Raw genomic sequence first — 64089 nt, 5'->3', positions numbered from 1 at the left:
CTTGAAGCACCGCCGCGGCGATGCATGTCTACACTCAAAAACAGACAGTCTTATACACTTCCAACATCGAAGAAATGAGAGAGGATCTGAAAAGAGAGAGAGCGCCAACAGTTAGTCTCGTCGAGCCGACAGGGAAAAAAAGACGGCAGTAGAGCTAGAGGCATAGATTACAATCTGGTAGTATGGACGTCGATACTATCAGATCAGTGTGACAGATGTGACTAGACACCACTCATGTAATAATTCTCACGGGGGTAGAGGGTATGGTTGATTTCATCGGATGCTCGGTTGCCTGACCCTTGGTATCCCTCAACTCTAGACACGTTTATAGTTCCACAACTCCTCTAAACACTTTAAATCCAGTTTATTTCTTATTTAAAAGTTGCTTTCCATGGAAGAGAAGTCTCGCGCTGTCCGATCATACAAGAAAACGCCCACGAACAGGTTCCCACAACACCTGACTTCATTTCAGCCTTCCTATCGCAATCTGTAGCAATTTCTGGCGCGGCGCCACCTGTTATACATTCTCCTGAAGCCCTTCCATTCTCATCACTCCCCAGGACCCCGGGCAATAGCAGAAAAGGCCTGATCCCGAAAATTGGGTTTTTGTCCGGACGCCTCTGCACCAAATTTGTCCGGACTGGACCTGGCCTACTACACCCCAATCTCAAAAATTTGTCCGGACGGCCAGATCAGGGTAATTTTTCCCCCCACAAATGTCCCACAATTATGCCCAAATACCGGCTGGGAGGCTTTTTTTTTGACATCTCGTCGATGAGATAACTCAAGCGTCCTGTGAGTATGGAGAAAGGAGGGAGTATTTAAATACAGCAAATATTTAAATACAAGAAATCCGTGAACATGGATAACTTGTTTGTGCCTAGGGCTTGCCCGGCTCGCGTAAATCAGATCTTAAATAATAAATAGAATGGTGAGATCTGAGGAGACAGGCAAGACCTGAGCGTCTGAAAGCTTGATTGTGTGCCAACCAACCAGCTATACCAACCAGAGTGTAAGCTCACAACGAGCAGGTTGGTTCAGCACCGAGGAACTACCCAATCAAGCGTCACTCTGGAAAGAATTTTGAGATTAAAAATACAAATACAGTTACAAAAATAAGGACAATGTAGAGTACAGATGAGGATGAGGAGGTTCACATTATAGACTACAAGGTAAGGCTCCCATCAGAAGCAGTGATCAGCGCAGATGGGATTTTGTGTTTGATACGGAATTGTTCAAACATGGCAGCCAAGGAGTCCATATGGGACTTGTTGTATGCTTTTGATGTGCTCATTGGAAGAATCTCTTCCATGCGGCGCCAATAGAGTAGAAAGGCGAGGGAGGTCCAGCCACCTGTTGCAGCGACGATCTCGGGGGGAACCCCAGCGAGAAGGAGTTCAACAGCTCCTCCGATACGGAAGCTATGGCCGAGAACATGTGCGAGCATAGCAGAGGACCAGATATGAGTACAGAAGTTGAGAAATTCATGTTTAAGGAGGATTTTGGGCTGAGAAGATGCAGTTGTATATGCAAAGAGGGAGGTTGAGTGGTCAGTGGATGAGTTAACAGAGAGGTGGTTCTTTAAAGCAGCAACAGGGCAAAGGATGTCGTTTCGTGCAGTAAGGATAACGGAAGCACCAAGCTCCTTTGTTGTCTTAGTCCAAGGAATACGAAAGCTTGCGGAGGATGAGCCATCTCGCAGGGTACGAAAGGTAATCCTGCAGAAAGGTAAGAAATATATAAGATATACAAGGTGCCAAAAAAACGCACATGACAGAGCGAAGAACATGATATCGTTCATCAAAGGCAGCGGCAGTGGTGACAGCTAGCTCGCCTAGTCGTTGACAGCCGAAAAATGTGCACAAGGCGAGAGCCCACACTGCTGCATGGAAAGGGGTGGAAAGGTTGAGGACACGATGAAGGGCTAGCAAGTGCTCAATGGAAACAGGAGCACGAAGGGGGCGTTTGTGCTTTATCCCCTCCTTGTTCGCGGATACACGAGCCAACTGGACCCATTCGTCATCGCCAAACCAAGGCACATGATTGACAACGTGCCATGCACGGATGCCAGAGAGCCAGGAACGGATGGTGTTCCCAGCTTGCCTGCCCTTATGTTCCCCAATGAAGGCGCAAAGGAGGGGATAAGAGGCAGGCATCTGCGCTTCCTCATCAATACCCCATGTATCACAGAATTGCGTGAAGCGCAGGGTACCAGCAGCGTATGTAGTTTTTGTGTTGGGCGCATAGGCGCCACGGATGGACATCATGGCAGTATTAACCAAGTCTGGTGGAAGTGAGGCTATCAGGTGCCGTCTGTGACGAACAGCATGAGGCGTGTCCCAAGTGAAGAGACGATCCGCAGCGGAGACGTGAGGGCGTAGAGGGCTTTGAGAAATGTGGCGTCCAACTTGAGGTTGTCTTGGTTTGATAGGTCGGCTGGCAGGAGTTGGGTCAATAGGAAGAGTAGCTGCGGCAGATGGAGAGATGTGTAACGGCGTGGAGGTGGTGACAGATGGGACAAGAGATGTGGTAGTACAAGAGACGGGAGATGTGATAGTACGAGATTTGAATGGATGGGAAAGAATATGACGAGGTGTAGGGCGCGGAGGAACATGACATGAACCACCTACAACTGTCTCGACGACACGTGTCGCCGGTTTAAAAGGATAATCTAGGCTGAATAAAAATGTCAGAAATCAGAAAAGGAGGAGGTTCCAATTGTGGAAGCGAACCTAGGCATGAATAAAACAGGTAGATAGCTCATCAGGGAGCTTAAAAGATGGGAAGATTTGCTTCCCAGCAGGCCCTGGTTCTCCGCGCGAGATAGGGTCAGCTGGATTAGCGTGAGACTCAATATAGATAGTTTTAAAGGCAAGGGATGTGGCCATGAGGACAATGTGTGTGCGACGAACTGCGAGATTGAGATAAATGTTGCCACTGTGACCTTTATCAAGAGCACCAATGGTGCCTTGATTGTCAGAATGTACAAGGAGATGAACATCTCGAAGGCCTCTAGACTCCAGAAAAAGGGCAAGAAGTTCAATGGCGACAGTTTCAAGCCAACAAATATCTCGGCCTTCAATCTTCCAAGAAGACGAAAGCTGGAAGGCAGCCCATTCACCGCTAATGATAATACCAATCCCCCATGATGTGGAGGCGTCAACATACAACCCAAGATCTGATAGAGGACCAAGAGGTCGAAGGGATCGATGTATCCCCGGCAAAGTGAGCTTAACCAACCACCACTTCAAGTCAGTGATCAGTGAATGGGGAGGATATTTTGTCAAGAATTCGTCACCATGAAAGGTAGACGCAAAATTGGAGAGAGAAGGGAGATGAGAGCGTCCATCGAGATACACAAAGGCGATATGACAAAGAGATCCATGAATCTTTTCAACATCGCGCAAATGGCAAGGTCGACCTTCGAAATCTGTAAGGAATTGGAGAACACGTTGGTGGAACTTATTCCTCTTCCCTTCTGGCAGGCTGACACGCTTCCGAGGGATGTCCCAGAGAAATCCAATAAAGGTTGTGACAAAGGAAAAGCGTTCATCACCCTTTTCATCATGCCAAGGCACTCCCAAAGAAGAGATGCGGCGAAGCATCTCCGTTCGGTCATAATCATAACGAAAATCTCCATCAACAAAAACGCCCGAAGCGGAAGGGAATCGGAAAGCTTTCAAATCGTCTTCGTATTTAGGTACCGGGAAGACCCCTTCAGCTCTCCAGATATCAACGACAGCATTTGCGATCATGCCAGCATTACTGCTGGCGCAGGCAGCTCCGAACGGGTGATCATGATTGATGAAGAAATCGTCCGATGTCCCTTGGACGACCAGCCAAGGTTTGTGAGAAGGGAGTACAGGACAGGTGCGGTGGAACTTCTTAATATCGAGGGTACATGCCTGAGTTCCAGGAGGTGCATGAGAAATCTATTCAGAGATCAACATATATGAGTAAAATGTTCAAAATCGAGGAATCAGACAAGAGGGTAAGAGTAACATGGTATATATGCATAACATATTAGGAAAAAGATGACAGATGCCCATAACACACGCACAGCAATCCTAAAACATAATATGTGATGCCCCAGGTGTCGTCATGCTCAACACGTGGAAGAGGAGGCATCACGCTCAGTGCGTGGAAGATAATCATCACGCTCAACGCGTGGAAGAGGAGGCATCACGCTCAGCACGTGGAAGATAATCATCACACTTGATGTGTGGAAGAGGAGTCATCACGCTCGGCGCGTGGAAGAGGAACATCATGCTCAAGCATGGAAGATAATCATCGTGCGAATGGCACGGAACAGGAAAGAGGATAGCAAAGCGGGTAACTTGCATACAGCAAAAATACCCAAGGAGCGACTGGACAGAAGGCCAGCGCTAGTAAATGAAAACATCTCCATGCACGAAACGCAAAGGAGATGTGTAAGAAAGAGGCAAGAAAAGGTGGGGAAGGAACAGATGGAAAGAAACTCACGATATCGGCTACCTTTGATGCGGTGTCGAAACGCGTAGGGAAATCATCCTTTCAGATGTGGGAGTTAACGGACGCGTAAAGCTTGGAAGCCTTGGACAGATGTTGACAAACCCTGAGTTTGTCAGGCACCCCAGGTTCCTGAGGCTGAACAGAGACGATGAGGGATGAAGATTGAAAAGGGCCGCGCAGGATCTGCTCTGTAACCTCTCGAGAGAAAGGACCCGAGAGTCTGCCAGCCTTGACTTCTTTTGTGAGGTAGTCAGACACAGTGTCTGGATAAGAAACGATAGAGGGGTTGTTGGGCATGATAACAGTCTGGGAGAGTGGAGGCATGTGCCCGATAGGGAAGCCAAAGCGCAGATTGAATGGAAGAAGAGGGTAACTGTCGAAGAGATCGTGTTTACGCAATAGAAATTCGAAGGAGTTGGCGTCGTATGGATGTAAGATTCGGTGAAAGAGGAGAGACTCCTCCGAAGAGGTGCAGGACAGAGGGGGGCGAGGAACAATTGAGGAAGAGAAGTCGGAATAGGAAAGGGAAAGTGAAAGCGACGCCTGGGTGAATGCCTCAGTTTGAGGGTCGAGAACGACACGTCCAAGAGAAGGCGTGGTGGCGTTTACTGCCGCAGAAGGAACAGAGGTGGGCGCGTTCGTCTCTGTGAGAACATGGGTGCCCACGGTCGCCTCTGAGGTTCCAGCTAATGCAGATGACCCGATTGTCGGGGGTGAGGAGGTTGTGGTCGCTGTACTTGGACCATACTGCCTTCCCGTCTGCCTTGAATTTGATGATGACGGTGCTGTCCGCGTGTTGCGTCGCGTCGTGGCCTCGCTCGGCACAGATAAGGCAGTCGGGCGTCGAGGAGGAAGATCTGCCACTGCCTGAGGAAAAGGGCTGGGAGGGTCGTGTCTGAGAGGAGCGAGAAGAAAGTCGTGGCGCGGGTTTGCCTAACGTCGCATTGAAAGGAGCCTTGGTGGGTTCAGACGCCATCATCCCACGGATGTCAGCCATCATTTCGCGCTGCTTCTCGGAGAGTTTGTACGCCTGATAGTAGCGAGAAGCATCAAATTCGCCATATTTTGCCCAATGCTCCTGACAGAATTTCAACTCATCTGCTTTCCAGGCATCATAGAGGTCGTCCTTAGTGTCCTGAGAAGTATAAAAGCAAAAATGCTCATTATACCAATTGCTATGGGCTTCACTAGTGCCGTCTTGATCACGTTCTTTTTGAAAAAGATACATGTTACCAGCAGCCTCTGTCCATTGGCTGCAAGACAAAGAAAGCTCTTTGCCGAAACGCACAGAGAGTTTTTCAATGTCAAGAATGACGGTACCCTTCGTCTCACCAGGATTTGGATTAGTCTTTGTCGTTGGTAAGGTGGAGGCTTCAACATTCAAAATATTCAAGTTCTTGTTGAGAAAGAAAGGTAAAGGGACAGCGATACAAAGTTCAGTGTCAAAGAGGTTCTGAGGAAAGGTAGCCTGCCACGGGACACCAACGATCCAAGGTACCATTTTTTGGCCATTCATGCAGCGCCGCTTGGCAATTCTAGCTTCTTCTGCAGAGAGCTTAACGTCCTCGTTAGTCTTCCTTTTTAACTTCAGCTTATCTTTTAAGTCTTCATCAGCAATCCACTTAGCAAGTTTTGCATAGATCAAGTTGGGAAAGGAAGCTGCGAAGGAAGGGACACGAAAACGGTTCAGATCAACGTCATCCAAAGAAATCAAAGAAGCCTCGTCGGATCCAGGCTCAGTGTGAACAGTGGGATCAGAAATATGGTTGAAAGTCTTCCGAGAGCGTACGGCATTTTGGTCCTCGATTTCTTTGTTCATCTGAAGAATAGAGACAAGAGGAAGAGTCTTCAACATTTGAATAATAGTTGGAGAGGTATGAGTACGAGGAACGCGAGGAGGAGGGGGAAGAACATCAGAGACAGTAGGTGTAGCGGCAGGTGTAGCAGGTGTCTGAGAAACAGGTGTAGCAGCCGTTTGAGAAGTTTCAGCGCTAGCGGCTTGAGTTTGAGAGGGTTGGACACTGTCAGTCATGCTGAAAGCTTGAAGAAAAGACGTTGAAAATTTGACTGAGGTTGGGAAGACTCTTTTTACCGCGTCAGAACGATGACTGAAGGACAAGGAGACGACAAGGAGACCCTTGTCTAAGACTCAAAGACATCCATAGGTGTTTGTACTTATGAGTACAAACGCAAAGTCTCGTTCTGACGCTCTAGCGTTATCTTATCCGATAATGAGCTTGCACTCGTACCTCGTGCTTGCTCATCGCGGAATTTTGTCCGGACTCTGGCTCTGGGCAGTTTCGAATTTTGTCACTTTTTGTCCAGATTGGCCCCCAGCTGTAGGGCCTAAAATCCACATTTTTTGTCTGGATCGGGACCAGGGCTTTCCTGCTATTGCCCGGGGTCCTCACTCCCCTCACAAGCACAGTGCACCATCTTCGAGATCGACTCAATCCCATGAGCGTCATGCGCCTTTCTCGCCATCTGTCACTCCTTCCGAAATCCTCCACGTGCGTCCTTCCCTATTCACTTGGGCAATAAATCTTGTTGCCAACCACGTTCATCGATAGATTTTTAATCTTACTAGTAAGGATAATGATGTTCACCTTCGAGCATCAACAAATGGCCGACAGCGTGCAGATCGCGTCAACCTCGTCATCTGGGAAGTTCTCGGAAAATTCAGTATTGCTGGACTTTCTGAGAAATACAAGACTTGTTCGCCTGTTTCTTGGTATCTAACTGAATCAATGACCGCATCCCGCAGACCTTGCAATGGTTTTGGGTATTTGGCATTTTGCAGCCAAATCCCATGTCAATGTCAAGCGTGTTTACAGCCGATTCGGAAATATCGTTAGCGACACAACCGCACGCAAGGCTCTCGACTATATGACAGGTTCAAGCCTTGCTACTGTACAAGCCTCCGTCAAGGCTGCGACTGAACGAGGAGAGACGGAGTGGTGCATCAGAGTGTTGATCGTATCAGGTCCTTGAGGGTCCTGCCAGCGGGGTTGTTGAGCCATAACTGAGTCATCATAACGAATTTTAAATCAGCCAAGATGTATAATATCAAGTTTGACGTGTATTGGGATGGAAACGCATGAGCTATCGCGTCGAGAGCAAACGGCAAGCACGCGATATTGACGCAACGAGGTTTCAAAGTCCGAAGATTACATAAACTTTTTCTGACGCGGTTTTGGGGGCGTGGTAAATAACAGACTTCATATTATCGTGAACAAAGGTACGACTTCACATAATATCGAAGTCTGTCTAGGAGAGACTAAATGACATACTATGTTCGTTGAAATCAAGGAGACCATTTCACCGGCTTACTTCCGGCCCGAGCGACACGGTTCATTTCCTGCCTTCCATTTGCCTTCACAATCTCCAAACAGCCTTGGCAATATTGATGGCAGCATGCAAGCGGTTTGTCCAAAGGGTGCGGAAAGAGTTTACGGTAGCCGGCTTGGAAATACGTCTTCTAACCAATCCGCAAACAGGTCTGGAAATCATTCATTGAGAATCAAGGTGCGGGGATACGTCCACGCCTTTCAACTCACTGTTGAAATTGAAACTATGCAGGTCACGACGCGAGATGCTTTCCCAATGTAGGCTGCCTTTCCATAGGTTAGCCTTGACATGATGATTACTTCAATACAGCTCATGATCAATCGCGCCGTTCCCGGCGAAGTTGAGGCGTCCCTACGGATCTCGCAATACAACAGTACGACCTCTTACCACCGTTCATGATGGAAGGGCATCTAAACATCGTTTTATACTAGCGAATCGTGTAGGAGTGCGTCACACGTCTACTAGTTGACGGTGCAATAAATCTAATCCCGAGAAACAGACAGGTATCTGACCTTCGTAGCCTGGGATAGGGTGTATTTTGACAAGCCGATTTAGTCCACGGCGGTCTTATCCTGTCGTTGACCGATACGCTTGGCTCCCTCGCCGTCGCAACAAAGGGTCAATGGATGACAGGTGTTTCTACCGACATCGGGACATCATTCGTTCGCCCTGGAGGTAAGGTGGGCGACATACTGCATGCCAAGGCTGTATTGACTGGGATGGGTATGTGAATTACCCAACTTTCACTGTATTGGTTCTAATTTCGATGTAACAGGGAGATCGTTGGCGTATACCCGCGTAGACTTTACAAACCCTGCAGGAGAATTGGTTGCGTACGGATGTGAGCCTATTCTCTTTCTCTCCTCATGACTTTTAGTCAAACGCCCTCACAGATCACACAAAATACGTCGGAAAGTCCTCATCTCATGATGTGAGTTCGTTTTACCCCTCTGTCCTGATTCTCATGTGATCAGAACAATCTCAAATTCTCCGAAGACGGACAGATCGTACTTGAGGGAAAGGATGTCGAGTAATCCTATGTGTGGTAGACTCGTTCAATAATAACCGAATCTTCCGCCTCTGTACTGCTTCTCTCACTCCCCTCGCTATCTCCCTTGGAACCTCTCGCTCTCGGTTTTTCCCTCCCTATGGTGTTTGTTGGGGTATGACTTTGGGCGAGTGTTGCGTCGAGGGTGTTTCGTCGCTTTCAAGCAGAGTCTTTTCAAGTGTTGTTGTTTTCAAGCAGAGGCGACTGGCGCTTACGCCGCTACTGGATTATCAGTATATCACTGCAGCCTACCAAACCAGCAGTTGGCTGCTTTTTCTACCTTGCAGATCACTCCCGATGGGTCTTTTGAACCTCCGTTCGCGTGAAGGGTAGCGAAGAAGATCATTTCCTGCACATCAAATTTGGTTTCCACCGTATCCTCCATCCTGACAATAATGCTTTCGAGCAATGGCGAGATGGCTTCCTTCCCATTGATTAGAGCCCAACACTTTCCAGCAAAACTAAAAAGAGTCTTGTACATCCTTGTGTATCTCACTCTCACAAACTTGAAACGATACCAGAAACAGTCCCAAGTGCAGCGAGCAGCACTCTTCGAGAGTGTTTCAGCTCTCACATTTTCTGCCCTGGTTACACACACCCTGCCCACAAAGTGCTCAAGGATCGTCAGCAAATCGCGATGGTGGTTCCTTGGGTAGGTTTCTTCTTCATCGTTGATCAAGGATAACTATCGAGCCAGATTACAGGCTAGGAAGTACGTGCAGCGGTTTCCATACAAGCCGCCTGTGCAGATGGTCGATGACTCAACACTAAGTGCTAAAGCTTGGAAGGATTATGGGTGATGAGGAGGGTGATTATGGTGAGGATCCTTAAATAGTCAGTCTCTACAAAATGATACTGTTCTTTTCTTCTCGTTATGTTACATTTAGTCCGTCGAACTACTTTAATGTTATAACATCATGACATGTACCACAGGTGGATGAATGAATCAACGGAAATCTACTCAGAGACGTCTTGTGTCGTTTATAATGGGACATCGAGTTATCCCCAGCCCTATAGGCGAAGACGAAGACGTCACGGATGAATCGTGGTCACTTGTATCCAGCATAATACCATGATTTATCTTGGCTCGACTCGTTTTGGCGGGATCCCCTAGAAAAGCTTCTGCCATAGCTACTTCATGGCTGAGCGGAATATGGGTAGTGGACGTGTTGAAGCGCTTGTAGAATGCGGTTGCGGAGTATTCATCTAAAGACCACTGAACCAAAGCCAACGAATCAGATATTGGATCGACTTACCCAGTTCTAAAAAACGCCCGGACTGTGTTCTGATGATCACTTTCCTCAGATGCTCAAAGTCCCCTCCTTTATCTTTGGCCCACCAGCCTTCTAAGACGCCACCCAAAAAAGCCTCCTCAATGAAACGTCCTGATTCTCTCAGGAGCGGACCAAGATCAGGCGTTCGACAATTCCCTCGTGACCACCAAACCAGAAGGCGATGGGCGAGCTCGTGCAGGAGGACGGCGATGTAGGAGGCGATGATCTGTGAAGCGTCGATTCGTTGTCTGTACGGTGCCGATTTCTGAATGATATTGGTAATGAACACTAAATTGTAAGAAGCACTCTCACCGCTGACAGCATTAAGCATTCTGCAAGCTGGTACGCGATCTGCACGTTATCGTCACAGGCAGCGTCAACGCCGACGTTCGTATAGCCCCACTCGAATTCTGCACCGCCTTTGGATGTTACTAGGCGTATATTTGGGAAGCGCCACCTGAAGAAATAACGAATGTCTTCGTCGTCGGGATGTCGGTAACGAACCTCTTCGAGCGTTGCTTTCACATTTGAGTTTTTGTAGACGTGATGAAGGAGGTCGAGAAAGGGTTGCCTGAGACCTGCATGTTCGCACAGGGCTTCTCGAACTGTCTTTGTGAGCATTACAATGGGCATGTATCGCCCCGAGAGTGTGACGTCTTCTTCGTCAAGACCATTTATTGCGACGATTAACCGGAAAGGCATAGGGAGTAGTGGGAGGATGTGATAGATGCAAATAGGAGTTCTTCTGTCTCGGGCTGACCTTCCACCAATGGAATCATGGACAAACAGGAAATAACTCGCACCAAACAAGCTTGAGTGTCTTCAGCTACATGGCAGACGCAAACGATCGCGCGCCTGAGCAGTAAAGCCGACACCAATCTCGACGGCAAACTTGGCTTGATTTCTTCTTTCCCGTCGCGTCTCGCCAGCAGTTGAATGGACAGGGCGACCGTTAGCTAGGTGGGACTATCAAGGGACTATGGATGAAAGAGTAAATATAATGTAATACGAGAAACAGCACCTTGGATTTGGGGGATGGCATGCATCGACATCATGGACGTTTGATCCGTTTGAGTTCTCTAGATAGATAGGATTAACCAGTTTACAAAAATATTAATCACTTGCCCACAGTTTAAGATGCGAGAGCCTTTAGGTTGAGTCGGAGTTGACCAAATTTTCTTGCCAGCGAGGCTTCGGTTTTCAGTATTTCAGCTTGTTGGTCATGTTGTCATTGACAGTGTTGTCATGACCCGGGTCTGACGAGGTCAGACGGAAAATTGGTCATTTCCAGGGTTCTCTGACGCGCTTTGGTGCATTCCTGAATGGAAGGTTTTCCCCACGCGTCGGCACTTCCCTGCCCAGGGTTTTCTCCTCTACATGCCATCGTTACTGGATACCCAGCACCATTTCCTTCACAAATAGTCCAGTACTCGATTGCAGGTATGTGAAAATGAATGGAAGAAAGGGCAAATGTTAAATATACTATATACCCCAACAAAAATGATTAGATACGGTCAGTAGCCTATCACCTTGCTTGTCAAGGTCTCCCAAGGTCATAAATACCAAACAGGTACAAACAAACTACCCAGGGGCCATGGGGGTCTTTTCTTGCATATCGCGCACGCGAGCGGGCAAGCATGAACAAACAAACTTTCTACCGGCCATGGGGCTTTGATGTGCATATGGCGCACGCGAGCGAGCAAACTGGTGCAAACAACTGGTCTTTTCAAAACATGATATCGTTGTCTCTTTCTTAGCGCCAGCTCCAATGTTTATATACATAACTATGTAGCGCTATAGCTCTTGAACACTGTTTCCTTTGTTACGAAAAAAAAGTCGCATCGTATTGGTGCAAAGCAGTGTATTCGTCAGCAAGCAAGGTGCCTGCTGCCGCTGCTAAGTGTCAGCCTCTAGTTTCTAAGTAGCAATATGACAGGAAGTGGTGACTTGACGGAATTTTGTTCTTCAAGTCAACCATTTTGCTTCTGCTCTACTCTGGGCCCCTGTCCCCCCTTTGACTTGGAGATGAAACAGAAAGAACATTGTCTTCAAGTTATTGAAATGATTTGTATGTATCCTACGGTAGACAATCAATATCCCCCCCCATCTTGCTCCAGGAATGTCGACAAGAATGAGATTAAAGAGCTGGAACAAGGCCACCCCACAAGGGAGCATCTGTGCTCGTTGCATCAAAATGTGAGCAAAAGCTTCTTCCTCTATTTAATGAGCCCCTCCACTTTCTCCAAGTCCATTCTCATTGGCCAGAGCCTTCTCATAAATCTCGCGGACAAGAGGCAGGAATCTTATGGGGTGAAAGTGACTACCATTTGTGAATATACTGGATGGCGGAGGCCGGCTTGGGGGGATCTAATCTGTTGACCTGGATGGAGAATAGAAAACAGATTTGTAGATCGATTGCAAAATGCTAAATGGTACAGCAGGTAGAAAATAAGGACAATAAGAAACTAGAGGAATCATAGGCTCCAAGTTGATGTCGAGAAACCCAATGTGTCGAATAAAGAGCTGAGAGTTGTTATACCGCCTTCGGCAGCCAGGGCTGGGACAACGCCACCTGTACATACGAGGCTCAGCGTAGCGCACCCTCGTTGCTGCACCTACAACCACATGTGGGGGTAAGAAGGTGCATATGTGAATAAGAAAAAGTCGGCACTCACCACAACATACTCGATTTGAAGGGGATGGTCACGCGATGGCGTCAAGACAACGCCGGTCGAAGCCACGCCCATAGCTCAAAATGACGAACGGTTCCCTCCCTTTGCCCACCGAATGAAACGTTGCTGCACATTGTTTGCAGCAAAGAATAGCCGATGATGGGGGCAAGGCGATGGGAGATGGCTCTCATCGGAATGCTCTAGGCGATGGGGCGGTCGTCTCGTCACGTATGGCGGAGACGTGACCTGGTTCTTGGGAGGCGGTGGGTGCAGAGGCCATGTGCGTTCGTTGAAGATATCGAGAAGGGGAGGGGTCCTTGGACGCTGGAGGTGCCACCGTCACCGTCTGTCAAATCGCAAAGCAGGCACTACGAATCCATCTTCATGTCCTATGGGGCCTTCAGACTTCAAGAGCATCTTCGGATTGGGAGGTGGCCTTTACACACGGATGCAGAAAGCCACGAGCGAGCGAGGACGGGCATTGGTGGCATCGTGTTGTGCAGGGCATCTTGGCCATTCTAATCTAAATGATGTACTGTCCGTTGATCTGCAACCAGTCAGTAATAAATGAAGGCAGGTGTAAAACAGACCTTGGTGAGGCATTTTCTGTGCCTTCATTGCCGTTTGGTGATGTGAGCCTGACAAGTGAGGGCGACAGTTGGTGTGGGCCGGAATTTCCGCTGGATCGAGCTTGAGGCTTCCCCGATCTTGCAAAATCAGAATTTTGGTCTTTGTCCTTGAAAAGGGTAAGGCATTGAGTATCTCTTGACAGTTGTGAATACGCGATGGGGGTCAGAACGGGGAGATAAAGAAATTCTTGAGCGCACGACGATTGAATTTGGACCGCCCTGTTCACGTGCTTCAGAAATCGGTCGAATCGGTCCTAAATCGGTCGTCTCGGTCGTGAGTACTTGAGAGTGAGGGCATGTCAGCCACTGGGGTAGACCAGTCTACAGAGTCCACAGAGAAGGCACAGGCACCAGGGTCCAGCTCTCTCATCTTTACTAACCCCTGATTTGACACACTCCGGAATTCTCCGGTCTTCTCCCTCGTTGTACGCCACGTCGCCAAAACACTTCCAGCACCGTTTGGTGTCATCGGCTTCAACCTAGCAGGGTATCTTTACCTCAATTACAAATTGAAGAAAATTTGGAAATAATATATTTGAGTTCTAGCTATGAGTTGCTGAAGAGTGCGCCAAATTAGAGCCAAAGAAAAGATTTACTCAAGCTCATCGTTGGAAACGGCGAGCAGCAAACAACGATGAGGAAACTTCGATGTTAAATTTGGCGTGACAAACGGATACCGCCCTGAGCGGACACTTAAATCTACGTTATGTAAGCTGATGGCTCTTGCTACGTCTCAAGCTGCGAGCTGTGCTCATTTTTGAATGGCCCTGTTAGGTCAACCAAAATACACCAGTAGCATTTTATTACGAGGATGGGTGGAAAAAGGCAGGCCAATGTGCAACAAAGATGGGCGGACGAAGGCGCGACAAAGGTGGGCGGGTTCAGGGACGTGGCTGAATAACACGGTCCGTGATTGATGAGCTGTTTGACATGAGGCTGGTGGAAAGTCGGAAAAGGCCGAGTCCACCATCAGTCTACGTAGAACAGTCTACCCCAGTCGATGCGAAGCTCTGTTGAGAGTACAGTGGTAGACACGACCTTCGCGTTCGAACCCTCAGGCCTCAACTTGAAAAAAAAAAAAACATTTTTTCAAGATCACCTCCAGACATGAGCCCCTCCTTCTCCTCCGCTATCTCCCTTGGAAACTTTCCCCTCTTGCTTGTTTCTTGGCGTATGACTTTGGGCGAGTTCTGCGTCGATAGCGTTTCGTCGACAGTGATAATTTAGTCCTTGAGTGATTTCGTATTACTGTTAGTCTTTAGAATTTGCCGATCAAGAGACCGAATTACCGATAGTTAGAGAAGATAGTAATTCCTGGTAATTCCAAACCTCCACGCAACATGGACGAGTTGTCCGCCCTTCCTCCCGACATCCCTTGGAAACGGGCACCGCGTATTCGTACGTCTTCTTTGATGAGTCCCCAGCGCGCCGTCGCAAACCTTAGCCCAACCACAACACGGCGCACCGCATCACCAGAAACTCCTGGGCCTGGGCTGACTCCAACGTATGTTTCTTCATGGTGTTTCTACGCTAACCAAATCTAATCATTTCGTAAAGCACACATCCAGACCACCTCAACATACTCGCACCCACTCCCCGACGACACCTCCTTGAAAGCTCAGCGAGCAAACACTGGCTACATACCCCGCCCCTATCTCCCGTGTCGTCTCGAGGCGTGTCGCCTCAGCACACTTTTGGATCATCTTCTTCCTTGCAATCGCACGCGCGATTTCCGACGCACCATCGGAGTTTCAGTGCACTGTTGCAGCAGGAACAAGATGGTGCCATTCCATCTCCTGGAGGACGTCCTGGGAGTGCCCGTTTGATTGGGAAGACGCAGGAACCTGAAGAGACGGCGATGGGTAGGCGGTGGATACGGTGGATGCATAAAAGGGGGATGAAGGAGTTGGTAGTTCCAGGTGTGATAGCGGTGTCCGTGTTGGTGAGACTCGTAATGGGCCTCGCGTCGTATTCTGGTTAGTTCGTTTCTAAGATCCCTCTTCTATTCTCAAGTTAAAAGGTTTTATTTAGGATGGAATACTCCACCCATGTTCGGGGACTACGAGGCACAGCGGCATTGGATGGAGATAACTCTTCATCTTCCAATACGACAATGGTACACATATGATCTCCAGTATTGGGGTCTTGACTACCCTCCGCTGACAGCCTACGTGTCATGGCTGTGTGGATTAATGTCAGTCATTCATATCCCTCTGTTGATGACGTTAATTGGCTGTTGTTACTATTAGTGCTCATTGGATTGAACCTCGATGGGTGGCCCTCAACCAGTCACGGGGTATCGAGACGCCAGCGAGCAAGTTATTCATGCGCCTGACCGTTGTCATACTCGAGCTCCTTGTGTATATCCCAGCACTGGTCATGTTCGCGCGAGTTTGGCAAGGCAGTCGATCTAAACGAACCCAGGTTGGTTATAAGGCCACAACCCTCCTCGACCACAAACTAATTCATTCGCATCTAGGAACTAGCACTGTTGACAATACTACTTCAACCTGCCCTACTGTTAATCGATCACGGTCATTTCCAGTACAACTCCGTCATGCTTGGTGTGTTTGATTATCTGGGTGCAGTTTGATCTAACCTGCCTCTAGGCCTAACATTGTTTGCGATGAATTTCTTTGCCACGGGTCAGGATCTTCTGGGTGCCTTCTGTTTTGTGCTCAGTCTTGGGTTCAAACAGATGGCTCTCTATTACGCCCCAGCTATCGGCTCATACCTCCTTGCTAAATGCTTATACCTCGGCCCAACTGCAGGGTGGGTTCAGTCAAACTCTTTACAGTCGGTGTTTGCTAAATTTCACTGTAGCGGAAAACTCTTTATTCGTCTGGCGATGGTCACATCCCTCTCATTCATACTACTATTCCTTCCATTTCTTCCCCCCTTTTCGCCCCTCTCGACTGTCCTCCATCCAATCTCCCGAATATTTCCATTCTCGCGTGGTTTGTTTGAGGATAAGGTGGCCAACTTCTGGTGTGCGTCGAATGTGGTTTTCAGATGGAAGCATTGGGCGTCTACATATTTCTTGCTCAAGCTATCAACTTTGTTGACGGCGCTTGGCTTTTTGCCAAGTGTTGTAGTGCTTCTTCGAGCTGGGATCAAGTTATACATGGCTTCAATTGAGGACTCTGTACAAAGGAAAGAAAAGCTGTCCCATACACCATTCCTTCCGCTATTGCCATACGCGCTGCTTACATCCTCGCTGTCATTCTTCTTGTTCTCATTCCAAGTGCACGAGAAGTCGATACTACTGGCGCTCATGCCTGTCACACTCCTTTTATCAGGAGCGCCGGTTGATTCACCCGTGTATTCCTGGGGCATTTTGGTCAATAATGTGGCTGTCTTCAGGTGTGTGTGTTAATTCCTTCCCTCGCCCCTTATTATCTGATGTGACTTTCTAAGCATGTGGCCACTTTTGAAGAGGGATGGTTTAGCCGTCCAATACATTGCGACATTGCTGCTGTGGAACAGGGTTATTGGGTACAATCCCGTAAGATTACCACCGAAATCATTTATCCAGTTCATCTCCATGGTAAGTTTTATGACCCTCAAAAATATTTTTTGGTGTCTCAATCTTTTTAGGGTGCTTATGCTGCTGCGATCGCTTTACATGTGCTAGAATGGGTCATAACGCCCCCAGCACGATACCCAGACCTGTTCTCGGTGCTGAACGTACTGATCAGCACCCCTGTTTTTGTTGTTGCATGGTTGTGGAGCATCAAATGTGGAATTGAAGTTGGTTGGGCGCTAGGGGGTCTGGGAGGCGAACGAAAGAATGCATCGGATGAGAAGGTTACTGTGGTCAAAGGCAGCTACCGGCAGGTTGGAGGGCGAGCTGTCAGCCTTGGGTACGCGCAGTCACGGCGTCGTGAAGCGGACAGAAGCCGAGCATCCAGTGTTGTAGCTGACGCTGTTTCGTAAGCAGCAGAGTTCGGCAAAAGGAAGAGGAGATATGCTTTTATTTGTAGCCAATTTGTAGCACCCTATTTTAGACTTGTCTACTACGACTAGCACACTACAAAGTATTCCATTCTTTTCGCCGCTATCATGTTGCCCGCTGTAGTTCGCCAAAGATCCGCTAGCTCTTTGCCATTCATTCTCACTCGTTCACTGGCCACGGAACATGTCTCGTCTCCGCTGCCTGACCTTCCCCTCGTGCCACCACAGAAATACCCACAAAAGACTACAAAACCTCGTCTCTACCCCCATCCACGGACTGCAGAATATAATCCGAATTCTACCCTTCCAAAGCTGCCTCCAAGGTTTGGTCGCAACCAGCTCTTGCCGGTTTCAAGTTCCACCCGAGCTCTGCTCGAGTCAATCGTAGACAGATTCGACGCACCCATCCGTTACGCGTTTGCCTACGGTTCGGGCGTTTTTGAGCAGGATGGATACGTCGCGTCATCGCCAGCTGAAGCACTTGTGGGTCCTGGCGCGCCGATGCTTGACTTTATGTTTGCGGTGACACACCCAGCACACTTCCATTCCATTAACATGCATCAGAATCCCAGCCACTACCCGCTACATGCTCGGATGTTAGGTTCGTCTTATGTGTCAAAAGTTGAAGAGATGGGGCCGGGCGTGTGGTTCAATGCATATGTTCCCGTCAATGGAGTGGTATGTCGTTAAATTTCGAGTTACCCCACCCCCCTGACCTTTCTCTCGCAGATGATCAAGTACGGTGTAACGACTATAGATAATCTATGCTCCGATTTACTCAATTGGCGGACACTTTATCTCGCTGGTCGCATGCACAAGCCCCTTCGGATAATCAAAGACGACGCTCGTGTGCGATTGACACAACAAGTCAACCTGACTTCTGCTATTCGTGCAGCCCTTCTCACGCTCCCGGAAGAGTTTTCTGAGGTAGAGCTCTTTGAACGTATAGCAGGGATAAGCTATACTGGTGACCCACGGATGATGCTGCCGGCGGAGAACAGAGGAAAGGTGGGGAACATCGTGCGCAAGCAGAGTCCGCAGTTTAAGGAGTTGTATCATCGCCTGGTGGTGGGGCTACCAGGCGTTCATTGGCCTGTTCATTTGACCACCATCAAGCAAGACGTCAGCCCTCGTGCGCGTTCGGCTCATCTGAAGAAACTTCCATCGAATTTGTTGGCAGGCGTGAAGAACAACTATGCTTCGGATCCAGAGCTTGAGGCGGATGAATCTGCGTATTGGGTGAAACTGGCAGGTGATGAGAGATTGCCGAGTGTTCTGTCAGCAGGTTTGTTTTCTACTCTCTCTCAAGTCTAGATGCTGACAAGGAACTCTTTAGAAATGGGCAAAATTGTCCGATACCCTGCGACATTACAATCATTCAAGGGCATTGTGAGCGCCGGGATCGGGAAGAGCCTACGATATAGTTCTGCAAAGATTGGAAAGTGGTGGAGTGGCTCATAATACCAACTGGTATGGCATTTTGGTTGTGTTGGAACACGGAATATTTAGATAAACTGCACATTGTATTCATTACTTGCATTGTAATGTACCCACATATATTATTGAGCAATACTTATTGCATTTACGAGGGCATATGTCAAGACTCGGTGGCAATAGTTGAGTTTAGTTGATCAGAGAGACAGCCGAAATTAGAAGTATCTCGTTCAACATTCAACCAAGTCTTGCAAGGGCTAGCCATCGCCGGCTGTTACCTGTACACCCTATTTTCTTCTTCTCGAGGCTTGCCTTTACAGCCTTTTCTACTCTTTTTCTTCATTTTTCTATACTTCTTTGTGAATAGTCCATACCCCGGTTACTACCCTACTTAAATGTCCACATCCCCCACAAATCCCGACGCTCATTACCCCGAAGAACATGATCTTCTACCCCCCACCCGGGCTACCCCATCCCCGGAACCAGTGCAAAGTCCAATCTCTTCACTCTCCCCGATAACGCGCACAGTCGCCATCATCAAGACTCATGCGCTCCATCACAGGTTCGACATTGAGCGCCGTATCCAGGAAGCAAGCTTTGAGGTTGGCGCGACTTTCTCGCTTAAAGAGGCGCTAGTGAGGCTGATTGTGTGCTTAGATCGTGAAAGAGAGGCAGATGGAATTCGATACAGAGACGGATCCAGACACATTGTACGAACTGTTCGGCGAGGACGCAGAGTCTTTGGCAGAGTGAGTTTCACAAAGGGTTGTACATCACCCTCACTGATGTCTGCATTGTAGAGGCCCTGTCTGGGTATATGTTCTGGAACGCCGTCGGGCGGTAGAAGTTTGGAATACGCTTATGGGAGACAGAGACCCCGAATTTTCGCGTCAAGAAGCACCCAACTCGCTTCGCGCGCTCTATGGCAACTCTTTAGCTCAAAACGGCCTCATGGGGTCCCCCGATACCCAAACAGCGGAAATTCAGATCTCAGCGCTGTTTGCGTCGTCCCCACCTTTCCCCACCACCGAATTGCCGGACGACCGTTACGGATCGATGAGGTCTGTTTCCTCTTCGTTCCTGTCCAATGTGCGCAATACGGTGTCTGATGAAGGCTACGCTCGATCGAATGGGTCTACCGTCAATGGGAGTACCTTAAAGGACGCGAACGGCAAAGTTCTCTTCCGTGCACGTCCAATTCCCGCTACAAATGATAAGCCCGACATCGTTCCCCGCACTACACGCGCTGCGGCGCTAAGAGCGGGGCTGGCGGTCGACAAGGTCCCTGTTGCACCACGCGGCCCAGTCAGCAAAGAACGGCTCGCACAGACGTTTGCGAACGTTCCTGGTCATAAGCGCCGAGAAACTATTTCAGTTGCGTCGACTGCTGCGCCTGCCATTGCTCCTCGCATGACCCGCGCGGCTTCGTTGAGACTTGGTCAAACCCCGGCACCGCCGGCTATAAGAAGGCGAGCAGTGACGAACGAAGAGACAAAAAAATCAACTTTTGAAGGTGTACCAGGGCATAAGCGGCGAGAATCTATCGCTGTTGCGTCTGTGAAAGCGCCTACCGTCGCACCGAGATTAAATAAGAGCGCTGCGCTACGCGTACAGAAGGAACAAGTTCCTCCTACCTCGTTTATGTGTAAGTTTAATCATTCATTGATTGTCACGACGCAGGCCATCATACTTTCTTTACAGTTCGTGGACCCGCGGCACCTAAACTTCCTGGTCTCTCTCGAACATCGTCCTCGGATGCCTTGAGCTCCCAAACCCAGCCACCTCCCCGTCCAGCTTCACAGGCGTCTACCTCCGTAGCACCCTCACGCTATGCCGTTCCACGTGCATCATCAGTAGCAGCCATCAGACCCACCCCGCAACCACTCAGAGCCTCTGCCTCCCTTTCCAAGGCCACTGGAAATAAGGCTACCACCACCTCAGATAATGCCCCGATTAAGCCTCGACCACGGCCCAGCAGCGCACTAGGTGCTCCCACAATTGCACCTCGAACGAACCGCAGTGCCGCTCTGCGTGCGGCCAAGCAAGAGGCGGAGAACGCAGCTGCGGCAGCAGCTATTGCCAAAAAGGGCCCTCGGCCCTCCAAGGCTGCACCGTCGAGCTTCAAGCCACTGGCTATTTAGTTGATGAGGACATATACACCGCGCAGGTCGCTTCTATGCTTAATATTATCTTGATATTTGTTCAGTATTTTCTCGTATATAAATCTATGATCTGTAACAAACAAATGACCGCATACAGTTCAGTGGTGTCGTGGCGATTAGCAGTGGCAGAGGACTTGTAATTTAATTCATACTCTCATGCCCGTTGGAATAGAAGCTTGGATCACGCAGATACCCCCAATTACTCGCGCATGGCTCGCATTATCTGTACTCATCAGTCTGGCCGTCGTACGTCCCACTCGATTCCTCGTTTATTCACGCGTAACATGTCTTTTGTTTGCAGCAATGTCAGCTCGTTACTCCTCTGCAGCTATACTACAGCCCTAGGAGCGCCTTCATAAACGTGCAGGTACGCGCGCGGCTGGCTTTGACGTCTTCACAAACTAAGCAACTTCAAACGGCAGCCATGGCGCGCTGTAACAACGTTCTTCTACTTTGGATCCATATCCCTTGATTTCGTCTTCCATCTATTCTTTTTGTGTGTTCCATCTCACATTGTTTTTCCTTGTCTTATCGGTTTTCCTTTTTTAGCATGCGATATAGTCGAATGTTGGAGGAATCTTCTTTCGCGAACAAGAAAGCAGATTATTTCTGGTTGCTATTGCTCTCTTCCATCATGCTGCTCGTGAGTTCTCAAGGCAACTTTCAAACACACACATCTAAACGTCTCTCTCTTTTGAAAGGCCCTTTCACCTCTCTTCAACCTGCCCTTCCTTTCCTCCTCACTCGCATTTGTCCCCATCTACCTATGGTCACGACGGCATCCGTCAACACCCATCTCGCTATTCGGCTTGATAACGATAACAGCGCCCTATCTTCCCATTGCCCTCGTTGCCTTTTCCTGGGTACTCAGCGGCTCCATCAAGGCTGCAGCAAGTGATCTCATTGGATGTGCCGTTGGGCATGTTGGGTGGTTTATGCGCGATGTGTGGACGCGCGAGATGATCGGCGGCCCCACTTTCTTTAGCGAAGCTCCAACGCGATTGTATGGACCCTTTTACTTTCTGTCACATTACCTGACAATAGACTTTGCCACAGGAAGAGGCTGTTTGGGGATCAGTAACTCGCAAAATGCTTGACTAGTCATCTCGTGAAGTCGTGGAGGAAGTCAGTGCATTCAGGTCAACGACAGTGATCGAAAGTTTCAAAGGGAATCTCGCCATGCTTGACCTGATCAGGCTGTCATCACATATCTTTCATTGGTACCTTGGCTCTTGACTACATGATGGGAGTGCTTTGCTTATGTACAATAAAAACTGCGTTGAGTAGTTCCCTCGCCTGCCAAACCACACTGAGAATGCCAGCGTCACGTCATAACTTTCCTTTGTGTCCTGTGTGTGGTGGAATCTGTTGATGTTTAAATAATGCAAGGATCGCTGACTTGAACGTGTATGAAAACATTGTTGCGCAAAAAATAAATACAGGTCCCTTCCAGAGGGTCGTCAATAGTAAGATGAATTGTGCATGCCTTCAAGCGTTCAAAAAGGATGATGATCATCTCACACGAGTCAGATAAGCCCTCGTCCTGCAGTTTGAGCACGTTCCGTAGCGTTACCTGAATCGCTGCCGTTCGATCACGGATTTCTGTCTAGAATCTCTAGAAACGCGCCTAGAGCGAAGGGAAATTTCAGACACGGCAGCTGATGCAATTTGATTGACCATACCAATAATATTCCATCACGTCGCTTCGACCGAGCTTTCGAAGGAAATTCTCATCGTGCGTAATGATGATGAGCTGGAAATTCGAGTGACTTTTTCTTTCATTGATGATACTGTTGTACTCCGGATGAGGAATGTCAAAACGAAGAAAAACACGGAATACATACTCTACAAGACTGGCTGCAAGAGCATCAATGTTCTCGGTGTCCAAGGCATTAGTGGGTTCATCCAAAGCGAGAATGCCGCAATTCTGGCCGAAGGAGTCTGACAGAGCTAGACGAATGATGATCGAAGCCAGCATTTTTTGACCAGCCGAGCAGCGCCCGCGCATATCCATCTCAACCTGATCTTTGGTCATGACGACCTGGATTAGGCCGCGATCAACATCCGAACAGAAAGACAGGTTGAAACGAACACGCACTCGGTAATTATACGATCTTTTTGACGCACCACCCTCGACGTCAGAACGAATTTTAATCCCATCAATATCTGGGGGTGCTATGAGCGAAGATTCATAAACTAAATAAAGCTCATACCAGTGCCCTGATACGTTTTATTCCACAGGTGTTTCATGGTATCGTTGACTTCTTCCATTTTGAGACCGTGGTACTTCATGATGGCACTGTGGAGACCAAATGAAACCCCGAAAGCAGATCTTCAAGACCAAGGCTTACTTATCAAGAGCCTTGGCATACTTCTCCAGATCGCTGTTCGCCATGTCAGACACCTTGAGAGTCGGAAGTCAAAATCAACGTGCAACGGATGTTAAATTAGTTATACCTTCACCCTGACGAGTTGTTCCGTGTATTTCTTGTTGATGTCTTTGAACTCCTTGAAATCATTTTCCAAGGACCTTAGCTGCGACTTCTGTGAGCTAAGTTCTCCTGCTAGGTGGTTGTACTAAACCACTGAATCAGTCAAGCTCGTGCTTTGAGAAGGGGGTTTAAACTCGCAGCAGTGTGAAGTTCATTTTCTTTCTCTTTGGCAGGTCCCCACTGATTGGCAAAGTTCCTCCGCGCCTTAGCAGCTTCTTCCATGTCGCAGGAGTCGATCTCAGTCTGTGTATTTTGAATATCCTTCGCGAGCTTGCGTATACGGAGGTTCTCTCTTAAACTCGCCACAGATGCACCACTCTCGTTGATCTCCTTTTCAAGGTTTCCAACAACTTCCCGGATGGCGTCGATTTTTTCGGTCAATTCTACAATTTCTGCATTGGAGTTCTCAATTTTGGCTCCGCACTCTTCCAAATCCCGACCTCGCTTCTCCTTCACATACCTAGACGAAAAGTTACACTACATGTCCAACGTAATTGCGAGAAGAGACAGTGCGCACCTCTCGACACTTTTGTTCATTGATTGGAGCTTGTCCACACTGATATTCAATTCCTGTGAAAGCCGCTGAGCATGGGAAATCTTGGAGTTGATGTCCGCCAAGACTTCGCGTTGCTCATTTTGAAGAGCTTCAATAGGTGCTTCGGCCTCCAAAATCTTCCCATCAATGTCCTGGGCAGGTCGGTCAGGATCGATCTCAGAAAATAGCCGCTTGCTTACCTTCAACTGTGCTGTGAATAAGATAACGTCACTTTTCATTTTCATAGCCTGTTCCTCGAGGTTGTTCTTTTCCCGGATTTCGCTAAGCAAGTCGCGTTCCTTCAGTTCCATTTGGTGTAGGCTCGTTTCATGCGTGCGAACAACGTTATTCTGGCGATCACGCTCTGCTGTGATACTCCCCCTGTCTAAAGTAACCTGACGTCTGGATGTTTCGTTAGCTCACGTGGAGGCTGTTAGTAAATGTGTAGCTTACAACTCTTTGACGACCGCGTCAAGTTCCAATTGGATGTCATCCGTAGTTTTTGTTGTTCCTGTGGCAGCTAGGGTTCGCTCGATGTCACTCGCAATTTCTTCTGCCCTTTTGATTTCCTTCTGTAGTCGGGACACTGTCAATGCGTGTTGTTTGAGGGTGAGAACATCCTTCAGCTGTCGTTTGACGGTTTCCAGTTCATCGACAGCCTAAGAAGGAAAAGACATGAGCCTGAGAGCGATATACAACGGTGAATACACCCACTTCCTCGGCACGACTACTTATGGCTGGATGGTCTGTTTCGAGGCGCTTGATCTCTTCCTCCATAGCGGGCAACTCTTTCGCCTTAAGCTGGTCTCGTGTAGCCTGTACTGGCGTGAGGCTTTGCAGTCTCGCGAGTTCACCTTCCCACTCAGCCAGTTCAGCCTTGTTGTGGTCGATGGCCTTGTCCGACGTTTTCTTCATCATGTCATTGAGCTGCAAGGCGTGCTCTGAGCCCATAAATCCGTTCGTGAGGCTTGGAACGTACGTATTTCTCGAAAACAACAATCTCCTGATCGTTGAGATGACGGTTACAAACAGTACAAGACTTCTTTTGCTGTCCAGCTTTAAGAAGAGACTTGTAGACCGAGCTAGTACCGAGCATAGTACCTGCCAGACTGACAGTCCAATGATATCAGCCTAGACATGTCAACGAAGAGAGAAATTCATTCACTCTTTTCTATGATTATATTCGTCGTTAGCTTCTTTGAGTGCTTCCTGGAGGGTCCCGTGTTCGAAACCATCCTTCAGTTTTCGTTCCAAGGCTGTAAAAGCCACGTAAGATGGACAGATGAACGCAAGATTGCTCCTCACCCTTCAACTCAGCTTTTTTCGTCTTAAGTTGTTCTTTCAGGTTCGTCAATGTTGCACTTGACTTTTGGAGGTTAGCATTAGCAGCAGTGACGTTGCTCTCCAAATCAGCCTGGCTTCCTTCCTTTTCGCTATCGCATTAAATTAGCCTCAACATAAATGGGATTGAGAACAAGAAAAGCATACAGAAGGAGTGCATCTATATCATGCTCAATCGTCTCCAGGGTTAAGTCTCTTTCCGCGAGTTTGCGGAATTTGATATTGGCAGTGTCGAGGCTAATTATCGTTCATTTCAGTACAAGTTAGCCACCTCCTATTGCCATGCTCACACTGTCTTAATCTCCGTGTTCTTGCTCTTGATTTCTTTTCTCGTCAGGTCCAACTTGGCCCTTGAATCAGCCTGCAAGCTCAACTTGCGAATCTCTCCGCTTAGATTTTCCCGCTCTTCTTCCAACGATCTTGCTTTCTCTGTCTTCTCGGCTAAACGTGCATCGTAATCTGCCGAACGAATGTCATTCTTGAGTTTCTCAACACGAGTCTTCTTTTCTTCGACGTCCCCTTGTAGAGTACGTAGATCGGACGATAATGTTTGCTGATCTTCAAGGCGACGTTCTGCAGAATTGATTGAAGATTGTAACTCTGCCTTGATGAGGGTCAAAATTGTGTTGAAAAGGAAAAGTAAGTAAAACATACAACGCGAGTACGTAAGTTCTCCTTGCGCATCTTGTGGCTTTGCAGTTCTTGAGTGAGTTCCATGGTTTGGCGATTGTATTGTTCAGTTTTGCTCCTAAGATCACTCTGGAAAAACGGACAGTTATAAGAAACATACCATTGCATTATAGATGCGCACCTGAAACTTCTCAAACTCTGCCTTTTGCTTACGCTGGACATCACCGAGCCTAGAAAGAAATTCAACCACTTTTTCCCTTTCGAGCGGTGAGTATTGGTATCCTTTAATGCCGTGTTTGTCTCCAGTCTCGTGTATGAATTGTTCTCGGTCTGCGATACGGGTCTTTTGTTGCTGTAAATCGGTGACAGGGTCAACTCAGTTTGCCAAAAAATAACGTGAGGACCGACCTCTGCCTCTGCGATCAAACGTCCATGATGTGCAACTAGATCGGTGTGCTGTTGTCTGACAGCCGTCAGCTCGTCTTCCAGATCAAGCTTTTTGTCATTCTCTGATTTTTTCTTCTGCTTTTGGGAGTTAATATGGTCGTCGAAGTGTTGTAAACGCGAATTGAGTTCGTCATCGGTCCCTGGTGACGTGTAAACAAAAGACGAAAGTGCACACGCCTACGTACCTGGAATTTCCGTTAAACTCAGCTTCGCCTCATTTAGATCGTTTTCCATGCGAAGTTTTGTTCCTTGAAGATTCTCAATCTTGATATACAATTCACGGAATTTGGTGGCATAATCGTAGAATTTCTGATTCGCTTCCACCTGGGCATCGTACTGTTGCTTAGTCTCATCGTATTCGACCTCCTTCCCAGCAATGGCAGTGTTGATATCGAGAATGCGACCCTTGAGCTTATCAGCATGCGACTTTTCGCGCGAAAGCCCAATTAGCCGTTCTTTCTCTGTCTTGAGCTCCGCTACCCGTTCCTTGCGAAGGTTTTTAATCGAGTCCAATGCTTTCGTATATCTGCTCGAAGGATTATAAATGGTTTTGGGCCTTTCATATAGATCATACCTCGTTGCCTCAAAGATATCGTCAAACTTTTTCTTAAGAGCAGATGGTTCGGCAAGTGGCCAGTAAGAATCTTCTTGGTGACAAAAAATGACATTCTCAAGAACAGCCTTAGACACTCCAAGAAGGTGAGGAATTTCAGCGTCCATCTCTGCACACTTGGTGGATATTACCGCTCGCTGCCGCACCCAGCGTTAAAGGGTGTGTAATGATTGACAGAGAAACGCTCACTTACCTTTCCACCCTTTTCCCCAGTACCATCGGCCAAGGCTAATATGCTCTCCAGCGTTTTCATGGTCAACCCGGCGTTCTTCTTAACTGTCACGCTCAAGTTCCTCACAGCTAGCATGCGGTTCCCGTTGGCTGCATGAAAGCGCAACTTAACCTGAGCCTTGACCTCCTTCTCATTTGCCATTTTTGGATCGTGGATGAAAGCACCACCACGAGTATTGGGAGGCTGGTCACCGGTGGTCGCATACTTCAGACATTCAATGATGGTGGTCTTTCCGCTTCCATTATGGCCAACAATAACAGTGACAGGTGAAAAGAATTCGATAACAGATATCTGTTTGTCGTCAAACGATCGTATCCCGCGAATTGCGAGTTTGTTCAAGTGCGCCATGATGAAGATGGCACTCGGTAGTGGAGTCACGACTTAGGACGCGACTTGTCACATCATTGTGGTGTAGCGGACGTGACCCCGTTACACACCCCGATTCAGCCTTCAAGTCTAGTCTCTCGTAGACAGACTTCGATATATGTGAAGTCGTACCTTGGTTCACGTACTTCAAGTCATCTCTCAGCAGTTTTCACCTTAAGTATCTCCCCCAAACGCGGTAGAATCGACCCACAATGCCCCTCCTCCTAGATCAATATCTGCTCAATTGTGGAGCCAACACAACTGAAGAGAAATGTATTGATAATGACTTGCACAGACGGCACTGATTATTGCCTTTCAGTCAAGCGTGAATATTGCAAGGAAGAAGATGACTTTCATGAGCGCTTTTTTTAATTACCAACTCCATGCAACCCATAACCAATAGGGTATGGTTTATGAGGGTTTCAACTATGTATATCCAAGGCATTGAAAGTGAACACTAGATAGTGGCAGTGTTATCTGTTTGTATATGTGCTGCAACAGCGTCCAGAACTGTATAGTTTTCGGCAAGGTCTCCCACGCTTTGAGTAAGTGCACCAATCATCACCTCAAGTATTCTTCAACAACAAGATGGAAAACGACTCAGTCAGTGTTGCGATTTTGAAATTCAGTGCAACAGCTGAAAATTGTATCCTTTATACAGGGCATTCTCGTCGATCTCTATGTTCCCCGCAAGTGCGCGGCGACCAGTGCGTTTCAAACCGTTCACCCCATCTCCGACTGAAAGTAATAAATCTTCAGACCGATTGATCACTTCGAAGGATCATGCCTCTGTGCAACTTAGCATTGTCGACGTCGACGCCAACGGCCGCGCCTTGAGCACCTCAACAACTTTCGCGCTATGTGGTCAGGTTAGATCTCAGGGAGAGAGCGATGACTCAATCAACCGACTGGCCACAAAAGCAGGACGTGAGTGTGATGTATACTTTCATTGTCTTTCGTTCTATTGACGTTGTTATTAGTTCTCCGCAATGTGTGGTCATACCAAAAGTAATTGTTAGATATCACAGGGATCCATGTACGACGCGCTATCCTATTCATTTCTCTGACGCACTCTGCTTCACACCATGAAGAGTTTAAATCTGGGTTCGGTTCTACGATTTGGCTAACCTACGCTGTCAAATGACTTTGCAATTCAGTCTTGTACGAAAGTGTGATTTCCTACACCGCCAGTTGGGAAAAACGTGAGGGACGCGTGTCTGCACGATGCCAACGTATTTTTGGAACATAGACCGATGTGAAGAAAGCAGTCGACGCGCAAAATTTAGACTCTGTGGTGCCAGCTGGACTTGGGTCAGATCTTGAACGCGTGTAACCCCTTACGATGGTCATGGATTTCGACACCTTATTCAAGCCCAAGTAAGGCTGAGATGTGCTTCATTTTCTTGGTGCTTGCCCGTAAAGAATTTGTTTTACTTATGACCTCAAGGACGCACTCGTATATGACTCATTATGATTAACCCTGAAGGCCTGACCCTCAACTTGACACTGACATACTGCAATAATGGCTAACTTGGGCATATTACGAACCTACGCGCTGAAGGATCCAGCGAGCTTACCTCCCTCTGTTCTCTTCCACCATTCCGCAAAGTCTCTTACACTCTTTGATGCTTTTCCTAAATCAATCTTTCATTTCCTCATCCTTCCTCGCGTCACAGAGTCCTCCTTAACCGTCTCAGAGCTCAGCAGTCTCAAGTCGTTGCTGAAATGCGACAAAGACACAGCGAAAGAAGTGATCCTTGCATTGAAGGAAGATGCTGCGGCTCTCAAGCAAGATATTGAAGCGGAAATGATGCAACGTTATGGATTCAAGTGGGGTATCTGGACTGGGTTTCATGCAGCGCCATCAATGGAGTAGGTGTCCCCATAATCCAATCTGAACGCGGTCTAACGACAGTAATGGTAGACATCTACATCTGCACGTCCTCTCCGCAGATCTTTGTTCAGAGAAGATGAAAAACAAGAAGCATTACAACTCTTTCCATCCAAAATTAGGCTTTTTCCTCGACGTTGATGAAGTACTGTCCTGGTTTGATGCAGATCCTGGATTCTTTTCTAGCGTATGATTATCCTTGATCATCTGTCGACAACCCATGCTAAACTTGGGATGCAGATGGCGACACTAAAAGCCAGTGAATATGATCCAATCTTGAAGGAAGACCTATCTTGTTTCCGGTGCCATTCACATCAGAAGAACATGCCTACACTCAAAGCGCATCTACAGGAAGAATGGAATAAGTTGGAAAAGAAGGCAGCGAAACGTACCGAAAACGAAAATGTCATATCAGACAGTGGAGTATAATTCAAGAACAGCGACGTTTTCTGTAAAGGAATACAGTTTCATATGTAGACCAGTACTCAGGTCCGGTGAAGGTCCGGTTGCCTGCATCCTAGAACTTTGTGAATCGCGAGTCCGTGGCTTGCACGAAGTGACTGTTTGGCAACTGGAAACAAGCCAAATAACAGGAATTTCTCAACTCAATCCCCCAATTCACGCCGATGCTATCACTGGCCAGAACAGCTGCCAGGCGCATTAATAGAGTTCCCGCTCGCTCGTTTGCGGAAATTGTTTCAGTAGAACAAAATACGCCGTCAACCTCCCCCAACAACGATGTTTCTACGAATGGTCACTCCAACCCCTTCCAGAGAATACCAGTTCGAGAGGATCACGGTCTTTACGCGTTTTTCAGAAGAAAAAGCGGCGATGACCTTGTGGGAGATGCAAAATATGAAACTTTCGAGTCCCCGGATAGTGGTCAAGTCATGACGGGTAAGCTCTCCTTGGAGGTTTACGACACGTTCGGTACTCAAAATGGTGGTTAGGAAGGGCCTGGAAGGCTTCAGAACTACGATTGAAGAGCTTCAAAGACCTTCATACGTTATGGTACGTGTCGTTGAGGGAGAAGAATCTGCTAGCTACGCAGAAGGAGGAAGTCAGGCGACTGGGGGTTACATATGAACCCATGCAGGTATCGCAAGACAAGGTACACAGCGTAAGTCTTGTTACACTTTCAATCATGCGCTGTGTCTTTCTTACTCAGCTTACAAGTGCCTCAAAACTATGGGACGAATTAAGGCGGTGATTAACGAAAGGCGTCGGGCATACCTCGAAGCCCTCAAACTATTTGAAGAAGAAAAGGACAAGCAAGATGACCGTGTGTTGTTAGAACTGCAAAACACTGAGCTTGAGGAGGCAGCAGAGAAGTATAGGGCGAAGAAGGTTGAGATTAGGCATCGGAGACGGCTGCTACGAAAGACCGCTGTACAGGAGGAGGTAAAGCAAGAGGAGGAGGTAAAAGCCTAGACAAATGGAGCGCTATTCAATGCCGTCGCGACTGGATAACCATGATATTAATTTCCCAGGCCTCCATCTGAAAGTCTCTCTATGAGTGTTGCCTGCGGGCTCGCGCCTTCCCTTGTTTTCCACCTGTCTTGCCATTGAAGCATTTCCGATGAAACCCAAACATCCTTGACCGCATCGTCTTCGTACATCTCGATTTGCCTAGTACCCTTTCGAAGAAGATGTTCAATAGCGCTCACGTTTCGAGGAGATATGGCTGATGCATTGGCGTGGAATGTGTACCGAAGAACAAGAAGAAATTTTGGCTGTGTTAATGGAGGTTTCGTCCTCACCATCCGGAGTGCCCTATATTAGAATTAGTGTCGACCCAAACGACATTGATTGAGCTCTTGCCGTCTATACAGTGATAAAACATCTTTTTGTAGCCCGGACCTGGTGAGAGCCATATCGTTTATTTGGCGGCGCCCACCAAAACCAAATAGGCCGAGAGGACCGCGAAACGTGCATGAGGCTTCGAGATGGTCTTGGCAACCCGTGATAACACGAACAGTGTTTCTTCCGCTGGACCATTCAAATGCTCCTCTACTTGTAAACTGAAATGTCGACTTATCAGGCGCTTGGATTGCACAAGAAATTTACTAAGTATAACAAGGCCTTTTGTACTCACGAAGCAATGCCTTTTCGAGGCAGCAGCGGAAGACGTTTCACATCGACGTCGAATGCCAAGCGGAAACAATATCCCTGCATCCGGTCCCTGATTCTCCATTCAACAGAATCATAACTCCCAGGCAGTTTTCACCCGCGCCTGTTTCTCTTTTCCGCGCTCACTTTCTTTATCATCTGAACAGCTTTTCAGCTGACCTTCCTTTCCTTTCGATTGCGTTTCATATCCACAATGTCACAAAATATCACAGTCCTCGTCGATGATCAAGACAGCCGCATCAATTATCTCTGCCCTTCGCTGAAGCAGGTTGTCGCTGGCTCTTATTCCAACAATACATGGACCACCATTCAGAGCGCTGATTGCAGCAATGGATGGTTTGAATACGTCTTTTACGGTGCGTTGTTCTCCTATTTGACTTCTGCTCCTGGCTCAACGCGAAACATAGGCACGGGCGTTCACATCGCTGCCTCCGTCGCTCACCCCACTCAGAACGTCTCTGTAAAGCTTGACGATGGTCATTTCGTCGCTCAACCTGGAAACGGTCATTATGACTCCCCCGTTCTGGCCGACGGGCGCCACACAGTCACTTATGCCATTGGCAATGTCAGCCTTGTTCCTGTCTTCGACTACCTCACCGTGGATGCAGGTCCCTCAACCCCATTGAATGGAAGCACATTGATCGTTGACGATTCCGACTCTGCCATTCAATATAGCGCTGGTTGGACCACCAATCCACCCCATCCACTTTCTTTTGATTACTCAACCTCTCTGTATAAAAATACAACGCACTGGAGTTCCGCAGTTGGCGATACTCTTGAATTTAAGTTCACAGGTTCGTGTTTCTGATGCTTTCCACACGGTCAAAGAAGCTCATGTCGTCTCAGGAACTTCCATTTCTGTTTTTGGTCTTTTTTCCAATATCTCAGCGGGCGGGAATATTTCAGCAACTTACTCTATCGATGGAAATTCGACAACACAATTCGTTCCCCAGGGATCATTCGACTCCGTACCCATGACGCAGCTCTTCCATGCTGACCTGCAGGCGGGAAATCATACACTATTTGTAAACGTCACGAGCATCACATCGCCTAGAGCGCTCGGGATTGATTTCATCGCATACAATTCATCCGTGACAAGCGTTGCTGCCCTTCCTGGGTACACTCAAACGCCTCTTCAAGCCGCCTCGACAACCCACCACTCTTCTGCATCCTCGTCGATACACGCATGGGCAATAACCGCCATAGTTCTTGGGGTTGTCTTAGTTTTGGGTCTCCTCCTTGGTGGCGTTCTCTTTGCCCGGCGCCGCCGTGCGAGGCGTACGGGAGAGAATGTAAGTGACCCTGTTTTACACGAGTCTTATCTGGCTCATCTCGGTCTAGGGTCTTCAACGGGGACTTAAGTTCTAAACGGCATCGTAAATGCGATGTCGGCGTCAACGGTAACGACTATCACGACTGATCAAACGCACTATCTCTTGCCTACCACCGTCATTGCCCACTTTCTCTTTATCCATTTGCTCTCGATCTGCACATTTTGATTACTGTAAATTTCTCCACCACGACCAAGTTCTGCCTGCGGCCGAAACTGTAGTCTGTTCTGACTGTAACTTTCTTGTACATTTGAACCTTATCTGAACCCTACTTTTATATATGTATCCTACCTATTATTGCACCGATATGCCGAGATGTGCACCCAGCGGAATCTGGACACAACACAAGTAGTCATGAACACTCACATGACACCTCTCAAAACTCGCCACTTGTCAATTGCCTCCGACGTTCCATCCATTTGTAACGATACTTTCCCAAGGAAACCGGTTCGAGTCTAGTACTCCTTCCATCAAGTCATGGCACTACGAATACCTCGGGGTACATGCTTCAAAAGGGGAACTTTGCCGCTTTATTTTTCCTTAAAACGCAGCATGAGCAACGATCCCACCATTGGACTGGCAAATCCAGCTGCGTACTGCAGGGACTTCGTTCGGAAACACGACTACGAATCGTTTCTTGTGTCACATTTCTACCCCAAGGCTGCACAAGATGGGTACTTCGCGATCAAGGCCTTTTCTGTATGTTTTCCCCCTTGCGCGTGACCATCAACTGAGTTTTGCCCGCACTGTGGCAACGGACATAGGTCGAATTGGCGACAGTGCAAGACAACGTGTCAAACGCGATGATTGGCCAGATGAGGATGGTCTTTTGGAGAGACGCTCTAAAGGCGATAGCTGATGTGCGTATTTACGCCCTAAACGAAAAAAGGGTCCTGAATTCACTGACGTAGGGTAGACCCCCGAAACATCCGATTGTGCTTGCGCTGTACGAGGCCTCTCAACGCGCCAATCTACCTGCATACCATCTAAGACGGATGATTGATGCACGGGTAAGCTGATGATCAGGTGGTACAATTTCAGCCTCTAACTTTTGGGGGACAGGACGCAGAGCTACATACGCCATCACACCTCACAATAGACTCGGTAACGTCGCATGCTGAATCTACGTCAAGCACGGTGCTTTACCTATTGCTTTCTCTGCTCTCGGTGGGCTCGTCTGCCCTCTCTCATGCCGCATCTCACCTCGGCGCGGCACAAACGATTTCTACGCTCCTCCGTGCTCTCCCATACCATGCGAAAAAAGGAGAGATGATCATTCCTGCTGAGATCACGGCGAAGCACGGAGTGAAGCAGGAGGAGGTTTTTCGGCGAGGACCTGAAGCTCACGGGATTGAAGAGGCGGTATTTGAGTTTGCGACGCTTGCGAACGATCATTTGATTACGGCGCGAGATATGCTCAAGGAAGAGGGCATGGGGGGCTCAGTGCCAGCTCGAGCGATGCCAGTTTTTCTTTCTGGGGTGAGTGGGGTTTGGCGTTACGCGCGGTTTTTACTGATTGAATTAAGGTTACGGTAGCGAACTATCTCGGGCGACTTGAGAAGGCGAATTTTAACGCATTTCAATCAAGACTGGTGGTCAGAGATTGGAAGCTTGCATGGCAGATATGGAGGAGTTACTATATTCGGAGGTTCTAGATTAATTTCCGCATTTGGTAGTCGATTGACTAAAATAATCAAACTCCGATCTCGATCTCAGAATGTGCTAAATCTTGCCTAAATGGAGAGATTCTGAGCGATTTGGTCACGAGAATCTCACAACTTCAGACGGCCACCACCCAGCTTTCATCCAAACCACCCACCGTCGCCAATCACTCCCACCACACCCGTCTCCTCGTCGTGTCTCCTCGGCTTCACCGCCGTCTGTCACCATGCAGCACCTCTGTGGTGAGCTATTTTGTCTCTTCCTTTCACCACCAGCTCAAACGCCTACCCAGACGAGGTCTTACAGCTAATCTTCTATGAGCTTCCTGACCCGAGTGCTTTGACCCTCGTCGCCAGGCGCTTTCATCGTTTCGCTCAAGATCCCTATGTTCGCGCTCACTACTTTTTAACCCACTACGGCCCTACAGAGGCAATGTACTATGCCTTGGGTCGAGGGAAACTCATTACAGAGCGCGTGCTTGATGTGCGTTCACCCGTGTCCTATACACACACATGCCATGCCACCCTAGTGGCGAACTTTCTCACCTTTTCTTCTCCTAGATTCTCCTGTCAAGCGGCGCTCACCTCTCCCGATATCTGATTCAAATTGCAATTCACCACTATTTTCATACTCAAACTCATTTCATCAAGACTCCATGGGTCCGCAACGTACCCCTCCGCGTCTTCGTCTACTTTCTTAAACTCGCGGAGGATAAATACGGAGAGATTCCTCGAGGCAAGGTATGTATTTTCCTAATGCATGCGCCGCTATTGGGTCTGAAGGCGTTAAAGGGGGAGGATGACGGGTCGGTGTTTACGACCTTCCTCAAGGAGAGTAGATTCCCACCCCAGATGAAAACTGTCAATTGGGAGAACGTCAAGGAAATTCTAGATACATTTAACGTGCGTCCCATCTGCTGTGATATCCTCACGTGAACTTAACGGATCCTTTTTTTAAAGTTTATCCCGTTCTGTAGCAGGGTAGGCGCTTCTGGTTTAAGCATGGGTTTACGGCATCTAACCTATATATAGGACCCAGTTATGGCACAATTTCCCCTAGCTCTGGCCATCGAACCGAGACTTCTTCCGTATGCCGTCGCTAATGGCTTTCATATGGATTATAAGGTATGCGAGTAGCTATTGTGTCCGTACAAGACCATATTAACCACTTCCTAAATCCAGTATCGAGACTTCGTGTTTCGCAAGATGTTTGAACGCCCCTCTCCTTCGAGCGAAACGCGGGCGGACGACATCGCGCACAATATCAGAGAGTTGTGCAAGCTGGATCCTACGTAAGCTCAAAACTTGACGCGTAATGCATGCCCTGACTATCGGAAATTTAGCATGTTTGTCTCTCGGACCGTGGCCGCAGAGGTTTGCATGGAGGCAAAGGCGAACGATGTTGGGTATGGTGCATTAAAGCAACTGGACAAATCTGGCCACCTCCGATTCTCACTCTCGTGCGTTGCTGCCACGCATATCTGTCTCTCGTGCTTATTCGTCTTATACAACAAGAAACCTGGTGGAAGATTTACTCAAGGTGGGAATTACGTTGTTTCGACCTGGTCCCTCTGGTTTGACCAATACCTTTGTTAGACTTTCCTCACAACTAGGGCCATTTGTAGCGAAACCATTGGGGATGTCCTACGACACCTATACTCCGAGTTCAAGTCGTCAGACGCCACAGTTCGATTGGTTATTCTTATTGCTGTCTTTGTGTCGGCCGAAAATCTGCACACCGACCCTTCCGTTGTTCATGCAAAACTGGAGGATCTAGGCTTAACGCCGCTCACAAAGAAGGATGCGTACAACATTCTTGTCAACCCATTCGTGGAGAGGTATCACAATTTGCTTGACTATGCGCGTCAGGAGATAGGCGTGAGCGAGGAAGGTACAAAGGGTATGGGTCCAAAGGAGAGAAGGCAACTAGTAGAGGAAGTGGCTGTCAAGTGTTTAGAGGTGGCTTGCAAGGTGCGTGTCGCTTATGAGCTTCTTTCCTGACATTGAGCATTCTCGTAGGGCAAGTTCATCAAGAAACTCTGCGATGGTTTTCCCTATCTTCAACCTATCATTATGAAAATCGTGCTAGAGAAGTACCAGATACGAGTGGAAGATGTGCCGTCATGGGAAGATGGATTGGCGTCCAGGACATACGTCGCCAAGCTGTCCCGTGATTTTCTGCGCTTCGGAGTTGGCGAGGTGCATTCCAAAGAGAGTTTGTTGCCAGAGGCAAGTGAAGGGGATAAGGATGACGTGGATCCGGAAGAAGACGAGGATTTGGTGGGTGAAGATAGAGGTGGGGACATCAACGAGGCCTCTGCTGCAGCCCTTATGTTCGATTTTGAGACCCACGAGGGAGATTCACGGTCGGAATTGGTGGGTAATATTTCAACCCAGGAGGTAACCGAACATGAGGTCCACGCCAGGCTTTGCCGTGTATGCGTGGATGCATCGTTTCCTCTTTTTCCTTCTCTGAGAAAATGCGTTCTCACCACAGTCGTATCTAGGGTGCAATCACACAAGAAACTCTCACGACGATGATTCGGCACGATGAGGCCACACCGATTCGCCTCCGGCGCAGGTTGATGTACTCAGCCACAGCCTTTGATTTGTCTGGAAAGTTGCATTACCCCCATGGTATGGCCGCGTTGTCCTTCTTGATCAGCTAAAATTTACCCAACCCCCGAAGACCCTGTGCATGTCGGCAAGTGGGTCAAAACACAGTTTGGGGTCAAGAGCAGTATCTCCGCCATCTACATGACCCACGCCGTGATCAACGACAATTGTCACGTACGTTGAACACGTTGCCTTTCTCCACTAAATCAATCTGATAGTCGTTGTGCAGCTTCTTCACAATTATACAATGGCTACAGACAAAACTTTGTTCAATACATTATCTCAACACGTTCCAATAACGTTTAAACACTTCCAGATCCTTGCCCGTCTTGGCAGAGCACCAGTAGGACACCATTATTTTAATATTTTTGCATCGCTCAATCATTTTCTCCAGAACTTCTACCTTTTTCATGGGATCGAAGCTGGTGCTGAATTCTACATGGACGAGGATGACTACATCGCAAATAATGATCAGGCCAGAAAACTTTTAAGCAACACCAAGATAAAGAAGGAGAGTACACCAGATGATGTATCCGACTCCCCCTTGGCTCGCCCCACTCCTCGGAGCCATAAACGTCTTCGACGATCGACAACAAACAGTATTCACTCCTACGCGATTCCTGACTCGGACGACGATACCATTACGTATGGCGAGCACATTGAAGATCGTTACGAGAAGAAAAAGTTTCGAGCAAGCGGTCTTCAATTATGGATCAAAAATCTGGCCGAATTGCTAAAGGCTGAGCAGCGGAAGGTGCGTTATCCTCCTTCTGAAATTAACCATGCACCATCTTCAATGAATACCAGTATAATGAATATAAGAGACGTCAAGAAAGGGCGGCAGAGCCAGGAACAAAGATACGGGTTGGGAAGGTTCGCTAGCCTCACCTTTCCTTTCACCATTCTTATTAATCTTTCACCCAAGACTAGCTTCTTGAAATCCTTGGGAACGAATCTGCGTTCTCTTCGAAAGATTGAAGCTGAGAAGCGACTGAAATATAACGAACCTGACCCCACAGTCGAGGACTACAGTGACGACGACGATGAGGAATACACTACACGCCGAAGCAAGAAGCGGAGAACAACATAAGTTCGAACTCCACCATGCCTCCTCACATGTGACGGTTTCAAGAGTTTATTTAATAATTGGGCGCCATTATGGGCTCCCATTCGTAATTGTAGGACCTCATTCATCATCATTAGCATCACCACCACCACACACTATTACCATCATCATTATTAGCATTTCGATACTTGCATTTCTTTTTTACAACTCTTTTTGCCTGTCCATTATCATGTCATTCCATCCACATTCGTCACTGTACATAATGTCATTTACGACGTTTACAACTGAAAGAGTACGAGTCAAGCGAGATCTGGCGTACAATGAAAAAGAATCCCGTAAAGTCTCAAATCACATATCTATAGTGCAAGTCCCTGTCTCCCAATCGTTGTCTGTCTGCACTTGTCAGAACTTCGGCATCGCCTTCTTCCTGAGCTAGAACGAGGTCGCGCCTCTTGTTCTCTCGACTCATCCAAGTCCATAGGTATATGGTTACCAACACCGAAAAGAGAAGATAACCAATTGCGATGATATGGGGCGTTCGGAAACGATGTGCTTGTAGACTTGGCCTATAAATTAAAACGCTAGTGGTGGGTGCACAACGTATTGAGAAGTTGGGAATAGGCCATGAAGTGACTGCTCACCCAGCGATTGCTCCGATATCACCAATTGTGATTTGCATAGCGACCGCCACGGCTCGCTTGGTTTGAGCAGAGACGTTCTCTCCAGGCCAGCTGTTCTAAGCTTGTGAGAAATACAGTAGACGAACACCATCAAAGGCATGCCACATACCTCAGAAGAAGGGCGTTTCCTGTGTAGATACCAGCAGCGGCAAAATGTACTCCGGCATATTGTGCACCCGCTTTGAAGGGATGAATGTGAGCTCTCCAGCGCAAGTAATTTAAATTTAAATAACCATACGCGTCTTTGTCGTTAGAAGAATGATATATCCTGTTGCAAAATCAAATAAAGAAAGAAAAAATGCCAAGACTATTACCTATTATTGCAACACCCGCAGATCCAATGATGTAGGGGGCTCTCTTGTTAAAGCGTGAAGACAGCCAGACCGTAGTCCAAATTGAAATTGCAGCGAGCGTGTTTGGTGGCACGGTCATACTGATACGCACGTTATGCGCTCAACTCTTGGACAAGCGAGACGAGTAACATACAGTTGTGCTTGCCAGCTTTGGAACCCTAGTCCTGCGATAATGGTTGGCTGGGGAAAACGTGAGTGTTAGAGGTTGACAATATGCGAGTAATTTGTTTACCAGAAAAAGACTCAAAGAATAGAGAACGAAGGCGAATCCGTGGAATAGGAAAGCATACGCCCAAACTAGATGGTCTGTCAAGGCTTGACGTACGTAAACCCACTCAAAACGCTCGATAAGTGCGGCGTCGGAGTCTGCGTCTAATCGTGCCAAAAGGCGTTTCCTTTCCGATTCCGTTAACTATTAAACAATTGATGAACAGGGCATGCGAGTCAAGGAACGACCGCCTTACGAATGTTGCCTTGTGCGACCATGTGGGGACGATGAAGTACGCCACGAGTGATACCGCCACTGTGAGTGCTCCTTCCAGAATAAATATCCTAGCGCGACGTCAGATGAAAAATGATAAGATGACTGCCAGCCGCACCATTCCCATCCCTTCCTCCCACCTACACCGTTCATCTTGCCGATGGCATACGCCAGAATACCTGAAATAGTGGGGTTGAAGATATGCAGTCATGATTTTTGTAGAAAGCACCTTACCACCAAACGCGCCAGCTAGGGCAGCGCCTCCAAAAAAGATGGCAACCCTCCAGCTACGCTCATGCCTTCGATAATACACAGAAAATACGTATATTACGCCAGGGAACAGTCCTGCCTCTGTGACTCCAAGTACTAGAAGAAATGGTTGTTAAGAACAGCAAGAAGAGCCTGAAAGTAAAACATGCAAAACCGAATTCCGAATAACCCGGCCTTGTTTTTGACAAGACCCTGGCCAATGCTTACGATGCCCCATACGAGTGTGAGGGTCGGAAGCCACAGTCTAGGATCAAACCGTTTCAATCTGTTTGGTTGGGTTGGGTACAAGTCTTCAAGGGCGGAAGCATGTATACTTACATGATCTTATATAGAGAATCAGATGGAATTCAAAATGATGTACGAGCAACCTACGTTTGCTGGAACTTCGAAGATCACGTAGGCCACAAAGTAGAGTGCGAGTGCAGTATTATATTGTGCTGGGGCAATGTGAAGGTCCTAAGAGGAGGATTATTCAACCGTACTCCCGGAGACTTAGGTCAACTCAAACCGTTGCGAGCCCTACGATCCTGTGGCGGAAAAAAAATGATATGTAGAGCTTCTGAATAATGAAAACTATTGTTTACGTACTTTGCATTTCCTATGTTCGTGCTTCGCATGGAACTCTGAATTAACGCACGACGTTACTAGAGAGCCTTGTACGAACCGGTCCAGAAAGCTCAATAGATAAAGCAAGGTGAGGATCGGGATTAACCTTGACATCGGTGTCAGTGAGGGCGCAGAAGGACACTGTGCAATAAACTCACCGAAAGTCGACCTTGCGAAGCAACTGTTTATCCTCAACAGTGTTAAAGTCGTCACTGGTCTCGACGGACTGTTTTTCATCTAGGTTTTTTGTAGACATGGGAGGGAAAGAAAGGGACGAAACGTACAACCGCTATCGAAGCATGGCGCAACGATTTATGTGCCTTCAGAAGCCTGAGGCAGGTTAGGTAACAAGTTGGAGGTATTGCGCCATAAGAGAATTAGTCTAGTTTGAAATTGATTTCACAGTGACCTAATCGGGCGCGCGGGGACATAACCACATCTCCTGGTCCTGGTCTCTGGAATACGGCGATTGCAGTTTGGCGGAGTCGAACTTCCTCTGACTCCGGAAAGGAAAAAAAAACGAAATCGAGGGGCCAAACGTACAACCGTAATCAGAGAATAGACGCTAATTACGATTTGTGTGCTTCCACAAGGCAAGGTTTGCGTAACAAGTTGTCGGTATTGCGTCATACGAGGCGCGCCAAGATGATCGGACGCTGGAAAAGGAAAGTCGCGAGTCGCAACATTGAACATGGAATCTCTTTTCTTCAATGTAACTGTCAATTTACGTCCATTATTTTATCTCACCTACGTTTTTTGCTGCAGGTTGACAGCGGCTTCCTGGAGGGCTTGGGAGGGCGTGATCGGAGGTTACAAGGCCAGCATCCTCACACAGAACCAATATTGCAACTTGACTCAGTGCGAATCTTTTGAAGGCGCATCCAATCATCACTTACATTCATCGGCTGAGTACTCATTACTATCATTCCAGACTTCAGAACCCAGTTGTCCGCCACAGACTATGGAAACTTTCTAGCCAACGAGCCTCTCCCCATCTCCACCTCGACCATCACCGACAAAGGCGCTCATCGCCTTGGCGGAGTCTGATCAGACATGGAGTTTGCGCTATGGTCCCGGAAATTTCTTCAGAGGTCATTGTGATGGCCAACTTCAGCTTCCTGATGGGCGCAAGTCCAGAGTGATTTTCAGATATATCTTGGGAAGGAGGGCGAACAGGGAAGCGCCACAGCGGGAACGAAAAGCAATGGGTTGATGTTGAGCCCAAGCTGGGAGGGTTGTGATTTTTCAGCAGAGAGGTATCTGGCATACGGGAGAGGAGGCGACGAAGGGTTACAAATATGCTTTGAGGACTGATTTCATGTTTGAGCACAAGGAGGGAGAGGATCAAGCGCTTACAACTTCAACTGTGCTTATACCTTCGCTTTTCCACCGAGTTGAAAATGAGTTTCGTTACAAAACGACATTGATCTTGCCGTTTAAGAAGACTGCTTCAGATGCCTCGATGGGGTATTGCACTGTTCGGGTTGAAGAAGATCCGGGACTGGAGTCTTTCTCAGCGTCGCCCAATCACTGTGATGGAGATCTTGCGAAAAGAGCTTGGCCCTATTCACCTCCGGACCCATTGGCGATGCCCATTGGATCGTCGTCCCAAATGAGCTTCGATTAAAATCAATCCCCAAAATTATAACAAAAACTGGAAAGGGCAGAAGAAGGTATGCTCCTCGTAGAAGGAAAGCAAAACCTCATACTAGAGTTCAACGAATAAGTTGAAACAAAATTCAGTTCACTGTTGTACATACATTGGTTATGACACAAGGATGATGAGAGTCGAGAACACAAAATGAGGGCCATCTCAGTGCATCTAGTACCTATAACGCGTAGAGTAATCTGTCAAAGAAGAGCAATGAGATTGGGAAGTTGAACAAATATGCGACCAATGACTGACCCTTCGGCGAAACCACCAAACCCCTTCCTTTCGATGCACCTCGGTAAACCGTTTCGATGATATCAATCAACTGAGGGGGCAAAAGATGAGTATCGCTATCCAACTTTGAGCACATGTACGAACCTCTTGCTTGTTATCCATGGCCCAATTACTGAAGCAGGGATATGTCAGAGCGCTCAATGAAATAGGAGTGGTAACCACGACTTGCATCTTATTGTTATTACCGGTTCCCAGATCGATCATGATGTGTTTATTACTAGCTGCAAGTTCAGCTCCTCTCCTGCGTCTCGAATAGCACATGGCATACCGGTAGAAGAACATCACGGTACAAGGATCATACAGTTCATACATCTATAGTTTTCAATGTATTGAACGTCAGCAGAAGTTTCGCAGAAAGCCAGTTAACCCTCAATCACCTTGTTAAAGTCCAGCACCTCCGTGATATCAACCAGGTAAATGACTGCAAAGTTCTGGACTTTCTCCGCGACGGAGTACAACGTTTCGTCCATCATCATGCATTGGCTGTCCCAGTCATGTCCGAATCGAATAACCACGACGCGATCCTCTTCAGACTTTATAGCCTCATCAACGTGCCAGCCGGAAGGAAGGTGAGGAAGAAAATAGGACATTTCTGCGGATGTGGTTAGAGTCAAGGTCAAATCAGGATCCTAACACGGGCAAATGATAACTTCGAATTCCACTCCTTGAACGCAGCAAGCCGCAACATTGAACATGGAGTCTCTTTTCTTCAATGTAACTGTCAACGCACGTCCAATAATCTATCTAACCTACGTTTTTGTTACAGGTTGACAGCGGCTTCCTGGAGGGCGTAATCAGAGGCTACAAGGCCGGCATCCTCACCCAAAACCAATATGCCAACCTGACTCAGTGCGAATCTCTTGAAGGCGCATCCAATTATCGCTTACATTCCTCGGCCGAGTACTCATTATTATAATTCCAGACTTTAGAACGCAGTTGTCCGCCACAGACTATGGAAACTTCCTAGCCAACGAACCTCTCCCCATCTCCACCTCGACCATCGCCGACAAAGCCACGCAAGTACTCGTTGACCAGTTCAATTATATCAGAAACAATGCCGTGCAGCCGTTAAGCAAGTTTTTGGAATACATCACGTACGTTTCGTCCTTTACTATGGATCGCGTGTGTGACGGTGAAGCAGCTACTCGTACATGATCGACAACGTCGTTCTCCTCATCACTGGAACCCTCCACGAGAGAGATACGCATGAGCTCCTCGAGCGTTGTCACCCACTGGGCGTATTCGACACCTTGCCTGCATTATGCGTCGCCACGAGCGTTGAAGAGTTGTACCAGAGTGTCCTCGTCGAAACTCCACTAGGTGCGTCCAATCTTCATAACATACTTAACCCCTCCAACCAAACTTTTTACCAAGCCCCCTACTTCCGAGACTGCCTCTCAGCAACAGATCTCGACGACCTCAACATCGAAATCATCCGCAACACAGTCTACAAAGCCTACCTCGAAGACTTCTACCACTTCTGCAGCACCCTCAGCCCACCCACATCCGACGTCATGCACCGCATCCTCTCCTTCGAAGCCGACAGGCGCACAGTCAACATCACCATCAACTCCTTCAACACCGAGCTCTCGAAAGAAGCACGTGCGAAGCTGTTTCCTTCCATCGGGCGTTTGTGGCCCGAAGGGAACAACCAATTGGCAAAGGCGGAGGAGATGGACCAGGTCCGCCAGGCGTGTGAGAACGTCATGGAGTACCGCTCCTTTTTCGCCGACTCGTCTTCGTCGCAAGGAGGAGGCAACGACGATCTGGGTGCGGCTTCGCAGCTCGAGGACCGGTTCTTCCAGATGGAGGTCCGGTTGAACAAGGAGGCGTTCTTGCAGCAGTTCCAGTACGGCGTGTTCTTCAGTTACATGAAGTTGAAGGAGCAGGAGATTAGGAATTTGACGTGGATTGCAGAGTGTATTGCCCAGGATGCGAAGGATAGGATACAGGACTTTATACCCATCTTTTAGGTAGTCCAAATCAAGTTCTTATTTGAGTTTTCTTCAGCTGTCAATTCAATTGACGAGGTAGGGATACAGTTACATAAAAATACAGATGATCCAAAAAACGAAGCTACAGCGTGGATGCGTAAAAATACAGTGAAATTTTAATTCACGACGACGAATCAATCGGCAGTCGCACTTGCAACGAAAGCGTTAAAGTTGTATGTTTTGGGGCTACCCTGGAAAGTAAACCCTGTGGGGTTGAGCTCAACCACCGTTTGCCCATTGCGGGTGATGGTTCCCTTCATCGTACCCCCAGCAGAAATCGGCATCGTCAATTTAGTTAAGCCCGCTGGAACGTTGACCGTCGTAGAGGTGGTTGGGGATGTAGCCAGTGTCACGGATGAGGGCGCGGTCGTCAATACCACGGCCCAGATGGCGTCTTGTGGCTATCGAGTGAAGTTTCAGCCTTGTATTTACAACGAAACAATTCACGGAAGAACTCACGAGTTGGAAGTTATCAGGTTGTCCTACGGGGTCTGGAGCCTGCGCTGAGCTGGAATGAGGGCGGGACCACATGTAAATCTGGTCTTTTTCGATGGCGGGGTAGCTTCCTGTCTTGAAAGCAGTGGCGTAGTATTGTGTAAGTCCAAGCCAAGCTTTGAGAGTGTTTAATTGCATGGTCTTACGAAAAATGACAAAGAAAAACACACCAGTGTGGTTCATCCCATCCGTCCAGGCTTGGCTGTTTGGCTGGCTCCCCTTGATTGGGCCAACATAGTGCGACTCGCCATAGTCGTTCCAGGTCAAAACTTCAACGACATCAACTGTGTCTCGAGTCTCAACAAGAGACTCCCAGCGCTTGGAGTAAAGATGCTGGTCCGACAGGAAGATGAACTATAATACCAGATTAGCCATTGGCACGAAACGAAGCAAAATTTGTGTACATTTTTGTTGAAAGAATCCTTGCCGTAGTGGGTGAAGAACCATGGCGAGACGGCAGCCATGTAAAGCGGGCTTGACGGGTCGGTGTCGCGGGTTCCAAGATTAGCAGGGAGTTTGGAGAGTGCAGCTAGATGCTGCTCGTCGGTTGTAGTGGCGCCAATGAATTGGCTGACGGCAAGTTGCAGTCTGTTAAGACCAGCCGTTGCCAGCGAGCCAGCAGTATTTATGACGCTGCCGAGTATGCCTCCCGCACCACTTGTCGTGTTGGCCGGCAGTGAATTCGCTAGGTTTTGGGCAAAAGACGTGGTTACTTGAATAGGCCAGCCAGAGTTCCACTATATTTGGTACATTAATAGACGGAAGAGAGGGAAAGGTGAATGATAAATACGTTGAAATCACCATCCATAACGTCAGCGAAATTACCGAACGTGGCTGGGTCGATGAAGAACGCTGGGACAAAGTAGATCTGGCCTTGAAGGTCAGGGCTTCTCGTAAACTGTGTTTTCCATCCGTCTGCGACGCTGCCTTGACCGAATTGACATGTTTCACCAGCGAATGTGGATACGAAGGCACGGCCTTTGTATTGGAATTGGTTGGGGTGCGTTATATGTGCCTTGACGAGGTTCCGGAGGGCCTGAGCATCAGCGGGAGAACCGCATGGTAACACTCTGAAAGGAACTTTTGTCAAAGGGGGTGTGAACGGATGATGGAAAAGTACGTACGACATGTCAAGCGATAAGAAGAGCTTGAAATCGAGGCCAGATTGAAGGGCTGCTTGATACCTGCAGGACGATAAATTACAAACTATGTTTGTACCATAATAACGCAACGTACGCATCAGCAACGCGCGCAGGCTCCCAGTCGTCGCTGCCCATATTCAATGCGAAGCCATCAATGCCGGAAGCGTGCGCCAAAGCGATATCGTCTGCCCAGTCTTGAATTGTGTAGGGAAAGGTATTGCCGATCATATGATGAGCAACGACGTATTTCTGCGCACCGCTATTGTCTGCAGGCGGTTGGGATGGCTGGGGGGTAGAGTCGATCGAAATGGACGGAGAAGGGGCAGACGAGGGGGATGGTGCTGCACTTGAGCTATTTGTATTGGTTGTCGTTATCAAAGGTTGAGGAGTAGCGGTGCCGGCCGTGGCAAGAGTTGTCGTGGACGTGTTAGTAACTTGTCTTGGGAGAAATCTAGCATGTCTACGATGCATAGATAGATGGCCTCGTTGGTGGGGAAGCGACGAGATCCTGATTCGTCGAAGAGGTATGGTGGATGCGTTAGCGAGAGTGAGCACGAAAGCGAAGAGAAGGACAGTGGTGAGTTGCATCGTGAATAAATGAAAGATAGGCGCAGCCTAAGAAAAAGTGAAAACACGAAGAAGTAACCATTATTGAAAGATTATAACAGATGAAACAACAATAAGTAATCGGAAAAATAACGCTTACCGTTGACAACGTTGACAGCCATTGACCATGACATCACCGCAAGTACAATGGGACAATGGGCGGCTTGTTTGGCTATCAATTCACAACCAAACAACGCGTCGTCAACGGCTTCAATCTGCCATGTTGACTGGAAATGATACACTTCGCCTCATCCCTCACCCAAAAGCTGTGAATCAAGCTATTTCAACAAAAAATTTAGACGCAGGGTCGCTGATCCTCTCGACGCCTTCCATCGCCGCCGTTCTTCTCGCAACACAAAAGAGTCGTCGGTGCGACGCGTGCTTTCGTTTACCAGCAGATGGTACTTCGCTGAGACGCTGTACTGGATGTGGTTCCTACTGGTATTGCGACGTAGATTGTCTGGAATTCCCATCTTCTTTTCGATTCATTGCTCACCTGATCCTACAGGTCAAACTAAGCAATGGCACGCCCATCATAAGCGGATATGCAAAAACTACACAAAGTTCACCGCGTCTCCAGCCTTTCAATCTCTCCAAGTCCACGAAAAAACCGATTCCTTGCTACTGTCTCACCTCTTGGCTCATCTGTCGCTCTTGCCGACGCCATACGCGCCCGAGGACTCTTCCCCATTGTCTATCTTGTTGTCCCTGCTTCCTTCCCCTGTGCCTGACGTGTCTATTCCTCCCGTTTGTCCCATCTCTCCAGCACCATTGCCAGACCTAGTGAGGATCTTGTATACTCGGTTCGGGAATAATAACTTTGCCATTCATTCTCATTTGACGACGATTGGACATGGCGTCTTCCCTCTTGCGAGCCGCTTATTCAATCATTCCTGTGTCCCTAATGCTGCAGCACGGTACTCGCTATCTCCCTCACACGGCGTTGGGATGGAAGTAGTAGCAATCCGTGATATACCTTCTGGCGAACAGGTAACACATTCAACTGTTCCACAACCGCACTTTCTGAACACATATTCGCCAGATATGTATACCATACCTTGACCCCGCAATGACACAATCGAGACACCAGATATTTGAACTTACCTATGGCTTCCGATGCGATTGTTCTTCTTGCCTATATATCAGGTCGCTGGGCACCTTGCCCGAGCTTCCAACAGAACCAACTGAGCTCGACGACTTGGGACGACAATTACGTGAATTCGTCGGAATCAAGGACGCCCTGCTTCTAGCACCGACTCTCCCAACCAAGTCTCTTGAATCAACCCCAAGCTCCCTTCATGCAGTCTTTCACGAAGCATACATGAGCAGTCTCTCGGAGACCTTCAGCAGATGTTCTCATGACGGTGAATACGACATAGCCCTCGACACCGGCATCACGCTCTTAGCTCTCTACATCCTCATCTACCCTTCAAATTACCCTCAAATCGGTTCGAACCCGTTTTTTTCTTACGCCATCATGCCTAATATCACTCAACTACAGGGATGCATCTACTAGAGCTAGCAAAAACCCAGTCGAACGCTGGTATCGTGTCACCAAACCTCAGCACTGCGGAAAAACGGAGTAGAGTCAGAGAACAAACGCGGGTTTACCTGTCTTTGGCATGCTTCATCTTGCAGATATATGGTCCGGAAGGAGATGATGTTGGACCGTTGCAAGAAATCAAGATACTTGAGGATCTGCTAATTGAAGAGGTCGCCGTCGACACGTGATGTTATACATGGTTCCCAAGTCGAGTTTCCGTTCTTATGTCCGCAGTGCGCACTAAGGCATCCTCGTTTGAAAAGCCTTATGATTGAACCGGTTGTTCCTCATTGGGACCGCTCCGGAATATACTTGATTTGAAGCTGGAAGCTCTCAGGCCCTGTGTGTTATCTATGATCCGTGAGCACATGCTCTCTCTCATGTGCTCGGAGAATGAAGGCGCGTTTGTTTGTGGTAGCAAGTCCGGGAGCTAGCGCTCAATTGTTGATTCCTGGGTGTTGGCGGAGGTAGATCTGTAGCGGTCCCGAATAATGAGGAACTGCAGCGTCTAGGGATCCAGCACACAGTACACTCAGTCTGGTGATAGTCTCATGACCGTCCTGATCATAAATAGGCCTCTTGCCGCTCAATTCAGAGCGGGTGGATCTAATTTTACAAATTGAGCACCCTCCGCTATTCACCTCGGGTTGACCATGGCGGAGAGAGCCGATATCTCCTCAATAAAAGAGATTCATACATTTCAGATGATTGAACCGCTGTAGCACTCAACCATGCAGCGACAACTACGAGTATCCTCCTCGGGCGGCGTCTTCAAATTGGCCATCCAAACCTTGCTTTGCGCAAAACATGTCACCTCCCTTCGGCTCTGCCTCCTCCTTGCAGCAGCGCTTCACGCATGGAGAGGCGATTACAAAAAGCGACTCAAAGTCGAGAAGAGGGAAAAACCATCTTGAAGAGATCCGTTGCTGATAGTTCTGTCTCCAACCTGAGCGTCGCGCGTCCAATTCTTTTCAAGTATGTTGAAAGAATGTCGACGTCGATGTTGTCTAATGAAACGCCCCTCAGTTGAGTCCAAGAACTTTAAATTCATCAGTTGCATTTCGCAACAGCCACAGAACTTCGGTGGTGTTCCTAAAGGATGCTGCGACAATAAGAATCACCGGAATCACCTCTTCATTCGCGTCATGGGTAAGATTGGTCGATGGGGGAGATGATGGGCACGGATTTTGGATCAAGAATTTTGTTACCCATAATGGACTGAGCTTGGTAAGAGGGGCATTTTGATTCATACGTATGGTTGTATTGTGATTCAAAATGACAAAGTGATTTATATCCATTATAGCAGAGGATATCAGGGTGTGATGTGATCGAGAAGCAACCTGCAACGCCATACAAATTTAGCAAAATTGAATGGACAGGATATTCGAAAGGACGGCGGTTCACAAATACCCTTGCCCTTCACTGTTCAGTAGAGTCTGCCGCAGGGGTGATGGAAAACTGCGAAGAACTCGAGGTGTTCAAAGTCCCAACGTCCGTCGAAACAACGTCGAGACCGAGGCTGTCCCTAACTTCCAGAACAACCTTCCTCAACTCTTCCTCGCCGTTCTCCGTTACAAACTTCAGCACGCCTTCCTCGCCACCTAGTCGCTGCCGAACAGCGTCCATGATCGCTTTGACGCCCTTCCACCGCTCACCCATCTCAGCCCACTCCCGCACACGAGAACCCGAGAAAACTTCCTTCAGACGCTGCCTGTCATTCCTTGCCCGTGCGAGTGCCTCGAACTCCTCTTTCTTCTGGAAAAAAGCCAGGGCTTCCGATCGGATTTTCTCTTGTCTTTCCTCACGGCTACCATGCTCCGATGGTTTTGTTTGAGTGTTAGCTTGCACCCATTGAACAAACTCTGCATACATTTTGCGGTCTGCTTTGACTTTTGATATCCCCGCGCCTTCAGTACGAAATTGATGAGGCGTAAAGCCTTTCATCAATGCAACCCATTCAAAGATCTCCACTTTGGTTTTGAAACCTGCGTTGTAGACTTCCATTGGAAGTCCCAAAAATTGGGTGATTTCCGAGAACGACTCGCTCAATGGAAAGGGTGGGTTGGGAGGATCAGGAATCTATGGGTCCACTCAGTCCTCGATTTGTTGAATTTATAACTTATGACAACTGACCTTTAATCCCTTTACTCCGAGTGCGAGACCATTATTCCTGCCAACAAGGCCCAAGATCATACCGAGATCACCATAGGAGTGAAAAAATATAACCCTGTCCCATTCCGCCTTGTCAGTGCAGACATGAACATCGACCTAGTACTTTGGTGAAGGTCGTGCTTCACAGATTCAAGTGACCTGCATACCTGGTAAAAGATTTTCCCATCGTCAGCCAACCGACGACTGTCCTCTTCTTCCTGAGCATGTCCATGGGAACCCCACTCGCCCAGCTCAACGGGTACGGCATAGTTGGATGTTCTATTGCCTTCCATTGGATTGACAAAGGTGGCCCCAATGACACTTTGGATTGTTTGATGAGGTATATCCACGGCTTCATTAGATGTTGAAGCTTTTGGACAAGCTACTAGAAAGTCAAGATCGCCATAGTTTGCTTTTTCTGGAGCTTCCATAGGTACCCCTACCCAGCTATATAGGTTCACGAGGGCAGGGAAAAGACGTGCTTTAAGTGCGCGATAGACCTTTGGTGGTATACGGGGAAAGGCATTGGCTGCAAGAACGGCGTTGAAGGCGTTTCCACCCATAATTGTGGTACAGTCTTGAAATGACTCGAAATTGCAAGGGACATTTGGACTGAGTAGATGGGCGTCAAAGGAGAACTTGAGGATTTCCCACGCCGTCTTGCACTCAAACCATGTCAAAGTACGCACCTCACCGTCGTTCCACAAACCAGCCAAGGGCAACGTCTTCCACCATATGCCAGAAGTGCCTCGGACGAGGTGATACCGCACACATATTCTTCAACATCTCCTCCTGATCATTTGCTAGGTCATTTCATCTACGAATGCAAGGAATCTCGTCCTTATGTCTCCCGACCTTCTCGCACACAACAACTCGAGAACCCACGTTTGCTTGCAAAACTAAAAGCTGATGGAAAACCCTCTGTACAAGTTCCAGAAGAATTCAAGAAAAAGTGGGTTGGGAACGAGTGCCAAGCCTTTCTCTTGGATGTATTCTGATACCAATTTATTCAGAACCGGTACTGCCAATATGATCCTCGAGGCAAAAGAGAAGGAGCGATCGAAAGATGAGAAGGGGAAGGAGAAGGAGCGTCCACGAAAGAAGGCAAAGAGGTACGTTGCAACGACCTCCTTCAATTTACCTTTTGTGAACGAAATTCAGGTCGTCCTCATCGTCGGGATCCGACTCCGACTCTGACTCGGGCTCGTCGAATTCTGATTCAAGCTCAAGTCGTAGTTCTGGTTCGGACTCTGGCTCATCTTCGGGTTCTTCGTCAGGGTCCTCGAGGTCAAGGAAACGATCTCGAAAAAGACGCGTTGCGAGGAGGGGTCCAAGTCCCTCGAGTCGTGACGGCCATTCAGACGACGATTGATATTATACACGGATATCCTGGGCCCATTTGTTGCGTTTAATACATGAGATCACTCACATTGTGTGACGGAAACACCCTCGCATGGAACGAAAGCAAATGGTTAGGTATATAGTAGGACATTCATTCTCAACATGTAAAACCTGTGGCCGTAGCCCTTGTGTTCATGATGAGCGCTACAATCAACCTGTCCGCAGTTAGAGTTAAACGGTTGAGAGGGGCAGAATTGCGCAGCAGCACTCACCCATACAGACCCAGAACCTCGGCAAAGATGAGAATGAGAACCATCGCTACGAAGACTTTTGATTCGTGTACATATGCGCGCACGCACTGACAATTTTGATTAGATATAGGACTCAAATTTGGATGCTGTGGAACTCACCGAGTCGCCCACCAGACCAATCGCATAGCCTGCTGCCATTCCCGTGCAGCCACATGCAAGACCTGCTCCCAGGTGTATGAAGCCAGCAAACAATGAGTAGTCCGTCGGTTTCACTAGAGAGCCAATAGATTAGTTTAAGAATGTATGCAATGAAAGGCATACGAACGTGAACCAGCGATGAGTACAGACACGACGAGGCCATAAACGGCAATTATACCAGACATGACGACAGGTATGAGGGACTCGAGATGGATAGGTTAACACTATGACGCGTTTTTCCAAGTAGGCAAATAGGACACCTTCATGATGAGCTCTGGTTTAAACGTCCCAAGACCTGCGATCCCGATTCCCGCTTTTGACGTCCCAAACGCAGCGCCAACAGCTGATTCAGAATTCAGCAAGAAACATGGTATGGAAACTTTGCCCGACGTACTGCTGAACACCATCTGAGAAAGAGGTCAGAATATCCCCTGCAAGTGAATCCGCAAAACTCACCGCCGAAGCGACTCCAGCGAATCCAAAGAAGGGCGCAAAGGGCGGACAGAGTGACATGGGAGGAGGAAGAGAGGAAAAACGGTACACGTGACGGACCATGCATAACTTTGACCTCACACTTGAGTATTGCCTGAACAGTAGGCCACTATGCTTCTACAGCTCGTCGTGATGTCCGCCCTGCTTGGGGCGTGTTCGTTTGGTGCTGGAATGCTTCCCTTGTCCTTTGTCTTTGCCAGTTGGTGCTCAAGCTTTTCCTCATCACACGCAGACCTCACCCCTTTTATCAGAAAACCAGGTTGATCGTCTCGCCGCCCTTGGAACGGGTCTCCTCTTAGGAGCTGCGCTGGGTGTTATCATTCCAGAGTAAGTATCCTTCTACTTTTCCCGCCAGCGTACGCCTGATCGTACTAGAGGGATGGAAACGATAGTCGCCGCTCATCCAAACCAGCCTTTTCCAATCTCACAAGTAGCTTTATCTCTTCTCGTGGGTTTCACGCTCATGCTCATAATTGAACAACTCGTAACGCCAAATGCACACACCCACGACGCGTCAAGCGACCTCATCATGCGCCCCAAAAATACCCCGCTCACCTTGGAATTTGACGCTGACTTGGGAGATCTTGAGAGCAGCCAGGGATCCTCAGTACTACCCCAATCTCTTGAAACCGGGAGCGGAAGAGAACGCGCCTTCCCGCTGACACTTGGCTTGGTCATACACAGCCTTGCAGACGGTATAGCATTAGGTGCCGCCAACCTAGCCAAGACAACGCCAGGAACGGCAAACACGGTGTCGTTCATCGTATTCCTTGCTTTGCTGCTTCATAAAGGTACGCCTAGCTCCGAATTGTCCATATGAATATGTCAAGGCTTATGTGATCGCTTAGCACCCACATCGCTCGCACTCACAACTTCCCTCATCGCTACAAATTTGCCACGGCCTGATTGCAAAAAGCATCTTGCCGTCTTCAGTGCATCAACGCCCCTAAGCGCCATCGCGTCGTACCTTTTGTTCTCCCTGCTTGGCGACGGCGATGGTGGCGGTTTGACAGGCGTTGCTCTCTTGTTGTCGGTGTGTACATTATCATGCGTGTTCTCTCTCCCGAATGACCACTATGTCATCATTTTCACTTACATTTCCATTTCAATGATTTCATATTCACTAATGTTCATTGTCGATCAGGGTGGCACGTTTCTTTATGTTGCAACTGTGCTGCAACCTATTTCGCATCACTCGGCTACTGCAGCGGACATAAAACCTTTGACAAGAGTCTTGCATATCACGGCAGGGATATTTATTCCTTATGGTTTGAGCACGTTCCTTGGGCGTGGTCATTGACCTTGTGTAGTTGATAATAATGAAAGTCTCTCTGAAATCTCGTGACTGGGCAAGTGCATCGGTAACATAAACTGTAGAAGACAAGTACTTGTCCAACTCCTAATTCTCGGTATGAAAGTAACGGTCAGACCCTTGACATTGAAAAGCGAGCTGTGTACAACCCAATGTCCTGAACATCACCAGGACAAGAGAACACGTCAAGTTCATCTGGTATGACAAACACGAAACGCCAGTGTTGTCGTGGAGGTAGTCCAGTGCAGGATTCAAAAAATTCATAAATGCCAGTCTTGATGTCATGTTTTTGGCTGCCAGTGCACTGAAAAATGTTGAGATAGCCTCCATGGAGTATAAAGGAGTCGAGAGCAACTTGTTGGCCGCTTCGGGGCAAATAGAAGACGTCCGGTTGAACACTTTGTAAAGTGTCATCGTAGACGATATGTGTGCCGACATCAAACTGGAGGTGAAAGTTTTGCTCTGCCAATCCATGAAGGGTGGCAGCCTGAGGTTGTTGGGTGCCGAAGGAACCATACCAGCGGGAATTGGCGCGTTTCGCCCGAACCATCGGCTCAGCATTCAGATCAATACGCGTTTTGAAACGTCGATGGACGAAAACTTCAAATATCGGCCCAGTCATTCCCCGAGCATCCCCAAACTTCGAAAAGTTGTGCCACATTTCCAGCAGCTGATCATCACTGAACTCCTCAAGCCTCTGGACAACTTCTTGCTTAACATTGACCGAGATGAAGTTAGTTGAAGCGGTCCCGCCATCCAGTGTAGATCCTCGCTTGCGTCGAATCAGGCAGATTTTATGCGAGAGGTGATCAAGTGACAATCTGCCACTTGCTGTAAAAAGCTGTCTGAGATGATGGGGACTGCTGTTGCGGATTGCGATGAGACGGTCAGTGACGTGGCGTTCAATTTCACCCGGAGTCAACTCGAAGCAGAAGCGTGCCGTTGGGCCTAAGGAATCGTACTTCTCTAACGCGTCGTCTAGCGATTGATTTGAATATAGGACAGAGCTGTGTTGGGGAAGGCTCAGCACGAGTGGGTCATGAAAGGGACATACTCACGCCTTCGTGATCTCCGCCTTCGTCCAAGCGTTCATTACCAGGTGATGGCAGGTCCAAGACTGCGAAATCCCTGCCCAGCGTTCTGGCGTAGGGGAGGTGATATAGATGGGGAAAACACCGGGCGGGAAGGGGACCATATCGGTTGGAATCCCAGAGGGTGATTGAACGGAATCAATGATGGTCCATATAGGGGGGCTAAATTTGCTGAAGGTGAATGTGGGAGGGACGAGGAGGACCCCTTGAGAACAGAAGAGATAGATCACGGATCGTTGATACCACATAATTGCAGACTTTTCCCCAAGACGTCGACGTAGGATGTAGTAGGCCCAGAACATTTTGCCTGAGAACAAAAAGACTATCAAGAAAAGCTTCTCATATTGATAACAGACTACCGACCGATTCCGGGCTGGCCGGTGACAACAACAGCAGACGGACGATATACCTTGCCCTCCACGGACATGACTTCGGTCCAATTATACATTCTGAGGTATTCAGCACGAATAAAAACTGGCGTCCACGGGGTGTGAATGATTGGGAGCGGCGTCGCGGGAAGGAGATCGTCGCCATTATCTCCGTCGTCGTCCTCTATATCGTTAGGATGATGGACCATATTCTGGAGAGAAAGGTGCTCCGGGGGTAGAGGGTTGCCCCAATACATCTTATGGAAATGCAACACCGAATCCGTTGGTGTGCCATCGTAGGTCAGATGTTTAAAGCCTGAAAACATTATTCAAGGAAATGAAGTAAAGAGCAACGTAGAAGCCATATACCAAATTGGGCAAAAGGGTCATCATTCACAATTGGACCATCTGCAGATAAATATCAGTGTCATGATGCACATAGGGATGAGAAGTTATTCAAAGGAGAGACGGCAATGACTCAGATGAGAATGGAAGACATAAGGCTGAAACACAACGCCCACTCACCCGCTTTATGTCTTTTACCCCCCTCTTCATAGGAACCAACATCATCGAGGGTACGCTTGTGGGCAGCTACGAGTGCGAATGTGTGGGAGCAAAGATAGGAGACAAAGACAGGGGGGGTTGGTCGGTTAAAACGAGGGAAGAGCCGGAGATAGGTGACTCACCGGCAGGAAAAGTTTCACCAGTTGACGAAGCTAAATGGCAAGTTGATGAGCAGAACAGGGGTATGACTAATACGATAATATGGCTTACCGCTAGCAGACATGGACATGTTAGACGTGACGGACGTACTTGGAGAGACTGTGGCTGTGAAATTGTGGCGAGTCGGTGCCGCCTGATACACAGACAAACGCTGACACTCACGGGAACGCACATGCTGCACTAGAATGTGGAGACACAACTTAGAAGGTTGGTCTGGAAAGATATCACCTATCCTAGCGAGCGAGTCCAATTTGACAGCAATGAGGGAGAGACGCCCTTGTGAGGAAACACGATCACCAAGGCTTTCTTCAGGTGCTATGGATTCCTGTTTCTTCAGCTGCCAAGTTGTGAGTGAAATCCACTCCAGCCCGTTGTCCCAAGGTTCTCCTTACCTTCCAAACAAACAGATCTGAGACATCGGTGTCACGAAGAGCGCCGTTTTTACCCTTGTTATGAACCATTTCCTTCAAATCATAAACCAGTTTGTCCACAGGTATAGATACCATCATGAAGTTTGAAGCGCCGTACACGAGGCAAGATAACACACGAGTTGTGTCCTCAAGCATAGCGGTGAGGGAATTGTGGGTGGTTATGGTGGGACGGAAGTTTGAAACATCATGAGGTGTTTGTCACTTGTTGTGGTCTTGTTGTGGGGTCAAACATAGGACTAGCATGGTTTAGGTAATACCACGGAAATTTCCGTACTTTAGCTACCGGTAACATTCGGTACGAAACCGTAGGCTCCTAGAAGCATCGCTCTTGGCTTCACTCGCTGAATACTACAGTCGCGGACAAACAAAGTCAACAAAAAATATCAAAGTTTACCAAATTCTTCGAAAATAGTCTTAATCGACGCGGATTGATGAGACGATTCCAACAATACCAATTTCATCAAAATTTATCGAGCCGTTCCCTCATAAACTTCCAAATAAGGTTTTTAGGCCCTCAAAATTTGGCAGGACTGTGAGAATTGGTCTAAAAATCACGAAAAATAGTGCAATCGACTGCTTTTGATGAGAGGCAAATGATCCTGTAATATTGGAAGGTTCTGTCGAGCCGTTTTGGCTAAATAAATTTGAAAAGAATGACCTAAAATAGAAATTGATCGGTAATCAGGGCCCGCTCGGTGCCTTTCAGAGACCCTTAAGTCTTAGTTGAAGAGTGTTTTCCGGAATTACAGTGGCCAAGGGCACTGCTGCTGACACACAAATCATTTTCAGAAATTCAACACCATCGTGAGCCACTTTGAGGTAAATTTGGTCACCTAGGACCCTGAATTGGGGCTACATATTTCGAAAATTTTGACCAAAAATTTGGCAGAACACATCCGCTCATGGGAAAAACTTCAAAGGTGTGTTTTTCGACGTATTTTGACGAGCTGATCAAGATTCTGAAAAAATATTGCCGAAATATTGGCTGGGGGCCGAGATATCAAATTTGTTGTCTTTGTTTGTCCGCGACTGTAGTGGTATGTGGTAACACAGCTTGGGAAAAATCCGTGATGGGATTAGGTACAAACAAATAAGTACAATTATTTCACTTGATTTAAGGGAGTGAATGTTAAATTCGATAAATTACGCCCATCAGTGGATTCCATTTTCCGTGAGAAATTATCTTCTCTTTACCTTTCCTACCCTGATTTTGGTGCCTTGCCTCTCGCCTTCATCTCTTTCAAACCCCTCTCGCTGTGGCCAACCTCTCCAGGTGATGTGGGCAACACTATGCCACGTGGAGCTTGGCTCCCATCACATTCCCGCCTTCAAGAGGCCAAATGTTTGTGTGCTCGAGTAGGCTTTAATCAAGTGCAAACAACAATGCATTGGGACGGAAAATGATGCGCCGCGCACGTCACAACAAATCGGGAAGTGGGGGATTTACAAAGTATGTCCGAAAATTCAATGAGTGCAACGCCGTATGTAGTTTTGTAGGATGGAATGTCCTTTTTTGCCAGTGTTATATATGTACTACATGTCATGTAGATATCCTTAGCTACAACATTATGAGAATTACATGGAAAGGGCCTAATGATGAAACAGAAAGATTTATTAGCCGATGTGATATAGCAGGGGTTAGTTCCCTGAACCGAAAAACAGCAAAAGACCCTTAAATCAGGTGCAGGGATAGGCCAGCTCATGGAAATGCACTTTAAATTGAGCTGGTTGGCATCATGGGGCATTAAATCCACTAAATTGAACTCGATTTAAGCTAAATCCATCACACATAAGCACTTATGCCAACTTATGTGTGCTTTTCTGACTTATTTTCAGGTCCTTGCAGCAAACCACCTTCCAAAAATCTCCTTGAAGAGCAAAAAAAGCGGTAAACATGTAGCCACAGATGCATTAAAGATATCCTGCAAGTTTTGTATTTTTCCTGAGAATTCAACAGCATGTAGGCCCCAATCAAGGATGCGTCGTGAGGTCCATTTTGGACAAGGGCTGCATGTTTGCCCAGGAAAAGCCAGTACTGGGGAAAAAAATGCATTTTTGGGTATAATAAATACAAAATTGTGTACAATGAGCAAAATTTTGGGAGGGGATGAGGCAGTGGGATGAAGTGGCGGGGGAGGACGAAAGGAGGGAGAAGGACGCGATGCGCCAGGTCACGTGGTCATGTGCACCTTCCCCTTTTGGTTGCGATCCAGGAGATCCCGTTACATTGGCCCACATAAGTATAAGGTTGCAAGCAAAGTGAGAGAGCGGCTGCCACATTTTGGCACAGACTTCTCGGCCATCTTATTAATAGTCATCATTTTCATTTTATACCTGCCAATCAGGTGGTCACTACACATCATCATATGTGCTGGAGATATGGCCCCTTCAGAAGATATTTGACTTCTGAGATGACAGAAATGGACAGAAGTTGAGGTCGGTGATCATGTGCAGCAAAAATTCAATAAGCGACCATTTTGGTTCCAGATTAAAGTGTCGATTGCAGTCTATGAGGGTAAAGGTGTGATAGCATGTCACAGCTGCAATAGGGGCCAGAAAGACTAATGTTCTGGATACCTCTCCTAATAGCACTGGAAGATGGGACAGAGGCAGTCTTCTTCATGGTCACCCCATTAAACTTGCTTTGAGAGCAAAATGTCAATTTACTTGAAAAATTTACTTCAAGAATACTCAGTTTTGTGTTTGACAAAGCACACTGTATAAGTCAGTGGGCGGACTTTTGCAAAGAGTATAAGAATATTGGAGCTCTACATTACCTTCTGCCAGATTGCTTTCCATTTTATATTCCTAATTAACAGTGGGGTTGGGCTTATCATCTTATCTATTGACACATAGTGATCACCTGATTGGCAGGTAAAAATGAAAATGATGACTATTAATACGATGGCCAAGAAGTCTGTGCCAAAATGTGGCAGTCGCTCTCTTGCTTTGCTCGTGACCTTATACTTATTTGTTTGTACCTGATCCCATCACGGATTTTTCCCAAGCTGTGTTACCACTAGTATTCAGTGAGCGATGCTTCTAGGAGCCTGGGAATTTCCATAAATTCCACGGTTTTCCAGAACTGCTGAACCGCTAAATGAGTTTACAGCTAAACTCATATTGATAGACCCACTTTGTGAATATAGTGTTTAGCCGCTTTGTTTATGTTGGTGCCTGCACAAACAGGCTTTACCAAACTCAGAGCCTGCTTATTCCAGGAAAATGTGCAACTTCACTGGGCTTGAGACAGGCAGACATGGATACAAATTTGTATTTGATGTCAGCAATAAAGTGTCGATGGTTTCTGATGGTTTTGATAAAGGGAAACTAGCAGGATGCAAGTTGAACAAATATTTAAAGTTGAACTTCCTCAGATTTATGACCACATTTAGTTAGTTTTATTTGTTCATATAAACAAGGTGGCTGAGTGCTGCATTTGCAAAGTGGGTCTATCGATAGGCTCATGTCTTATGTCTGGAGGTGATCTTGAAAAGACACTTAGTTTTTCAAGTTGAGGGCTTGAACTCATGACTTCAGGCCTTTAGCCAATGTCATGTCTGCTACTGTACAACATAACCACTCCACTATACATCTGCTTATATTTTAGAACATTATTCTCAATATAGCTCATTATGATGCTGCTCTAGACAACATAAAATAACATTTCATTCCAAGTGCTAATTACACCCAAATTAATTTGCATAAATTCACATAAATTCTTGGATTCATGTATGTACAACTGGTAAAAGGGTAGGTAAATGGTTTGTCGAAATAGGCATACAACTAGCTATATTGTTTGCAATGGCGATGGTGGACAACAAAGTCAACGGGGACGTATGAGTGCAACCCTGTCGACCATCGATTATGCGTGTACATGTGGGCAGCTACGTTGTCGGTGATGGGAATGTGTGAATGAAGTTGCTGGGGATGCACCAATCATGTGTGTGCACATGGTTTGATGGGTGGAAACATACTTGGCAATGGGAATGTGATTGAGGGGCGAGGAATGTGCATCCACATCAACCACTGATTGTGCATGCATGCAGGTGGCTACGTTGTCAGTGATGGGAGTGTGATCAAAGGGGGGTGAACAAAGTTGATGGGGATGAATGTGTGTATGAAGTTGATGGGGATGAATGTGTGTACACACAATTTGATGGCAGCAATGTATTGGTGATGGGAATGTGATTGAGGGGTGAGGATGATGGTAGTATCTGCAGTGTTTGCAATAGGGATGGAGTCAAATGATTTTGGTGGTGGGCATGTGTGCATCGGATGCAAGGCACACATGCCAAGCGACAGGCACACGTCAAGTGGTGTGCTAGGTGGTGGCAAATAGGTAAGGTTGGTGTGGTTGGTGCATCTAATGGAGTGGGTGCTGTTACAAAGCCTGTAGAAATAAAAACAGATGAAAGAAGAGATGGATGCAAGAGAAGCACAGATTTGCTTTCCTTGGGTAGGCTACGCACCTGAAATGACCCTGCAGAGCCTTATTATCGTTCTGCTCATGCCTGCATGCCTGCCCAACCAATGTCAGACCGCTTTTCTGTGTCAAGATGTTGATGGATCGTGTTGATGTGATGAAATCTTGGTGGCAGTCGTCTCGGGGTCAGAAGTCAAGCTTGTAAGAGGAGTATGTGTAGGGAACATGAAAAGCAAGCAAAACTCAGGCGATATCCAGATACTGCCCATGCTTTGAGAGAGCATTGGAGACCAATGTTTGCTGTCTAACACTCTCAACGTCGATTATGTGTGACGTTACATGTGACAAATACCATACAGTGTATAACACATAGTGTGCCTTCAGGCGCAAAACCCAATACCCAATTTTCTTAACCATCCAAATGTCATTCATAATGCTATTACCATGCCAGGTGGTACAACATTTTTCATTGTTTGTCGCTAGTCACCAGGCCCTGTTTATCACAAGTCTTGGATGCAGTTCTTGTACTACTTAAGTTATCCTCCCTGCTCATCGCTGAACCGCTTTGCGGTTCGCTCCTTGCAGGTCGCCTTGTGGTTACAAAAACAACTGTATTTGAACCAAATTTAAACAAGAGAATCCCCAAGTCATACTTAAGCCTCTGAAGAAGCCGTCACTAGAACAAACAGATACAAAACATCCTCAAAAGCTGCCAACGAGAAGACGGAAAGAGCCGAGATGGGTCACGAGAGGACCAAACAAGACCAAAATTGAGAATTTTTTCCCTGGGTGAGACCGAGGGTGTGAGGGTTAACTGTGTCTATTATCGTGCAACCCGAAAGTCTGACGAGCTAAGGTGTGATGACCCATGCGAGGGTCAATCCAGAATCAAGAGCTGTCGGTCAAGGATATGTATTGATGTCCACGTCAACTGTGAAATCGATAATATCCGTCCTCGTCAAGTCAACCTTTCAGAGGATACCTTGAGCTCTTAACACACAGATCACGATCTGGTAAATCTTCAAAAGCGAACGGCATTCCTACCTCGATGAGATCATCAATGTCAGGGTACTCGGGTCCTGGTGTTTCCGCAATGGGTGTCTGTTGATCTCGTTCCTGTGCGGTCTGGAACGACAACGCTTCAGGGATGTCCAGTCCTTCTGGTAAGTCTGGCGTACCTGGAGTAAACACGTTCTGAGTACTCGTGTCGAGGACTGTTTCCTTCCCGCGAGGTGCGTTTGTTGTTCCGGATGCGGGTTTATTAGTAGAACCTGTGGACATTCCTGCTGATTGTGAGTTGTTAGTTTTCCTACCAGGATTAGATACTTTCTTTGTATTATCCATGCGATCGATCGTAGACATATTTGAAATTCAAGGGTAGGGTGATGAATGATATCGTGTGGTAAGATAGAATGTGTTGTGTGGGTGCAACGTGTTCTGCCAGTAACGGAAGTTCTTGTATCAGCCGAGATCTTGAGATTGAGATCGGAAGCGGATACTTACACAAACGTAGGGGATTTCCCAATGTGTCCACCAATGTTAGAGTACGTCGAATCTAGCGTTGGTGTATTCTAGCGAATACAAGTCTGTTAGCTACTTCGAGTGAAATGAGAACTTACTTTAGAACTTGGCATCGATTTAATTTGTAGAGTTCTTGTTGTTGGGAGAGTCCCTAGATCACGTGAGTATCCTTTCGTAACCTTGAGTCTTGACGAAGAGCGAACGCGTATCAGAATCGTTAGTGCTAGGACTTTAACGGTTCAGATGAATTAGTAAGTCGATAGCGCTAGGCTTTATCGATTACTAATGAGAGCGCTTGTACTTAGTCTTTCTCAAGATCTGAAGTTCACACGATGTTTGGGGTAAAAGGTAAGAATGAATTGTTCTTGTAGTTTACAATTGTCTTAAGTACTTGCTAACTATTCTAGATCCTAGAAGAAGGCTTTGGACCTTTCCATCGCATTCCTGAAGATGAATACTAATGAGTCATTATCCTTTGTTTGGAACGGAAGTCTTGTGTTTGAGTGTTTGGCTGACTCTTGTTTGACAAATACGCATAACACTTGAACGTGCATTGGATTCGGGTATGCTGCGCGCTATTTAACTATCTTTAGCTAAAGCCTATGAATCGATGTATGAAATGTAACTATTTTTAATAGAGAGTTTTTAGTAGAGATGAAATGGGAACGAGAATTTAATATGAAGCAGGAGGAAGGTGATGGATTGAGAGGGAAAATGGATAATATGTAGGGAGTACCATAACACAGTCAAGTTACAAAGTGCCGAGCTTTCAGGCCCAGTTGAACATTGAGAGCGAGCTTGCAGACCCGGGTTAGTTGTCTTGGGCTGGTCAAGTTACAAAGTGCCGAGCTTTTGAATATTGAGAGTGAGCTTGCAGACCCGGGTTGGTTGTCTTACAAAGTGCCGAGCTTTTAGGCCGGGTCGAACATTGACTTGAAGATACGAAGTGTTACAACATCGACTTGGCTCAGTGGTTATCGTGGGAGGTGTATGCATTGTATCTATGTATGCCCTGGGTTCGAATCCCCAACAAGTCATTGTTCATCCTGAACAGTCTTTTACTTACTACTATATTACAGTGACATAGTCGTCAGCTAAAAGATACTGACCAACTTCCTCTTGTAGTGCTGACTTGGCTTAGTGGTTGAGCTGGGAGGTGTACATAGTGTATCTATGTATGCCCTGGGTTCGAATCCCAGAAGTCATGTAAGAGCGAGGACAGCCTTTTTGTAACACTGGCTAAAATTTACTAATCAAAGGTTTGTGTTGTCGTATGCCGAGAACGGTGACTTACCAAGTGCCGAGC

At 47.5% G+C, this 64089-nt stretch overlaps 24 protein-coding genes across 24 annotated transcripts; 15 read left to right on the top strand and 9 right to left on the bottom strand.

Annotated features, from left to right (window-relative positions):
- Window positions 1-6722: 6722 nt before the first annotated feature.
- LACBIDRAFT_322958 (uncharacterized protein) lies at window positions 6723-7482 on the top strand (the record flags this gene model as incomplete). The annotated part of the gene is made up of 3 exons (XM_001876247.1): window positions 6723-7001; window positions 7062-7206; window positions 7256-7482. 3 exons carry the CDS (start codon window positions 6723-6725, stop codon window positions 7480-7482), a joined length of 651 nt encoding a protein of 216 aa, XP_001876282.1.
- A 911-nt stretch (window positions 7483-8393) lies between these two features.
- LACBIDRAFT_245538 (uncharacterized protein) lies at window positions 8394-8809 on the top strand (the record flags this gene model as incomplete). The annotated part of the gene is made up of 3 exons (XM_001876246.1): window positions 8394-8566; window positions 8619-8680; window positions 8733-8809. Coding segments are annotated over 3 exons (312 nt in total), but the record flags the coding sequence as incomplete, so codon positions are not given.
- Window positions 8810-9848: 1039 nt separating this feature from the next.
- On the bottom strand, window positions 9849-10873 carry LACBIDRAFT_292577 (uncharacterized protein; the record flags this gene model as incomplete). Its single annotated transcript, XM_001875829.1, has 3 exons — window positions 10474-10873; window positions 10144-10426; window positions 9849-10093 (listed from the first exon to the last, which is right to left on the bottom strand). Exons 1-3 carry the CDS (start codon window positions 10861-10863, stop codon window positions 9849-9851), a joined length of 918 nt encoding a protein of 305 aa, XP_001875864.1. The 5' UTR covers window positions 10864-10873.
- Window positions 10874-11742: 869 nt separating this feature from the next.
- Window positions 11743-11990, bottom strand: LACBIDRAFT_309157 (uncharacterized protein; the record flags this gene model as incomplete). Its single annotated transcript, XM_001875828.1, has 1 exon — window positions 11743-11990. Exon 1 carries the CDS (start codon window positions 11941-11943, stop codon window positions 11743-11745), a length of 201 nt encoding a protein of 66 aa, XP_001875863.1. The 5' UTR covers window positions 11944-11990.
- A 3354-nt stretch (window positions 11991-15344) lies between these two features.
- On the top strand, window positions 15345-17398 carry ALG6 (glucosyltransferase; the record flags this gene model as incomplete). The annotated part of the gene is made up of 8 exons (XM_001876245.1): window positions 15345-15438; window positions 15494-15656; window positions 15712-15886; window positions 15942-16026; window positions 16072-16234; window positions 16286-16825; window positions 16880-17009; window positions 17060-17398. 8 exons carry the CDS (start codon window positions 15345-15347, stop codon window positions 17396-17398), a joined length of 1689 nt encoding a protein of 562 aa, XP_001876280.1.
- Window positions 17399-17524: 126 nt separating this feature from the next.
- Window positions 17525-18877, top strand: LACBIDRAFT_245089 (uncharacterized protein; the record flags this gene model as incomplete). The annotated part of the gene is made up of 4 exons (XM_001876244.1): window positions 17525-18094; window positions 18146-18484; window positions 18544-18588; window positions 18731-18877. 4 exons carry the CDS (start codon window positions 17525-17527, stop codon window positions 18875-18877), a joined length of 1101 nt encoding a protein of 366 aa, XP_001876279.1.
- Window positions 18878-19245: 368 nt separating this feature from the next.
- On the top strand, window positions 19246-20991 carry LACBIDRAFT_309154 (uncharacterized protein; the record flags this gene model as incomplete). The annotated part of the gene is made up of 4 exons (XM_001876243.1): window positions 19246-19452; window positions 19508-19599; window positions 19651-20495; window positions 20552-20991. 4 exons carry the CDS (start codon window positions 19246-19248, stop codon window positions 20989-20991), a joined length of 1584 nt encoding a protein of 527 aa, XP_001876278.1.
- Window positions 20992-28227: 7236 nt separating this feature from the next.
- Window positions 28228-28837, top strand: LACBIDRAFT_292573 (40S ribosomal protein S21). Its single transcript, XM_001876242.1, has 4 exons — window positions 28228-28271; window positions 28330-28375; window positions 28428-28595; window positions 28649-28837. The coding sequence occupies exons 1-4, from the start codon at window positions 28257-28259 to the stop codon at window positions 28678-28680; spliced, it is 261 nt and encodes an 86-aa protein (XP_001876277.1). The 5' UTR covers window positions 28228-28256; the 3' UTR covers window positions 28681-28837.
- A 2176-nt stretch (window positions 28838-31013) lies between these two features.
- Window positions 31014-31454, bottom strand: LACBIDRAFT_309148 (uncharacterized protein). The gene is made up of 2 exons (XM_001875827.1): window positions 31381-31454; window positions 31014-31332 (listed from the first exon to the last, which is right to left on the bottom strand). Exons 1-2 carry the CDS (start codon window positions 31431-31433, stop codon window positions 31038-31040), a joined length of 348 nt encoding a protein of 115 aa, XP_001875862.1. The 5' UTR covers window positions 31434-31454; the 3' UTR covers window positions 31014-31037.
- A 428-nt stretch (window positions 31455-31882) lies between these two features.
- Window positions 31883-33057, top strand: LACBIDRAFT_309147 (uncharacterized protein; the record flags this gene model as incomplete). The annotated part of the gene is made up of 4 exons (XM_001876241.1): window positions 31883-32045; window positions 32097-32483; window positions 32536-32981; window positions 33031-33057. 4 exons carry the CDS (start codon window positions 31883-31885, stop codon window positions 33055-33057), a joined length of 1023 nt encoding a protein of 340 aa, XP_001876276.1.
- Window positions 33058-33572: 515 nt separating this feature from the next.
- Window positions 33573-34734, top strand: LACBIDRAFT_182495 (uncharacterized protein; the record flags this gene model as incomplete). Its single annotated transcript, XM_001876240.1, has 5 exons — window positions 33573-33719; window positions 33785-33910; window positions 33932-34030; window positions 34062-34499; window positions 34547-34734. The coding sequence occupies 5 exons, from the start codon at window positions 33573-33575 to the stop codon at window positions 34673-34675; spliced, it is 939 nt and encodes a 312-aa protein (XP_001876275.1). The 3' UTR covers window positions 34676-34734.
- A 174-nt stretch (window positions 34735-34908) lies between these two features.
- Window positions 34909-38387, top strand: LACBIDRAFT_309145 (uncharacterized protein; the record flags this gene model as incomplete). The annotated part of the gene is made up of 16 exons (XM_001876239.1): window positions 34909-34924; window positions 34975-35165; window positions 35243-35422; window positions 35474-35584; window positions 35642-35662; window positions 35714-35806; window positions 35864-35973; window positions 36025-36141; window positions 36197-36221; window positions 36278-36652; window positions 36701-37123; window positions 37189-37318; window positions 37371-37471; window positions 37527-38051; window positions 38105-38170; window positions 38223-38387. 16 exons carry the CDS (start codon window positions 34909-34911, stop codon window positions 38385-38387), a joined length of 2649 nt encoding a protein of 882 aa, XP_001876274.1.
- A 3057-nt stretch (window positions 38388-41444) lies between these two features.
- Window positions 41445-41800, top strand: LACBIDRAFT_309143 (uncharacterized protein; the record flags this gene model as incomplete). The annotated part of the gene is made up of 2 exons (XM_001876238.1): window positions 41445-41628; window positions 41685-41800. 2 exons carry the CDS (start codon window positions 41445-41447, stop codon window positions 41798-41800), a joined length of 300 nt encoding a protein of 99 aa, XP_001876273.1.
- A 271-nt stretch (window positions 41801-42071) lies between these two features.
- Window positions 42072-42380, top strand: LACBIDRAFT_309142 (uncharacterized protein; the record flags this gene model as incomplete). The annotated part of the gene is made up of 1 exon (XM_001876237.1): window positions 42072-42380. The coding sequence occupies one exon, from the start codon at window positions 42072-42074 to the stop codon at window positions 42378-42380; it is 309 nt and encodes a 102-aa protein (XP_001876272.1).
- A 195-nt stretch (window positions 42381-42575) lies between these two features.
- On the bottom strand, window positions 42576-43288 carry LACBIDRAFT_309141 (uncharacterized protein; the record flags this gene model as incomplete). Its single annotated transcript, XM_001875826.1, has 5 exons — window positions 42576-42601; window positions 42660-42729; window positions 42783-42810; window positions 42868-43010; window positions 43076-43288. 5 exons carry the CDS (start codon window positions 43286-43288, stop codon window positions 42576-42578), a joined length of 480 nt encoding a protein of 159 aa, XP_001875861.1.
- A 103-nt stretch (window positions 43289-43391) lies between these two features.
- LACBIDRAFT_309140 (uncharacterized protein) lies at window positions 43392-44671 on the top strand (the record flags this gene model as incomplete). Its single annotated transcript, XM_001876236.1, has 5 exons — window positions 43392-43412; window positions 43465-43564; window positions 43621-43792; window positions 43840-44018; window positions 44073-44671. 5 exons carry the CDS (start codon window positions 43392-43394, stop codon window positions 44669-44671), a joined length of 1071 nt encoding a protein of 356 aa, XP_001876271.1.
- Window positions 44672-44826: 155 nt separating this feature from the next.
- LACBIDRAFT_309139 (glycoside hydrolase family 71 protein) lies at window positions 44827-46917 on the bottom strand (the record flags this gene model as incomplete). The annotated part of the gene is made up of 7 exons (XM_001875825.1): window positions 44827-45093; window positions 45152-45303; window positions 45358-45541; window positions 45592-45924; window positions 45978-46257; window positions 46312-46371; window positions 46424-46917. 7 exons carry the CDS (start codon window positions 46915-46917, stop codon window positions 44827-44829), a joined length of 1770 nt encoding a protein of 589 aa, XP_001875860.1.
- Window positions 46918-47155: 238 nt separating this feature from the next.
- Window positions 47156-48666, top strand: LACBIDRAFT_309138 (uncharacterized protein; the record flags this gene model as incomplete). Its single annotated transcript, XM_001876235.1, has 4 exons — window positions 47156-47393; window positions 47444-47925; window positions 47978-48383; window positions 48437-48666. The coding sequence occupies 4 exons, from the start codon at window positions 47156-47158 to the stop codon at window positions 48664-48666; spliced, it is 1356 nt and encodes a 451-aa protein (XP_001876270.1).
- Window positions 48667-49897: 1231 nt separating this feature from the next.
- On the bottom strand, window positions 49898-51192 carry LACBIDRAFT_309137 (uncharacterized protein; the record flags this gene model as incomplete). The annotated part of the gene is made up of 3 exons (XM_001875824.1): window positions 49898-50557; window positions 50612-50746; window positions 50797-51192. 3 exons carry the CDS (start codon window positions 51190-51192, stop codon window positions 49898-49900), a joined length of 1191 nt encoding a protein of 396 aa, XP_001875859.1.
- A 104-nt stretch (window positions 51193-51296) lies between these two features.
- LACBIDRAFT_309136 (uncharacterized protein) lies at window positions 51297-52031 on the top strand. The gene is made up of 4 exons (XM_001876234.1): window positions 51297-51387; window positions 51437-51581; window positions 51643-51741; window positions 51791-52031. The coding sequence occupies exons 1-4, from the start codon at window positions 51303-51305 to the stop codon at window positions 51999-52001; spliced, it is 540 nt and encodes a 179-aa protein (XP_001876269.1). The 5' UTR covers window positions 51297-51302; the 3' UTR covers window positions 52002-52031.
- Window positions 52032-52157: 126 nt separating this feature from the next.
- LACBIDRAFT_148745 (uncharacterized protein) lies at window positions 52158-52896 on the bottom strand (the record flags this gene model as incomplete). The annotated part of the gene is made up of 7 exons (XM_001875823.1): window positions 52158-52185; window positions 52243-52328; window positions 52381-52493; window positions 52547-52622; window positions 52680-52762; window positions 52814-52826; window positions 52876-52896. Coding segments are annotated over 7 exons (420 nt in total), but the record flags the coding sequence as incomplete, so codon positions are not given.
- A 126-nt stretch (window positions 52897-53022) lies between these two features.
- ZIP-E (ZIP-like iron-zinc transporter) lies at window positions 53023-54211 on the top strand (the record flags this gene model as incomplete). Its single annotated transcript, XM_001876233.1, has 5 exons — window positions 53023-53110; window positions 53163-53238; window positions 53287-53702; window positions 53760-53944; window positions 54056-54211. The coding sequence occupies 5 exons, from the start codon at window positions 53023-53025 to the stop codon at window positions 54209-54211; spliced, it is 921 nt and encodes a 306-aa protein (XP_001876268.1).
- Window positions 54212-54335: 124 nt separating this feature from the next.
- Window positions 54336-56971, bottom strand: LACBIDRAFT_322941 (uncharacterized protein; the record flags this gene model as incomplete). Its single annotated transcript, XM_001875822.1, has 9 exons — window positions 54336-55230; window positions 55282-55621; window positions 55678-55998; window positions 56052-56090; window positions 56208-56273; window positions 56369-56398; window positions 56457-56510; window positions 56568-56742; window positions 56798-56971. The coding sequence occupies 9 exons, from the start codon at window positions 56969-56971 to the stop codon at window positions 54336-54338; spliced, it is 2094 nt and encodes a 697-aa protein (XP_001875857.1).
- A 1232-nt stretch (window positions 56972-58203) lies between these two features.
- LACBIDRAFT_309132 (uncharacterized protein) lies at window positions 58204-58393 on the bottom strand (the record flags this gene model as incomplete). The annotated part of the gene is made up of 1 exon (XM_001875821.1): window positions 58204-58393. The coding sequence occupies exon 1, from the start codon at window positions 58378-58380 to the stop codon at window positions 58204-58206; it is 177 nt and encodes a 58-aa protein (XP_001875856.1). The 5' UTR covers window positions 58381-58393.
- Window positions 58394-64089: the final 5696 nt, after the last annotated feature.

Source organism: Laccaria bicolor, genomic scaffold, assembly GCF_000143565.1.
Source record: "Laccaria bicolor S238N-H82 LACBIscaffold_3 genomic scaffold, whole genome shotgun sequence".
NCBI lineage: Eukaryota > Fungi > Basidiomycota > Agaricomycetes > Agaricales > Hydnangiaceae > Laccaria > Laccaria bicolor.
The sequence above is the reverse complement of the archived record's forward strand: the minus strand, read 5'-3'. Positions and strand labels throughout refer to the sequence as shown.

Excerpts from the sequence above, each read along its gene's own strand:
- LACBIDRAFT_292573 (XM_001876242.1), top strand. Across the intron at positions 28,376-28,427 it reads CCGCAAGTGCGCGGCGACCA|ACCGATTGATCACTTCGAAG; the intron begins GTGCGTTTCAAA and ends ATAAATCTTCAG. Across the intron at positions 28,596-28,648 it reads ACTGGCCACAAAAGCAGGAC|TTCTCCGCAATGTGTGGTCA; the intron begins GTGAGTGTGATG and ends CGTTGTTATTAG.
- LACBIDRAFT_309136 (XM_001876234.1), top strand. The coding sequence starts at position 51,303 with ATGTCAAAGTACGCACCTCACCGTCGTTCCACAAACCAGCCAAGGGCA. Across the intron at positions 51,582-51,642 it reads CCAGAAGAATTCAAGAAAAA|AACCGGTACTGCCAATATGA; the intron begins GTGGGTTGGGAA and ends CAATTTATTCAG. Across the intron at positions 51,742-51,790 it reads CCACGAAAGAAGGCAAAGAG|GTCGTCCTCATCGTCGGGAT; the intron begins GTACGTTGCAAC and ends AACGAAATTCAG.
- LACBIDRAFT_309148 (XM_001875827.1), bottom strand. The coding sequence starts at position 31,433 with ATGGCTCTCACCAGGTCCGGGCTACAAAAAGATGTTTTATCACTGTAT. Across the intron at positions 31,333-31,380 it reads GTTTTATCACTGTATAGACG|GGCACTCCGGATGGTGAGGA; the intron begins GCAAGAGCTCAA and ends ATTCTAATATAG.